The sequence below is a fragment of the Lactuca serriola genome, chromosome 5 (genome assembly GCF_051521515.1).
Source record: "Lactuca serriola cultivar US96UC23 chromosome 5, Lser_US96UC23_V15, whole genome shotgun sequence".
NCBI classification, from domain to species: Eukaryota; Viridiplantae; Streptophyta; class Magnoliopsida; order Asterales; family Asteraceae; genus Lactuca; species Lactuca serriola.
The window spans coordinates 155,108,548-155,180,636 of NC_136412.1; the positions used below are offsets into that span (position 1 = coordinate 155,108,548).

Sequence of the window (72,089 nt, forward strand, 5' to 3'; positions counted from 1 at the left end):
CGAAGGACTCGCCGAGTCCACTTGGTTCCACATACATGCAGAGGACTTTCGAGTCATGCAGGGACTCCAAACTGTAGATCTACCCTTCCCAAGCCTACTCCTCACGTAAAGTTGCAAACTTTACGTGTAGAGAAGGAGATCTAGGCAAAATGCACCATAAACTAAGGTTTAAGACCAAGAGGCTCCATAATCCACTCAATGGCTGATACTTTACGGGATTCTAAACCAAAACAAGCATGGATCTGAGGTAGCAACCTCAGATCTGTACCTCAAGCTCGAGATTGATCTTAAACATGGCTTAAAAGCCCCAAAACTCATAACCAAAGTAGATCTGGATGAAGGAAGCGACTTATTACCTTCAAGTGCTCTGAAAGGTCCTTCAACTTTGGATTTGCTGCAGTACCTTGAAGCCTCAATGATTCCTTCCCTCCTTCTTCCTTCAAATCACCCTCAAAATAGCAAAGAGCTTGAATAAGCAACAATGGCGGTTTAAGGTTCGTATTCTGTGTTGGAGAGGCAGTAAAGGAGCCCTAGGAAGAAGAATGAGATGAGACGTTTAAATAGGCTCCAAGCCCCGGATTTAGGTTTTTCCTCGCACAGACCCTACTCGCCAAGTCGCCTTGGCCGACTCGCCGAGTTGGTCACTTACTCCTCGACTCGGATCCTGCTCGGACTCGTCGAGTTCCTCCTTGGACTCGCCGAGTCCCCCTTAATTTTAGGGTTTCCTTTACTTTCTTGGCTTTCAAAACTTTGGGTGTTATACCAAAATCCAATCCTTGTTTGTGAAATTTTTGACGTATGGGGGATTGATTTCATGGGCCCATTTCCCGTCCCATTTGGCAACGTTTATATTTTGCTCGTGGTTGACTATGTTTCTAAATGCGTTGAGGCCAAAGCCACAAGATCGGACGATGCCAAAACGGTTATCGAGTTTTTAAAGTCTAATGTTTTTGTGAGGTTTGGTGTACCTAGGGCATTGATTAGCGATCGAGGGACGCATTTTTGTTACAAGATGATGGAGGCCTTGCTAAAAAAGTACAATGTGACCCATCGTGTCTCTACCGCCTACCATCCTCAAATGAATGGTCAAGAGGAGGTTTCGAATCATGAAGTGAAGTCTATTCTAGAGAAAACAATGAATCCAACAAGGAAAGATTGGAGTTTGAGGCTTGACGATGCCTTATGGGCCTATCGGACCGCTTATAAGACCCCGATAGGAATGTCGCCCTTCAGATTGGTTTTTGGAAAATCTTGTCATCTTCCCGTCGAGTTAGAGCACTGTGCATTTTGGGAGGTCAAGAAATGAAATTTCAATATTGATGAGGCGGGAAGACATAGAAAGCTTCAACTTCAAAAGTTAGAAGAATTGAGAAATGAATCTTATGAAAACTCAAGAATTTACAAGGAAAAAACGAAGCTCTTCCACGACAAGTCCATCACCTAGAAGAATTTTGAACCGGGGCTAGGGTCTTACTTTACCATTCACGATTGAAGTGATTCCCCGGCAAATTAAGATCAAGGTGGATTGGCCCATTTGTTGTAATAAAGACCTTTGACCATGGGACGGTCGAAATCCAAAGTGAAGAAACGGGACAAATTTTCAAAGTCAATGGGCACCGATTAAAGCCATTCTATGAAGGTTTTAACGCAAATGCTATTGAAATCATCCACTTGGATGTCCCGGTGTGTTGAATCATGCTAGAAGGGCGTCTCGCCAAAGACATTAAAGAGGGCATTTTTGGAAAGCTTTATGCTTTCATGTTTCTACATTCGAATAAAGAAGTTTTGAAATGTTTTGTTGTGTCTTTTGGAGTTATTTTTGAAGAAATCAAGAGTTTATTGGAGTTTGGGGCCTTCCGAATCAAGAACTAGTGAAGAAACGGAAGAAAACAGACAAAAATCGAGAACCGGGAGCAGGATGCTGTGTGACCCGTGCACGGGTGCGCGGCTGATGTGCGCAGCCGGCCCTCAACTTGCGAAACAGATTAGACTCGTAACTACATAATCTGCGCGACCCGCGTGCCCCCCCCCCCTGCGCGACCCACGTGCTGCCTGACGACCAATTCTCATTTTGTTGACCAGCCTTTGACTTTCGTTGACCAGGTGGTTTAATGAGTTGACCAACATTGACCGGGTGTTGACCACACTTGAATATGGATTGAAAACCTCCAGCAACTCTTCTTCTTCATTTCATTCTCTCAAACACCCACCATTCTCTCTCAAACTCTCAAGAACACATAAACCCACTTTTCACTAAAATTCGATTTCCCGGAGTTCTACCGGTCGGAATCCGACGAGACCACCGCCATTCTTCACCATTTTCCATGCTCTACAAACCCCACCCAAAATTTACTCTGATCTGTTGCCGGATTTAAGGGCGCCACCACTACCATTTCGCCACTTTCCGGCCAACTCCAGCCACCTCTTGCAATTCCGACACCACCAAAGTGTTTCTTTGTCCAAGCTCTTTACATCCATCCGAACAAAACCTCAAAATCTCACCAAAAATTTTGCCGGAATTTTTGAGCCTCCATGAGCCGCCGCCGGATTTTTCGCAATAATCAAGTTGAAAATATTGTTTAGTGAACAAGTCTTGCATTTTGGCACCCACGAACAACCACTAAGCTTGGGGTGTACGGTAGCGGATTCCGGGTTCAAGTTCAATTTCGGGACAACAAACGATTGAATCGGGTATTTTCTTTCCTTGGTTTTTATTACATTGCATTGTTTAGATACAATAATTGCATCCAATAATGCTTTGAAAATTGCCTAGGATCGTTAGTTGTTGCCCGGTTTATTTGGAAAACTTGGTTTAAGAATAGTTGAAATTGGTTAATTTACTTGGGAATTTGCTCAAAAATTGCTTAAACTTTGGTTGGGATTTGCTCATTTTATCTAGAAATGTTGTTGAATTTTTGTTAGAATTGCCAAATGGAACCGATTGGTGTTGTTTGAAACCATTTTGAATTGTCAAAAGTTGGGTGCCGTTATTTATTGGAATTTTTATGTTCGGTTTAAAGATAATTTCATTGCTTTGAGAGTGGTAAGGCGAGGGATTACTTTGATGAAATTGTTTTTGATATTGTAGGTCTTGAAAATGGGAAAAACTGCAGCTCGGGTACGCACCCATGGATCATCGATTGATCCTAACCCGCAAAAGGATGTCGCCAGTTCATCACGCATAGCAGCCGGTAAACAAAAAAAAGAGGAGAAGAGGGAAGCGATCCTTCCCTTACAAATGTTGAAATCAAAACCTATCGCTCCAACCTTCGGGGTCGCAAAATCCGTCCGAAAAAATTCTACCATAGAAAGTCCATGAAAAAGCTTGGGGTGCACGATGGCGTATCATTTTTGTTCCAAAAAATGGGTTAGCGTTGTTTTCTTAGACTCTGTGACAAAACTTACGAGGAATCCACAATGGAATTTCTTAGCACATATGCACGAGATGATGCTGCGAAAGTCCTCACATTCCATTTGAAAGGGGAGTGCCATAGGCTCACATACAAAGAGCTTGATTCCATCATGGGTATAGACGATCGATTCCGCATCAGCCCCCAAAATCAAGAGTACCAAGATTTTCTGCGTAACCCGGATGCACACTTTTGGATGCAGATTTCCGGTCTCACTACCTTCAACCTGAGCCGACAGCAAGCCAAGCACATCGTTCACCCCTGCTGGCGAATTGCTCATCGAGTTCTCATGAAAAGCATCTTCGGGCGCCTCGATCCCGGTCAAATCAACAGATGTGAGCTATTTTTCCTCCGAATCATGAGGCATGCACTCTCCCTTAATTTTTTAGGCTTCTTTTTAGACAAATGTGACTCGATCCATACGTCAGCGTACCACGGGGGAAATTTTCATCGGGGGACTTATCACGGTCATAGGTCGAGCTATCGGCCTACACTTCCCAGCTCCCGAGTAAATACTTGTCGACGCCCCACCAAACTTCATGCTAGACTGTGACGCTCTCATTAGGATAGAGATGTTGCTCGATCGGGGAACCCGCACGTACAGTTGGTTAGACTCTTACAAAACCCCGGTCTACATCCTTCCAAGTTGGATCTGTTCTTCAATCGACCCACATGACCCCGACACTTGGCTTCCTCCAGATCAGTTGACACTTGGCTTCCTCCGGATCGGTTCTTCATTCGGTGATGATGAGGGTGACGACGCAGAGGAACCAGAGGAAGAAGATGACGAAGAAGACGATGAGATGCCCAAAGCTGAGGACCAATTTGACCAGCCTTCGGTGCAGCAGCCGATGTATCAGAATGACCACTTCCAGACCCCTCCATAACATTTTGACCAGCCGCATCAGCAGGGGGGACACGAAGTCCCATCATATTTCCCCCCTACATTTTTTGACCAGTTCTCCATGATGTTCTCTACAGTCCAATGCATTGACACTCAAACGCAAGCGAACACCCAAGCCATCCAAGATGTGGCAACACGCGTTAGTCGACTGGAGCAGTCATTCCCATCCACTTCGCGTCAGGTCCAAGATATGTGGGACTACCACTATCGCCACGGACATTTCCCACCGCCCGATCCCCCGATTTAGGTCATTTCTGTCCTTACCTTAAGCTTTGAGGATAATGCTTGTTCTTAAGCTTGGGGTGGGGCTTTTCTATTTTCCTTTTATTTTTTTATTTTTTGCATGCATTTTTAGTTAGGTTGCATATCATTTTAGTTTTAGGCTAATTCGCATTCATTTTTTTTTTATATTTTATAAAATTACAAAAAGATTTTATTTTCTTCTTTTCTACTTGTATATTTTTGCATAACATTTAGCTTAGGGCATTAGCATTCATGCATTTTTGTTGTCTGTTTATTCTCACCCCCTTGGATGCCATGGAACAGGTTCACAATTATTTTATCATTATTGGTCCAGGATCTTGTTGTTATCTTACCCACCGAACCAGGACCATTAGCTGCAGTTTGGGATTTCATACTCGGGATCAGATGTTGGAAGCTTAAAGGAGTAAGTGATCATGGCCAGGTAGCTTTCATGAAGAATTATACATGCGATACTAACAACTGTAGGATATACTATAGCAATGGATGTTTTTAGCCTTGCGGTCAACACCACCGAGAGTATCACACTAGATCATGTTTGAACTATTAGGATGATGCACTGGTGCTTGTCCCCGAGTAGAATCCATATCCGATCTCTTTACATCACCATATCTTTTTCGTGATTTTTTTTTAGGATTTTAGAGAGTCTTTTAGCCCACATTAGGGAATTTTCTTTATTTATGGAAAATCAAAAGTTTGAAAAGGAGCTCGCATATTTACGCTCCACACATGGTCATTTTCACACTTAGACCATTTGGATTATTATTTTTACCCCCTCGGTTCCACTTACATAATTTTGAGAACCAAATTTTGAGTCAAAAGTTATTTTGATAAAAGCAAAAATTCAATATGTGTTAAAAAAACAAAAAAACAAACAAACTTAGATAAGTGACCAATTCAATTATTGAACAAATTTCCCTACATTTTGGTCAACCGACGTTTGATATTCATTTATTTAGGATTGTCTATTTGTATATAGATCGAGTTGTTTCTTTTCGCAAATTGGTGATGTTAGAGACGCCGTTGAGTCAGATACTACGGGAGGTTCGGGTCAACGCTAAGTGAACTGATTCCTATAATGGTGCTCGATCGATAAACCAAATCACACTTGAGAGTGGCCGACAAACGTGAGATCACGCAACTTTCATGATTAGAGTGTACACTTAAAAAGAAGAGCTCTATACGAGCCCATCCATTTGCTTTCTCCCTACTACAGATGTTCTTCATTGTATGCATGTTCCATTGGGGCTGCGACTGGCCATCCCTCCTTACTCACCTAGAGGAGTTGTTCTAGCTGTGGTTTATAGTTCCATTGTCATCGGATGAAAAATCCGTGAGATAACAGCGAGATCGATTCTGACCATGTTGACTAACGGTGATCAGGTTCTATGGTTCTATCCATTCTTTTTATTTTTCTTAGGATAGTTCATCCCGAGTTCATTTTAGTCTTGTCTTACTTGAGGACAAGTAAGGTTTAAGCTTGGGGTGATTTGATAGTTTGTTTTATTTACTTCTTTTTATAGTTTATTTTAGCATATTCCATTCATAATTTAGATAATTTCCATGCATATTTTCCTTTTTGTTATTTTATGACTATTTCGGGTACTTTCGAATCTTGTGAGCATAATTGCAGGTTTTCGGGTCTAGCGGAGCAGGAGTGTTCGGGACGTATGGAAAGCGATGGGAGTTGGTAGACAAAAAGGATGTTAGGCTTGGTGATTGTGGATATGATGCATGGAGCGAGCTTGATGATTATTTGAAGGCTTGGAGAAAATGAAGTTTGAATTTGTAAGAACCGGAAGAATATTCGAGCGTGTGTAGATTGTTAATCGGGTGAGCGCACGAGCTTTGGAGGATTTGGATAGGCCAAATTGGGCTTAAAATGAAGAAAAACTTGAAGAAATGGGCTAGGAGGTGATTGGACTCGATCTGGGCTAGTGGGATATGCTTTGGAGGCCCAAAAACTCAAAGAGGCCCATGTCAGGCACCACCCGCACAGAAGTACGCGGGTCGTGCAAGGCCCTGCAGGGGCATTTTCGGGAATTCATGTTTTGAGCTATATGGGGAAGGTTGGTGCCTATCTTTTGCACACTCTTAGACATCCAATTTTTGAATATTCTCTCTGGAGTTTGGAAGACTTTTGAAGGCCAAGAACACCTCAAGACCATCATCTTTTTACCTCTTGATTCTTGCTTAATGTTTACAATCTTCTCTAACTTTGTTTCTTTGAGTTTAGTCATGCTTAGCTAAACTAATCTTGTTTGAATTTTGTTGAATCCTTTGAAATTTTGTTGAATGTTGAAGAATCCATGAACATGTTCTTAAATCTTTATGGGAATGTTTTGTGTTTTAACATCTTATCACTACTTGTATGTTTTAGTTCATGAGTTTAAATGTGTTTGTGGTGATTAGTTGGCTAATTTCTTGATTAAGTAAAGGATCCTCAAATTAGCAAGCAACAAATGATTTTTGTGTTGTTTTTGCTTCACACATTCAAAAAACATTTCCTCCAACATAGTGGTGAAAGCATTTGAACCCTCTTGGATTTGGTGACTCTTTGGTTCTTAATGCTAGTTGACTTTCACTAATTACATGCTTAATGGAAATTATGACTTTGACTAAGGAAATTGTTATGAGCTTCTCTAACCATTTTAACAACTAAGAAAAGTCTAGGTAATCTCAAGCTTCTTGGATTACTATAGCCAAATTAAGGATTTAAATCAAGTATTGCACTATTGGATTCTAATGATATGTTCATCAAAAGTCAAAGTGAGGAAACCTTAAGTCAACCATCATTCTCTTATTGATTTTACATCAAACTCTTATTTTTGTTGAAATTGTTTATTTAAATCTTAGTTTAATTCTAGTTTATTTCAAGTATTTCAAAAGACCAATCCCCCCCATTTTTAATTTATTGTCATTTTACAAGTATTTTTACAACGAGATTTTTCATAGAGTTATAAAATTGAACCAATCTCTGTGGATTCGATCCCTTTACCACTCTACACTATTTTAGTGTGTAATATTTAGGGTTATTAATTTTGTTGGCCTCGACAACCACCACATTTCATGGGTGCTTCATCTACATATGTTTATAGGTTCGTCATCTCCAACACTCAAACCTCGTATCCTGCATTCCTTTGAAGGGTAGGCAAAAAGTTCTATTTTTGGTGATGATTTTTCATCAAATTTGAACCAACAAAAGGAGGATCTTGTCGATATTAAGGAACGCAAACTCATATTTTTATGCATTTCAACCAAGGGGAGGATGGATTAATAGTGATGGATCTGGATCCTGATTAACATGTGGTCGCCAAATGGAAAAGAATGAAAAACCATATCAGGTATGTGTGATTTTTTTGATGTTCTTTCTCTTTTTTACCAATTTCACTGATGTGCGTGTTTTTTAAGATTTAGAGTGCATTAAATTTAGTAATATCATGCATTATAGTGTTTCCATGAGAACCAGAAAGGTTTGTTTTGAAATATTTAATAATAACATAGTCTTTATGTCTATAATGATGTTGATTATCAAAACCTTATTATGGATGTAGGGGAATGTAGTATGATATGTATTTATTGAGATAAGGTTGGTCTTTTTTAGGGCATTCACTTAACTTTGAGTAAAGGTGATGATATGTTTCTTCTATTTTGGAAATTGATGTAGAGTAAGCTAATAACGAAATGATTATGTGGTGTATTTATGATTTAATATCGTTTTGTATATGTTTTAAAACTAAGATTTTGTTTATCAATTTCCATGTTTGAGAATTAGTTCACCATTTCTATTTTATGATTTCTTCATGTTGTTGTAGCCTATGGGTTATTTCTAGGTTCATGATTTCTATGATTGAGAATTTGCTAACCATTGTGAGAATTCTAATCTGTTTAAATACTACTTGCATCATCTCTATAAATCTATTAATAGTTTCATTTGTACTTTTATTTCATCACATTATTATTTGTTATTGGTTTTGTCTTTCTTTGAGTCCTTTGGTTTGTGTATATTACATGACCATCATCATCCATTTCTATCTACACTAATCACAATTATTCTGGTAACTTTGATAATTTTTATTTTCTATTTTTACTTCAGGGGCTCATTCAATAACAAATGGAGAAGCAACTTTTGTATTTGCGAATTATATAAAGAAATAGAATAGAGAATGAAGTTGTAAATATTCTTAGTCTACCCCTCAACAACTCCAATAGAAACAACATCAAAGACTACATGGCATACCTAATTGCATTCAATGTAAATTCAGATATTTGATTTTGGACTTAATATCACTAGGCTTGATGCCAAGAACAAAGACCTACGCCACTTAGATCTCCCTCTTTATGTTTTCTACGAACACATACACCCCATTAGGTTTAGACTGTGAGTTGTTTGATTTGATTTAGGGAGTTTTTAGAATAAACTTGAATATTTTTAATCATATTTTCGAGTTTATACAGGTTCTATATGTTTTAATCTGATTCAATATGAATGTAAGTCCCTTCATTTTTTTTTCTCTTATTATTTTTCTACTGAAATGACTATATGTGCACGTATTGTGGTATTGATGATAATTAGATGGTATGTTTTGTAAATCACATATACCCACTTCTATTGTAATATTTTGTGAGACACTGGTTATTATTATTATTATTATTATTGTTATTATTATTATTATTATTATTATTTTGCAGATTTGTTCCGATTGGTGTTAGGTTTCTTGGAATAGCTTATGAAACTCAGAAAATATATTGATTATTTGTTGTATTATTTTGTTTATTATAATATAATTTGTTAAAAGACCATTTAGATTTGGTATTTAATGTTTGATTCTAATAGTATGTGGAATTGTTGGTTCCACTCGGGATATACTCACTTACGTACACCCACCTATGAATATACTCATGTTTTTTAAAATAACATATTAAGCTTCTATTGTAACCAATTAACTTTTATTGTGGATTGAACGAGAGAGTAAGAAAATAATTTTTTTCTTTGAAACAATTTAGCTTTTAGAATATGTTTTTTCTTAATAACATACTTTTGTTCTTTTGCATTTTGTTTGACTATTTCATCAATTTTTAATGTATTTAACATAATTTAATTATTTTGTAAAAAAATATTTTTTATTTTGACAATTTTAAAGTTCAATTTACAACAAACTATTTGATTCTATTAAACTTTTGTGGCGATATGTTATAATTTACAAAGAAAGAAAACATATAATATAATACTTTTTTGAAATAAGCTTAATGAATATAATAATAACAATATGATCTTATTTTTAATATAAAATGATAGAGGACAGGTTATTTAAGAACAAAAATTCTAGAATCTCTAGCCAACGCCATTACTTTTCTTCACCCCCAACATTCGTTATTGCTCCGCATACACACACATACATGTTATATAGATCTATAGTAGATTTTGGATTTCAATATGTGACCAATCGCTACACACACTCTCTTCCTCACCCCAACATCTGCTACAAGTGTACTGGATTTTGCCAAAGATTCGTCTATGTCCATCTGAAGATAACATGTTCCCATTCAAGCTAAAACGAAAACAATTTCCAATCCGATTACATTTTGCGATGACAATCAATAAAGCCCAGGGATAAACAATTCCAAATGTAGGTATTTATCTTTCAAAATAGGTTTTCTCTGTCTAACCCAGGGGCGAAGTTTATTTAATATTATGTGAAATACTTTAGGTGTACGTAGTATACATTTACAATTAAACCTTTATCGACAGCCGGCAAATCGTGGATTACTTCGAAGGGATTACTTCAGTTATATTCATCACAATTAAATTCAAGACTCCCAAAAGGTAATTCTAATCATCATCCTCATTAGTTAATACATATTTAAGTTTTTGTAATTTGCGGTAATATTTATTTTGTACAGTATAATACTTCAAAGGAAGTATTTCAAGTCTTCAATTATAGTCGATTAGTCATCCTGTAGGTTCATCGAACATCCAAAAAGTAACTTTTTAATTCTTACTAGTTAATATATATTTAAGCTTTTTGTAATTTGTGGTTAATATTTATTTTGAACATTATAATTTGTAATTAATGATGGTATTATGATTGGTTAATTGGTTTCTTAATTTTTATAATTATAGGGTAAACTATGAGCAAAAAAAGAACCATCGATTCTTTTTTCAAACGAATAGAAGATGTTAATGATCTGCAACCGCATCTTGTTAGTGATAATATTGGGGAAAATGTTAATACATGCCCACAACCAGAAAGGAATAGTAATATGGAAGATCCGGTTAATGTTGAACCTGAAAAAAAATGATATTTCAAATTCAAGAGAGGTAAACTTAGATTCTTTGATTCGTGATCCCGGAGAACGGTCATTGATCTTAAGCTATCCAGGTCACCAACGGGATGAGATTAGACGATTATATATTACACTTAGACCATACCAAATTCAAAAATCAAAGTATCCTTCTAGTCCTAGTGGTCCAAATGGTTCTATGCGCAGTTTTCAACAAGCTTGGTTTAAAAAAATTTGGTGGTTGGAATATTCTAAGAAAAAAGATGTTGCATTTTGTTTCCCTTGCTTTCTTTTTAATAAGAAACCTATTGGAAGAGTCGGGTCAGATACATTTACCGTGACAGGATTTAATAGGTGGAAAAATGTGAATTGTAGCAAAGATTGTGCTTTCATTGTCCATGAAGGTAAGACTCCGGCCTCAGCACATAATTTTTCTGTTAGATGCTATGAAGATTTAAAAAACCAGTTGTGTCACATAGAAAATGTGATTGAGAAACAAACGACTCAACAAGTTATGGATAATAGATTACGCCTTAAAGTTTCTATTGAGGCTATTAAATGGCTCACATTTCAAGCATGTGCTTTAAGAGGTCATGATGAACGACCTGACTCAATAAATCAAGGGAATTTCCTTGAACTTATAAAGTTGCTTACTTCTTATAACAAGACTATTGATGATGTTGTGTTAGAAAATGCTCCTCAAAATGCAAAGTACACATCACCGGATATCCAAAAAGAAATATTATGTGTTTTAGCTACAAATGTACAAAAAGCCATTCATGATGAAATCGGGATGGCAAAATTTTGTTTGATAGTTGACGAGTCTCAAGATGAATCTAAGAAAGAACAAATGGTTATTGTTGTGAGATTTGTTGACCGAGAAGGACATGTCAAAGAAAGATTTTTGGATTTAATTCATGTCAAAGATACAACTTCATTGACCTTGAAAAATGCAATAATGGGTTCATTGTCTTATCATAAACTTAGTGTCCAAGATATTCGGGGTCAAGGATATGATGGAGCTAGTAACATGCGTGGAGAATGGAATGGGTTGCAAGCTTTATTATTAAAGGAATGCCCATATGCTTATTACATACATTGTTTTGCTCATCAATTGCAATTGGCTCTAGTTGCAGCGACTAAAGATGTGACTGAGGTACATAACTTCTTCAAAACTTTAAACTTTATAGTTAATGTCATAAGTTCTTCTTCCAAGCGTATTGATCAATTACAAGATGCTCAAATTGTTGAAATTTCTCATTTAATTGAGGTTGATGAGATTGAGAGTGGAAAAGGAACAAATCAAATGCAAACATTACAAAGGCCTAGAGATACTAGGTGGAGTTCTCATTTCAAATCAATATGTAGTTTGATGAGACTTTTTGGTCCATCTTGTGTAGTGTTGACTGACATTGCTACAAAAGGTTCTACATCTTCTCAAAAAGGTGATGCAATATTTTCACTTAAACATGCATTGTCATTTGATTTTGTCATTGTTTTACATATGATGAAAGAGATAATGGGGATAACTGACAAACTTTGCCAATCTTTACAAAAAAAATCTATAGATATTGTTAATGCATTGGTCTTGGTTTCCACAACAAAAATATTGCTTCAAAAACTAAGAGATGAAGGTTGGCAATCGCTTTTACATCAAGTGGTTTGCTTTTGTAAGAGGAATGACATTTTGGTTCCTGGTATGAATGAAACTTATAGATATGTAATTCGAACACGGTGTGATAAAGATGATATCACTGTAGAGCATCACTACCGAGTTGAATTGTTTATTGCTGCTATTGACAGTCAGTTACAAGAGTTAAACTCTAGATTTAATGAGTCTGTAATGGAGCTTCTTCGTCTTAGTGTTGCATTAAATCCAAAAAAATCCTTGAATGTTGAAGATATATGTAAATTGGAAACAACTTATTATCCTTTGGACTTTACAGAGCATGAAATTAATTTGCTGAAACTTGAGTTACAGCATTATGAGCTAGATGTGCGCAATCACCCACAATTGAAAATTTCATCTACAATTTCTGAGTTGTGTAGGGGCCTACATGAAATAGGAAAGTCAAGTACTTATCCTTTGCTTGACAGATTGATTCGCATTATATTGACGCTTCCTGTTTCTACCGCGACATCTGAAAGAGCATTCTCAGCAATGAAAATCATGAAAACACGACTTCGGAATACCATGAATGATGACTTTCTTAAAAGTTGTCTGCTTATTAACATTGAGAGAGAGATTGCTGACACGTTTTCCACAGATAAAATTATAGATGATTTTTCTTCTATGAAGCAAAGACGGGCACAACTTAAAGTGAGCAAGGTACAACTTTTTATACTTAAAAAAAATTATTTGAATTCTTCTCAATTGAGCATAATATCATATGTATTTATGTCTAACTCGTTCTTTTTATAAATTTAGGTTAATGTATGAGAATCGGTGTTTATAATCATTGGAACACTTTTGATGATTGGTTCTTACAAAGATCGATATAGTTTCTATTTGGACGATTTTTTTCTTTATTAGTATCTCCTTCAATTTTACAGACTTGATTATGTTATTTGATTTTTTTTTAATATATATAAACCCCCCTTATCCGAAAATCCTGGCTCCGCCCCTGGTCAAACCTACCATCATTTGCCACCTTAATCATCGTTTTTCATTATAACCGTAACCACCATACGTTGTTGTTTTCTTTGAAAACCCTACACCACCACCGCTCACTGCATAACTCTCACTAATAATTGTTTAAATGTAGTAAACTATTTGCACAAAAAAACTAATCGCCGCCTCTATAAACAAATTTCTGAAAAAACTATTCGCACCTGACGTTTGACGCGTGTAAACGGCTAGTGTGTGTGTGTGTGTGTGTGTGTGTGTATATATATATATATATATATATATATATATATTGACAGCAAACTTGCACTCTGGAGCTGGTAATAATAAGAACCTTGAAACATTATCCTGCAAATATCCTTCTCTAGTTCCAAGAGCACCACCAACACCACATGTAGTTGGTCTTGCTTTCTTCTAAAAGAAACCCATATGCTCTGAAACCTGATCTTTACTAATCTCCTTACTCTCATTAAACACATAAACCTTAGGGATTTTCCAAAAAAATCCCAACTAGTGAACACAAACATACCTTCCGAAAGTAATCAAACCCACAAGTGAATTACACGAAATCTTGCCCAATCGCCCATGAAAGCCCCGATTTCAAAAACCCAATTTCCTCCTTGGTGATACAAGTATCCACCACAAATAAAAACACCTGAGAGGTAATCAGGGCAGAGAGTTTTTCATTATGGAGTTCATATTCGATTGTGGTGTACTTAGGGAAGAGTTTGGCTGGGAGAGCTATGTATGTTCCTTGTCTTATATGTTCTTGTTTTTATGATGGGTAGGTCAAAACAAACATATTGGTTTTTGTTTCCGGTCCTTGCCATTTCACTTGTGGAACGAGTTAAATGAAATTAATGGACCGAGTCCTTATTTGTGGATTGAGTCCAAGCTATTGAACGTTATAACAAATATGTTGATTGACATTTTTGGACTCGGATCATATTTGGACCAATTAGAAGCCAAATCAAACACACTCTAATAGACATGCATATTTGATACTAAAATATTTGTTAAGATACATCAATTGGATTCTCTGTACATATTTAAGATTCAAACATGATTCAAAATTAAGTAAATATCATTAATTGGGTTTTTATATTTGCATGAGTTACATCATTAAACATATAGATTTAAGATTCACAGTCCACTAGAAACTAAAAATAAAATTCTGAAATACAAAAGAATTGAGAAAATGGGATTGAAAATCAGAAAACAACCTAATTAGTGTTTGATGTTTATACTTGATTGAGTTAAACTAGTAAGAAAAACCAATGACCGGAAGTTGGAACAAACACATTTGTCGCTTGTTGTCACACAGAACCGAACCGCATGTAGAGGCAAAGATAGGAGAATGATCAAAAGAGATCAGAACTCATAAGAGCAACGACACATTAATGGAGTCACGAAGAGGATCAATAAGTGATGTGGGATAAAAACAAACCGACTACTGATCGTGATGAGAAGAAACGGTGATTTCTTTCCAATTTTTGAGCATTTTCTATGATTTGAGTTTTTATTTTTTTTCCCGAATTTTCGTTTCTGTTCTTGATTTTCAGTTTCCTTAACGTCGTTGAAGTATACATATAATAGTATATATATATATATATATATATATATATATATATATATATATATATATATATATATCGTAAAAATTTGGTCCCTCTAATATGTTGCCCTATTCCGTCGAGCATCACACACTTGTTGAAGGCTTTAAGAAAGATGACAACTATTGATTAGGAACCGTAATTAATGAGATATTTTGCGGTAAAAAGTTGGCTCACATAAAGATGTGTGGAAAGACAAATTTGCCCTATGTACAAGGCACTTTAGCTTTCTAACAAAATCCGATAACCGAAGCACAAAACACAAATATGTTTGAATTGAAACTTGGTAAACATGGATATTTTTGTAATTTACTCCCAAATTAATTTTACTTTTTGTTGCTAGCATGTGAGAATCAGGTGGTCAAAGTATATTTCCCTCGTTTCGTGTACGGTGTGCTTCATTGACTTCACACTTAATTCGAGTACTGCTAAAGGCAAAAATTTGACCTGATCCGAATCTGATCGAGCATATGAGTATTCTTCTTCGATCCAAACTCAGTTTTAGTGGAGAGCAACCTTGATCCATTGCCATTGATCCCCCAATAAATGAATCCGAGAACAAGTTATTGCAGGCAGCAGATGCGATGATTATTAGGGCATTTTCGCGTTTTGCAAATTGTACTCAAGTTTGTTAAAGAAGTCATGTAAGTCTGATATTGATATCGAGTTGTACGATTGAGATATATAATACGACATTGGATCAAGGAGTGATGGAGTCAAGAATGGATCAGTATGAGATGATGGAGCAAATCGGTCGGGGCGCTTTTGGTGCCGCCATTCTCGTTAATCATAAATTGGAAAAAACCAAGTATTTGTCCTTTTCTATATGATGGGGTTTCTTAGCGTATAGTGTTGACTGTGTGGGATTGATTGGATCTTTATGTTGTTTAACAATGCAGGTATGTTTTAAAGAAGATTCGTCTTGCTAGACAGACTGAACGTTGCAGAAGATCTGCTCATCAAGAGGTTTGTTTTCCTGATTTTATCATCTGTATTGACTTATTTAGGTATCTTGGCAGTGTGTTCTTGATTATCTAAGTGCATTCATTGTTCAGATGGCTCTAATTGCTCGGATTCAGCACCCGTTTATTGTTGAGTTTAAAGAAGCATGGGTTGAGAAGGTTAGAAACAAATGTTACTGGAGATTCAGTGGATATTGTATTAGTTTCACAGTTTGTAATCTCAATTGGTTTGAATTTTGTTTGGTGATTTTTCTGATTTGGAATTTATTACTTGATTAGGGTTGCTATGTTTGCATTGTCACTGGTTACTGTGAAGGTGGTGACATGTAAGTCTCTAGAGAATCCAACACTCCTCCCATTGTATATCAAGGCCCTGTTTGTTACCCTGGACATGACATAACAAGTTGTACAAAAGACATGAATACCCTTCTCGTCCTCATCATTGAAAATATCCCTAGAAAGCTTGTCCAGTCATGTCCAGTGCAACAAATGCAGCCTAATTCTCATAGGTTTTATATAGCTAATAAAAATGACTCATGAATCAGAGCTGAATTGATGAAGAAATCAATGGGGCAATACTTTCCTGAAGAGGTATGTTTTCTAGAAACCAATGTCTTTTTGTTGTATTGAGATGTTTTTGGTCTTTTATTCCATTTTCTATGTTTTAATCATGATTACTATATTTCTGCATATTGATAATCTTGTCCTTACAGAAACTCTGCAAGTGGTTTACTCAAATTCTATTAGCTGTTGAGTATCTGCATTCAAATTATGTTCTACACAGGGACTTGAAAGTATGTTATAGATTCTCAAATATTCTTGTACTTTTAGGCCCCGTTTGTTACACATGAGAGGACATTTCAATACAGAAAGCTTGTATAATCGCATACAGTTTTGTTATGTCATGTCCTGTGTAACAAATGTAGCCTTCATATCTTATAACTGACTCTTTTAGCATCATATCTCCAGTGTTCTAACATTTTCCTTACCAAAGATCAAGATGTTCGTCTTGGTGAGCTTATAACTGTTTTCTTCAGGAGAAGTTGATTTTAACTTCCTCTAATCTAATCCAGACAAAAATTGAGTAATTTATTGTTTTGCTTAGGGGACTTTGGACTTGCCAAGACTTTGAAAGCTGACGACTTGGCTTCTTCGGTATGTTTTTATATTCATATATTTACTTATTTGCTATTGTCAATCTATATATAATTGAAGTACCTACATTTACATATGACATACATCAAAATATCAAATTCTATAAGTCGTGTCACTATGTGTATGTATATGTATATCCCATGAAGGAAATTGTTGTATATATTTTAGGGCATGAGTATGATTCATGGCTGTTTAGCTAATCTAGACTTAATTTCTTTAATCCAGGTGGTGGGGACACCAAATTACATGTGCCCTGAACTGCTTGCAGATATTCCTTATGGCTTCAAATCGGATATATGGTCCCTAGGTATTTATTCTTCATTACAATTTCAGTGTACAACAGTTGTTAAATAAAATAAACCATCATTTGTTAATTGTTATTCAACATCACATCTGACACAAGGGTGAAATGGTCATTTACTCATATACCCCCCAACTTGAGCTCAGTATGCATAATGATTTCATGAAGTTACCCTTCTTAAACTTGAGCACAAACTTTAAGCCACATGTTTGTTGCTTTTCATTTCCCACTTATTTTTTGTGTTCAATAATATATTTTAGGTTGCTGTATGTATGAGATGGCTGCTCATCGCCCAGCATTTAAAGCTTTTGTAAGTCCTCTTGATTCTTGAACCAGTTTTTCTTACTCCTTTTCTTAATATCACTATTTAGCCCATGATTAGGGTTATTTTACCCTAAAAATAAATTCCTGATTCTTTTCAGAAAATTTATTTTTGATTGTGTTTATATATTTATTGGTTTCAGGACATGGCTGGACTGATAAGTAAGATAAACAGATCCTGTATTGGTCCTCTGCCTCCTTGTTATTCTCCATCTCTGTAAGTCAATTGGTTATATAAACAAACTTACTCTCATTTATATAATCTTCAAAAACACAAATATTTAAACAACAATTTCATGATTTATTTTGGGTAAACAAACATTTCTGAAGTTGTAATATCAATTTTTTTTTTTCTTTTCAGAAAAACCCTTATCAAAGGAATGCTGCGTAAGAACCCAGAACATCGACCCACTGTAAGCATTTTCCTAATTGCACAAATTTCAAGGAATATCATCAATATTCATTATTTTTTACACATCATTATTATAACTTATCTTCTTAATTTAATTAGGCAACTGAAATCTTGAAACATCCATATCTGCAACCATATGTTGACCAATACCGGCCTTCAGTTGTTCTTCATAACATTACCCCTTCAAAGCCCCTTGGGAGACCTCATCATGATATAACAAGAAAAAAAAGATCTGAAAGCCAAAGTAGCAACAGTTCTTTTAGCGACAAAGATAGTGTCATATCAAGTGAGAAAAATATTCAAATTTGTGACCATAAACCGGATGACGAACACTGCATCGATCCGTTTTTCAACGATGAAATGGACATTTGTGCGTTTAGAATTGAGGAGAAAGAGGTGGTGAAACAACCCAAGTTAAATTACGAAACTACCCCTGTGAAAAGTACACGGATGGGGGTTAAAGATGGAAAAATTAGGGAACATAGTTCCCCCATGCGTGGTGGCAGGTTAAAGGCTGGAGGTGTTGAAACACCACCACCACCGGAGAAGGCTAACTTTGAATTCAGGAAGAGAACTCCGGGATCAAATTCCGTGAAGCATCAGGTTTGATTTTTCTTTTTTAATTTTTTTATTTGGCCCACAAAATAATAATAAACTAATGAGGTAGCTATTTTTACAGTTACCTAGACAAGAGAGCAACCCACCCAGTGGGCCCACTATATCCATTGAAGATAAATTAAATCAAAGACTAAGAACCCCACCCCCACCCCAACCCCAACCAAGTCTTCTTAGAAAACCATCATTCCCAGGAAGAATTAAACAACTAGCCATTGAGCCTTCTACTACTGAACCCATTCAGACTCCTGTTCAGATCATTCATGACACAACCATTACTAAAAAGGTCCAACCTAATGATCCCATTCAGCCCACAATTAGTCACCAAAAACATGACACTCATGATCCCATACCCATTCACACAAACACTCAACAAAAACTTGTTTCAAAGATCATACAAGAATCTCGAGTGGGTGTTGTTTCCGATAACAAACAAACCGATAGTTTCAATTCCGTTGCGTCTTCCGCTTCCATTCAGCGATTCCAACCTTACGATCAAAATGTGTTACCGAGTTCTCGAGAAAGCCCTGATTCCGGAGTACCCTCGGAATCACATTCCGATTCAACGTCGTCGGCTTTACAGATTCCGACGATTGAAAAACTCACTCCTGGTGACATGATTCACGGCATCAGTCACAGTAGCTTTCCCGATAGCAAAATCTTTTCCTCTCCAACATCTTTGGAGCCGTCAGATCAATCTGGAAAAACGGAATTGAAACCGGAGGTTCCCGACATGCCACCGCCACCGGAAATTCAGGAGGAGCCGCCACAGCCACCACCGTCAACGCCGCCGGTGAAGGAAAGTTTGGATATAACGTCCACCAGGCAAAGGGCGGAGGCGCTTGAAGGGCTTCTTGAATTATCGGCTGATTTGCTTCAACAAAACAGGCTACAAGAATTGGCGGTTGTTCTTAGACCTTTTGGGAAGGATAAAGTGTCCCCACGGGAGACTGCTATTTGGTTGGCCAAGAGTCTTAAAGGGATGATGATTGATGACACGAATCGGAGTTTGTAAACTGGTACGTTTTTTTTTTCTTTTTCTCTGATTGATTTATATTGGTGGGTTTTTTTTTTTATTATGGTTTTACTTTGAAAAAACAAGATGGTTTTACATTTCCCACGTTGTGTTTGATTTTGTTTAAAGTGTTCTCTGTAATTCATTCATTGTGTTATCTTGTATATATGGGCATTACAAACGAAACGAAATAATTTTATGAATTGCTTCCGGTTATTCTTGTTAGTTATTATTAAAAGAAACCGTGAGTTCGGATGTATTGTAATTCTAAGTTTGAAATGTTTTCCTAAAGGCCAGTAAATATTATTTTTTTGCCACATCAAGCTAGAAAATGGTCAAAACACACCACGTTATTTTAACTTCCATGTCATTTTTTATCGTTTTTTTAATAAATAAACAAAATAATTTTATAATTTTATAAAACATAACATTTTAAGTTTTTAACTGAACAAAATATAATTTCATATCGTGAATGGCTAAGTTTGTGTTTTCGCTTGGTCAGTTTTTTGGTTCATTGATTCGGTCTACTAACTATTGAATGTATTTCAACTTAACAAACATCATAATTACTATTCGAAATAAGGATAATATTTCATCATAAGGGAAGCAGCGTAGTTTTTATTTGTGCACAAAATTAATTGTAAAGTTTTAAAAAAATATAAAATGACATAAAAAGAAAGTGTCTGTTTAGAAAGAGTCCAACTCCAAGCACACAGTTCAAGCACAACTAAATGCATATGCACAGAAAGAAGAAAACTTGCTATTATCGAGTTTTTATGGGGCCTAGCTAGAACAAAACTTTAACTGTTTTCTAATTATACTAAATATGCCAATAAAGTTGTTTATGTTTCATTATATTGTTAAATCGGATTTCAACCTTACCACCAAAATTTGCTATTATCGAGTTTTTATAGGGCCTAGCTAGAAGAAAACGTAAATATAGATGAACGTATAGATGTTACCAACCCAACCGATCCGAACCCGAATAACCCGAAAACCAAATAAGGGTAATTGCATGAACCGAAAACCGAACCGATTAACCAATACGGGTTCGATTTGGTTCGGATATTAATCGGTTCGGTTCGATTATTACCCGAATAAACCAAATAACATGTACAAGATGATTATAAAGCAAATATAATCGAATAAACCGTATTAGGATTCTATAACCCAAATAATAGAATAACAATGTACTTTTATACATCAACGTAAACATTCGAAGACTAATATAACACAATAACACATTGAAAAAATAACATTTACATACTAGATTAACATAATGAGAATTAATTTTTTACTTGAATTTCTTGAGTTGGAGCCTAATTTTCCATGACTAGACAAAGTATAAATTTGTGAATCCTTAGAGACAATAAGAAGGGTCGATTTTTGAAAGTATGAAACAAGAGGAATGATCGACAAAAGTGATTTCGATTTTGAAAATAGTTGAGTAGATTGGTCGATTTTGAAACAACGAGAACAAGCGTTGGTTTTTTTTTGTTATGAACGACGATGATAGAGGTGTGAATCGTGATTTTGATTTCTGTCAATAAGAGAAAGGGGATGGAGAATGCTTGCTTATTCGGGTCGGGTATTTAGAACCGAATAAGCTCTTATTTGGATAACCCAAACTGAATAAGCATAATATAGATACTTGAAACCCGAATTGAATTGCTCATTCGGGCCTAATTCGGTTCGGTTTGGTTCGGGTTTTCAGGTCAAATTCTCATCCCTAGATGAATGAAGTATAACATGTTAGATGCTAAAGTAGATGATGCATAAAGTTTATTGAGACTTCAACAAATTTAACCGATTTCTAACCAAACTTTCCAAAAAATAAAATAAAAACAATTTTTTTTTGAAAAATAGCCATCAAGTACGCAGAAGCGAGGGGTTTCTGTGGACTCAACATTAATTCAAATATAGGAATATTTTGGTAATTTCCATGAGTTGCAGTACCATCTTTATCGATAAGAATACCCTCTATGAAACTATGTAGTTAAAAAGATACGAAGGAAAATCTAACAATAAAATCAATGTGGTGTAGTGGTAAGAGCTCTCTCCCGTTGTAAGGAGGTTGGGAGTTCGAGCTTGGTATATACCTTTTTTCGTCCTCAAACCCATTCCCTATATAACATGTGGTAATTCATTTAGTTATTCACTTACAACCATAATCCATAGTTCTCTATTATAACTGTTTGAAGATGAGTTTCTCAAACAACGATCATGAAGAAAGCTTTACCAACTTGTTTGTTTACCCACACAACCTTAGGATGCGGAGCCCTCATAGTTACACTAACATCAATAGTTACACTAACATCAACACTGATGTTATGGATCATGTCAAACTCTGTTTTTGTGGCTATTTGATGTGTGGTAAAATACAATTTGTTCTAAATAACATTCCGTTTGGGCGTGACAAATAATGTCGACTCTACGTGGTTACGGATGAGGATGAAAGGAGCTCTCATGGATGCTGGGGAAGTATATCGTTCATAACCAATATGGACGATGTCATAACTTCTTCGTTAGGTCAGGTAATCTCGGATTTTTATCATGGGTATTATCGTAAGAGTGTGCCATTACATGTGCACACAAGACTTGGTAGAAACAAAACATTTGAACATTTGTTTTAGCATACATGCAAATCATATACTATGTATGATTTCAAAGAAACATTTTGTCGGCTACCCCGACCACATGTGATGTAACTGTAACGCCCGTAGATCAGGGCTAGTCAATTTAGAGACGATAGGCGTCAAAAAATGAATTTTTGATGAAAGATTATTTAGAATGAATAATCTTAACTAAGTTGTAGTATATGTTACAAGGATTCCGTACATATAAAGAACGCCGATATCCGAGTTATAACGAAGAAGTTATGACTTGTCAAAGTTTCGCGACAGAACCGGCACGACACAGCGCGACGTAAAAAGTGAATTTACGTTAGAGCAATATTTAGCCTTAGCAATCTAAATGAAAGTCGTAGAATACGTTAAACCGTGAGCGTGCATAAAAAGAACGCCCAAATCTGACTTCGTATGAGGAAGTTATGATTTTTCGAAGTTTCGACTTAGCGGTATGCAGCCCGAATACTCGATTTGAGACCGAGCGGTTTTTAGTCGAAACAATCTAAATGAGAATCGAAGATCTCATTAATTGTAGTAAAACGATAAAAAGATAGGCAAAAACGGACGTCGAATGAAGAAGTTATGATTTTATAACGGAGTTTTCCTGTCCCGGCCTACTAAAAATAAATAATAAAAAAATAATTCAAAATTAGCCGACGGAGTCTAAACGAAAGTTGTAGAGCATAGTCTCACCTACGCGGGGATATAAAGAACGTCGAAAACGGAGTTCGTATGAGGAAGATATGAATTTTTGAAATTTATTAAATATTTTCGATATTTAATTTAATTATAAATTAACCATTATTATCCATGGGGGGAGTCAGCGATCTGATCCACATTACGCCCAGCGTAATGTAGATTTACGCCCAACGTAAATGGGTTTCCAGCCCCCTATAAAAGGGTGTCGAGGGCAACCGACTTCTTTGCTCATTTCTTCCCTTTCTCTCGCGTTTTTGCATCGTTTTTCGTGCAAGAAATATCCCGAAGCCCCGGTATCATTCCCGAGCCCCGAAGCAAGTCCCGAGGCCCCGAAGATCCCGAGAAGTGCAATTCCCGAGCCGAAGCTCTGTCCGCGAGAAGTCCGGTTTTTGTGAAGATCTTCCAGATCTACCGAAGAATACTACTTCTACAAGTCGTAGTGCTGTCCGATCATCTTCTGATCAAGTGAGTGTGTAGTTACTTTCTTCTAACGCATAATTATGAAGTATATTATACGAAATACATGTTATGTGTATAATATAAAGTTGTTTATATGTGTGAGTGTATAGTCACTTTCATCTTACACATAGATATGAAGTATTTGCTATGAAATACATGCTATGTGTTTATACATTGTTTGTTTACTTGAGATGGATGCTGAATGAATGTTTTATACGAGTTTTTAAATAAGTTGTAATTTATATCTACAAATATGTTGGGTAGAACATGGGTAGATGAAACAGTTGAAGTGTGTTGAAAGAATGTGATAAGAGAAAGGTGGGGATATAATGGTGATGATAATTAGGTGATGATAGATAGGTGATGAATTACGAGTCCAGGCGATGTTGTGGCTACGTATTCATGCGATGATAGTCTATCCCTTATTATGAATTATGAGTCCAGGCGATGTTGTGGCTGCATATTCATGCAATGATAGTCTAACCCTTATTATGATTTACGAGTCCAGGTGATGTTGTGGCTGTGTAATCATGCGATGATACCCTAACCCTTACTAGACATATATTGAGGGAGTGATCCCCGAATTAGCATTGTCTATATGATACAGGCGATGATCCTTAGGAAAAGTTCTTAGGAACAAGCATATAAGGATATAAGATGTAAGGAGATGAGCCGTAAATATGATATAGGAGATGACCCTTAGGATAATATCTTTAGGGAAGATTAAAAGAAGATAATGGGGATGGATAATTGGGTTGATTGTTTGAGGATTGAATATAATAATTATATTATTGTGGGTTGAAAACCCTATATGCTCACCAGGCTCCCAAGCCTGACCCACTCAGTTTAATTGTATCACATGTATCGATACGAAGCTGCTTTGCACTGAGAGATTAAAGGAGATGTAAATCATTAATGTAATTGAATGTAAGTTCTATTTATGCTTATATGTCTGTATCGGAACATGACATCCCGAGGTTTTATTATTAAATGAAAATACATTCTCTTTGAGAAATGTTTTGATAAGTTATTATCATATTTTGTTTTCGGAACAAATTCGGCAACCGTTTTCTTTAAAAGATTACTTTGATTTTATAAAACAAAGCATAAACAAATCGGTCTTTTCTGGCCGTGGAAATGGGGATGTCACAGTAACACCGTAAAATTTTGAGCAAATTTTCACCAAAAAAAAACATAAAGTATCGTTCACATTCATTTTTTTTAAAAACATTGTATCAGCATCATCTCAATATAAAATCCCAAGATCAAAACATATGAACTCCAGTGTGCGTGTGTACGAGTCATGCCGACGCCTTCCCGCGATCATCGTTGGTACCTGAAACACCACACATAACAGTGTAAGCATAATTGCTTAGTGAGTCCCCCAAAATACCACATAAACACATATCAGCCACTCAAGGCTGTAACTCTGTTGACCCTCTGGTCAAGTATCTCTGTGGGATCCTCTTGGTCCCATAACTCTGTGGACCCACTGGTCCTAACTCTGTAAACTCTGAATCATGCATATCACATATCACAATAAATCACAACACATATTAACATGCAAATACACTGGCATATAACTCTAAATACTCTGTCACATAACTCTGTTACCACACTAGGTAAAGTATAGTGAGAAGACTCACCTCAAATGTCTCGGTAAATCTCTGACTCGGTAGAAATATGATCTAGCCTCCGCCTAATCACATAAAGCAAATACTCTCATAAATATAACTATACTCAACCCTCTCTTAGCACCCTCAGAAGGGTAAAAGACCATTTTACCCCTCTCCTGGCTTAAAGGCGTCATTGTTGACCAAACCCTAAAAGTCAACAAAAGTCAACGGTCAAACTTTGACCCGACTCGTCGAGTGCACTTGGGCGACTCGGCGAGTCTACACGTGTCCGCTAACTCTTTAGTCCCGCTTGGCACGTCGAGTTCCTCCCCTTGTTCGACGAATCACACCTGGCGTGAATCGCGGGGCCACCCCGACTCAACTCGTCGAGTCTCAAGAACAACTCGGCGAGTTCCGCCTAGAACTCCAGTCCTCTAATCCCCCTCTGACTCATTGAGTTATTTCCCCAACTCGTCAAGTCTACTCACTGAGTGATTTACGGGAAACCCTAACCCTACTCGCTGAGTCTGATCTTTGGACTTGGCGAGTTCATGCCATGCACAAACTCCACAGACCTCCTAAGGTCAGATCTGTTCCTTTAATCCATAGATTTGACCTTCCGAAGCATGATAATCACGTAAAGTTCAGACCTTGACACTCATATAACATCTAGATGGTCTTACTTGGTGATTTAGCCCCAAAAATAACATCCTAAGCTCATGGCTCCCAAAATAACTCAAAAAGATCCAAGGGTTAAGGTCTCTGGACCTCTTTGAGTCCAGATCCAAAGCATAAACTCGAGAAGGTACCAATTACTCCACATATCCATCCTCTAAAGGGGGTTAGAAAACCCTAACTCTAAGAATCAACATCAAATCTGAAGAAGGTTCGAATAAATACCTCAAGATGAATTTTATGAGCTCTGAAATCACCAGAATCGCACCTCCTTCAGCCTCCTCTTGCCTTGGTCACATCCTTCTTGCAATTACACCAACAAAATGATCAAAAATGGTCTCTCCTTCCTCACAAACACTCTAGATCTCTCAGGATTTCGCTCTGGGGTTTGGTAGCCGCAAATGACGGCCCTAAGGGCCTTTAAATAGGTCCCAAACCCAGGAAATTAGGGTTTCATTAAACAGCGTGGACTCGCCGTGTAGCACCTGGTTCCTGGTACGTAAAACTTATTTGAGTATTTCTCTTCTTTTAGCCTTGGACTCGGCGAGTCACAAGTCCGACTCGCCGAGTAGATGCGGGACCCGGGACACGTTTAAGTTGTCGACTCGGCGAGTCACAGCTGTTGGCTGAAACCCTAAGTTTCAGGGGTTTGCACCCTATTTAAACAACATATCCGCCCCAAGCCAGCCCCCATTCATCCCCCAGAGCTTCCAACCCTCGTTCTAAGTTGTTCATTTAGAGTTTGAAGCATTTGTTGTGTGATCTGGAAGGTGTTGAGGCAAAAGGGAAGTAGATCAAGAGGAAGGGAAGGAATCCAAGCATCTTTGTGCCCTCTCAGCAGTTCCTTTGAGCCGGAGGATTTCCGGAGCAGCAGCAGCAGTAGTCAGTCAGTTCCCGATCGGATCAGCAGCTACTTCGAGGTGAGTTACCTTCCAGTAGCGGTGGGTCTACGGCCACAATGCCGGCCCACCAGTAGGAGTCGTATGTTAGATGATTGTCTTTGTGATGTCATCTAGGTTTGCTACTACCTGATATGTTATATGCTAGCATGATATGTTATATGAGATAGAAGTAGAGATCGGTTGATAGGACCGAAGGGTAGCCAGACACCCCAGAAATGTCTGACAGTACGTGATGATATATTTGCATGCTGGCTTGTTATGTTATATGCGATAAAGGTAGTAAGAGGGGACTAGTCCCCGAGGATCGGTTGTTAGGACCGATGGGTAGTCAGCACCCCAGAATGGCTTGACACGGGTAGGACGGCACCCCAAAATGGTCGTATCGGGTAGTCAGGCGCCCCAGAATGGCCTGGCAGTATGTATGTTATGTGCTTGTATGGTATGTGGTACGGTGGGGGAACTCGCTAAGTTTTGTGCTTACGGTTTTCAGTTTTGGTTTCAGATACCTCCTCAGCTAGGGGAAAGGAGCCGGCGCGGTAGCAGCATGTCACACACACACTCTCTGGTTTCCGCATTTACGAGATTCTCTGGGATTTATACTATGATATTTTGATTGGTTGTATGATTTGGCTTGTAGACATGGTTTACGTTGTGTCATGGTTTGATCAAACAATGTTTCAATTATCAATGTTTTCTAAAGTAATGTTTTAAAACGAAATTTTTTTGGACGTGAAATTTGGGTCGTTACACGCCGAGTCCACTCATGAACTCGCCGAGTCCCCTCTCAGCTGTGAAAGTAAGGGTGCAAACGAACTGAACCAAGCCCAAGCTTGGTCAGTCTCGGCTCAAGATTGTTTAAGTTATACGAGGCTCGAGCTCGAGCTTGGCTCGATTCGAGCTTTCTAGTACTGAGCTCGGTTCGAGCTCGTAAAGAATTATACAAGTTCGGCTTAGGCTCGAGCTCGGCTCGTTTATTGGTCTAACATGCCTAAATAAGCTTAAGCTCAGTATAAGCTCGTCAAGAAGCTCATTTACTAATACCCTAAATTTCGAATTCTCCAAATATTGTTTTATTTTAATATATAATAATAATAATAATAATAATAATAATAATAATAATAATAATAATAATAATAATAATAAATTATATTATATATAGGCTTGTTTAGGCTTGCGAGCCTAATCGAGTTTAGTGACATAGGCTCGAGCCCGAGCTCGTTAAATAGATGAGCTTAATATTAAGCTCGATCTCGAATCGGGCTCGTTTAAATTAGTTTCGAGTGGAGCTTTTAACTAGCCGATCCCGAATAGCTCATGAGTAGTTTGACTCGTTTGCACCCCTAACTGAAAGTACCATTCTAGAATAACTTTTAATGGGTAATATACACTTATTTCATTTAACTAAGGAGCGGTAGTAATAAATTTTAAGGTATTTATATGGTCATAACGACTAAAAAAGTTATCACATTCTAGAGTTGCTATTAGTATGTTGGAATTGCTTTACGCATTTCGAAATACAAAAAACCGTTTGTAATCTAAAATGAAAGTAATTAAACAGTACAACTAAATTGGTTTGTTGAATCTATGATAGAAAACGCTTAAAATTCTTTGAAATTTTGGTAGTAACAAATTCGGAATATCATTGCGTCCGAAATGTTGATTCTGATTTTAATGTGTGGCCTCGTGTATATAACTTTGGGTTACAGTAGTGAGCTTGAACCATTTTGGCATGCTCCCGAATGGTCAATTCTAGAGAAAATGGTTAGTTAAAAAAAGTTGTGGTGAATTTAAAAAAAAAAAAAAACACTCCAAAGATTACTTAGAGGGTGTTTGGGAAAACTTTTTAAATGACTTTTGCCTTTTAACTTTTCTAAAAAGTTATAAAGATGTTTGGAAGATGCAAAAGTTCTTTTTAAAATAACTTTTTGTAAAGAAGAAAATGGTGGGTTTTCAAAAGTTAAGAAAGTGTGACTTTTTGTAACTTTTAGACTTTTAAAGCTAAATCACACTCAAAAGTCAAAAAATACTACCCCAACACTTATTAAAACCCACTTTTGGCTTTTGTTTCCTCAAAAAACTTTTACAAAAAGAACTTTTAGGCTTAAAAAGTTTTCCCAAACACCCCTTAATTTCTCGATTGTTTTTGAATAATTAGATTAGAAAATGGTTAATATTGACAAATTCTATTGGACTAGTGGATGCAATTAAAAGATTAAAAATAAGAGTTATTACTTATTAATGAAAATCAATTAAGCAAGAATACGCGGGCTGTCTATTCATTCTTTTTGTCCTATTCCATCCAATTGGCAAACAGGCGAGTTTGATCAAACTCCATGAGTCCATGGCTGCGGTGGACTACCCAGACTCCCTATTTTGCAACCGTAAAACAGTGTCAGCCACTCGGAAGCTTTTGCAATGGAAGATACGGCCACTAACAGCACTCATTTATCGTCGAAGAACAAAGAGAAGGATGCCAAATTAAGGTTTCACAATTGCCCCGGCTGCAAAATCGACCGTCTTAAAGAAGAACGAACTGGGTTGCCCTATGCACACCTTTCTTATATCTGGCTCGTTTCCCTCTGCACCGGTACTTCTCTTGTCTTCTATCAATTCATGATTTTAGTTACACCAAATTCAGTCGCTTCATTGATTTTTCTCTCTGTTATCCATATACTGCAAATTCTGTTGGTTTTGGGTGTAAATGATTCGTGGAACTTCCATATACCTCAATCGAGTGATATCAACAAGTTTTTGGGGGAATTTTAAGTTAAACATTTAGATTCTCATGCTGAGGATATGATGCTAAGAGCTCGTTATATTGGTTTGTTTTTCAGCTCTGCCAATTTCTTCTCTCTACCCGTTCATTTACTTCATGGTATGCAAGTGCAATATTCAAATTTCTTAGTAAAATCATATTTTTCAATAACTTCTTGTTGACTCATAACTTGACTACATGTATATGATATCTTCTGCAGATTAGAGACTTTAATATTGCAAGTCAAGAGGAAGATATTGGTTACTATGCTGGATTTGTGGGTAAGCTATCTAGAGAACCCTTTTTAGGCATGACAAGATGCTATGAGTGATGTCAATGGGATAAAAAGTTGCAAATTTTTGTCCTACTCAATCCATAGATCTCTTGTATGTATAAAAGACCTAAATGCCCTCCTCAATCCTCATTATCATCATCGAAAATATCCATGAAATACTCTTCTTGAATGATATAAAAGTGGAGATTGTTTTATAAATTTGATATCTTTTTGTAGGTTCTTCATTCATGATTGGAAGAGCCTTGACTTCTCTGTTTTGGGGAGTGCTTGCTGATAGATATGGAAGAAAGCCTATAATACTAATTGGCACATTTTCAGTGTAAGCAGTGATATCATATGTTTTAACTAAAACAATTCAAAACTTAATGGGCTAAATGCAAGATATAGAAGTTTTTTGTTATTTCTTGCATTTAACCTAACTTTGATTGTTTCTTTTGACATATGGATTCAGGTTCATTTTCAACACGATGTTTGGACTCAGTTCATCCTTCTGGATGGCAATTTCTTCAAGGTTTCTCCTTGGATGTTTTAACAGTCTACTAGGAACAATACGGGTATAATACCTTATATACATATGCATCTATTTATGGGGTTTGCATATAAAAAAAGTAAAGAAAAACATACTTATTTAATTTTGCTGTTTATTGAAATCTGTTATAGACATATGCTTCTGAAGTCTGCCATGAGGAATACCAAGCTTTAGCATTATCAATTGTAAGATCTTTACTATGTTTCTTTTTGTTTCTTGTATTTATATTATAATATTTACTTGAGAAGTTATAATTTCAGGTGAGTACTTCTCGAGGAATTGGCTTAATTATTGGTCCTGCTATTGGAGGTTTCTTTGCACAGGTGCAATTTATAGATTTATAAAATAAAATTGTGAATATTTTAAGATTCTTACTGTGTTTCTTTTTGTATTCACATCAGCCTGCTGAGAAATACCCACAGTTTTTTTCTGAAAACTCTTTGTTTGGAAGGTAAATTCACTAAAATACATTCTTTGAAAGTTTTTTTTTTTCTACTATATCATTACATGCTGTTGCAGGTTTCCATACTTTTTACCATGTCTTATTATATCCATCTACTCATTGGCTGTATTTATTTCTAGCTGGTGGCTTCCTGTAAGTATGCAATTATCTTTTTTTTTTTTTTTACTTCTTTTATCTTTAATACATTTGGAAAGTATTGCATTGCATGTTTTAATAATCTTGATTTGCAAATTTTTTAATTTGTTTTGTGAAGGAAACACTGCACAAACATCGCAATGAATTAGAAGTAGAAGCTTCTGAAAGTTTACTTGGTCAAAATGAGGTCAAAGCAGAAAAGATGTCTTCATTTGCTTTGTTGAAAAATTGGCCATTAATGTCTACAATCATTGTGTATTGTGTGTTTTCACTTCAGGAAATAGCTTATACAGAGGTAAATAAAAATACAAGTTTTATTTTACTTCTTCATTGCCAAAAATCACAATATCCTCAAATTCTAAATTAATGTTGTTTTTCTTTTTACAGATATTTTCTTTGTGGGCAGTTAGTGACAAAAGCTATGGAGGGCTTAGTTTTTCATCTCAAGATGTTGGTGAGATTCTTGCTATTTCAGGTAATCCAATTTGGATTTTTAATAAATATTTTTCATGGGGTTGTTGAAAGAATAACATATATTTTGTATTGTATTTATTTACACATGAATTATATTCAGGTTTTGGGCTTTTATTGTTCCAGCTTATACTATATCCATTAATCGAGAAACTTCTGGGCCCACTCACTGTCACACGCCTTTCAGCTGTAAGAAATTTGATGCTGAGAATGACGAGGGCATTCTAGTCTTTTTGTGTACATAGTTATTTAACCATTGTTTTCTTTGCTTCAGGTTATATCAATACCTATTTTATCAACTTATCCATACATAGCAACGCTTTCAGGGTTTTCTCTTCTTCTAGCTGTCAATTGCGTATCATTAATGAGGAATTTTTTATCAGTAAGTAGATATTACTATATATATTTATATTTTTTATCTTATTCTCTCTATATATTTTTTAATATAAGTTAATCTTGATATATGTGGTTGTACAGGTGTCGCTAGTGACTGGGTTATTCATTTTGTTAAATAAATCTGTCGTAAGTCCTATCACTTCTCCATAAAAAAAAAATTAAAAAAACTCTTTGATTATAATTTTTTGTAAAAGCACAACGTTTATTGATTTAGCCAATTGACTGTTTTCTGTTGTGATTAAGCCATTATGCTTTCTTGACAGCTTAAAAAGAAATTCCCGGTTTTAAAAAAGGACAAAATACATTATGCTTTTAAGTAGTATAAAATGGTGAAAGTAGAAGGGATTTTTGTTTTTGTTTTTTTTTTTTTGTATGAAATGAATTGTGTTAATGATAAATAAATAAATAAAGGGCCAACATGAGCGAGGAGCTGCTAATGGCATTTCAATGACAGCCATGTCTGTCTCTAAAGCATTTGGTCCAGCTGGCGCAGGAGCACTGTAAGTCAAGTATTATTATAAAAATAAAAAATAATACTTTGAAAAATCTACCCAATTGTATTTGTAGCAATTATAATTTGAAGAAATGAAAGTCAAATATGTTGCTAATTCTCTATCATTTTTCAGCTTTTCTTTTGCACAAAAACGTCAAGTTGCTGCTATACTACCAGGTATGATGAAATATGAAATATCCTCTTCATCTTGATGCTAATTAATAATCTGCTATGTGAAAATGGGTCAATTTGATTACCAATAATAATTAATATTATGATTTTTTTTTTTACATGGATGTATTTATTAGGTGATCAACTGGTATTCTTTTCATTGAACATCCTTCAGTTTGTCGGGCTGGTTTTAACCTTCAAGCCTTTCATGGCGCAACCCAATGCATAGAACACAAGAAAGATATTTGTACATTCATTAATGCCCTTATTATTATTATTATACAGTATAAAAAAGAAAAAGATGTGAGAATCCATAAGGAAGGTTTTCAGGTTCAAATACTTATTCTTGTAAAATACTATAAGCTTAGTGGAATTTAAATAATGCTTTATCATATGTTGGTTGGTGTTTAGGGATGGCAAAAAAACCCGAACCCGACAAGAAAACCCGAACCCTGAAGATTTTGGGGCGGGTCGGGTCACTCTTATCGGGTTTCGGGTCATTATCGGGTTTTTAGTTCGGGTTCGGGTCAGGGAGTGGGGTATGCATGCCCCGACCCGAAAAATTATATATATATATATATATATATATATATATATATATATATATATATATATATATATATATAAAATGAGATTTCATCCCTCTAACCCATTTCAGCCACCCGAAGACTCTAACCTTCAATCCCATCACGTATTCCCAATTTCTCACTATTGTGATGAATTTAGTTACGATATTAGACTTTAGTAATTTCTATTCGGTTCACTTATGTTAAGAACTTATTTGTATTTTAAGCATTTGTAAGGTTTTAATTTCTCAATTGTTTCATTGTAGTTTTCCTAATTTTTTCTGCCACCATTTTCGGGTCGGGTTTCGGGTCGGGTTCGGGGATATTTTTAGCCCCTACGGGGCGCCCTGATAAGAAACCTGTCGGGTTTCGGGTCGGGTTCGGAGACAAATATAAATATCGGGTTCGGGTATGGGATATGCCGCCCCGCCCCGTTGTCATTCCTACTGGTGTTTATAGATGGACATTTATGTGATAATATTTCACCTTTTTTTTTCTCGCTTTATGCAACAAAGTTGTTTCTTTATGCAAAATTTGTAAAGGTGTTTTATTGTAAACCTAAACGATATAATATTATAGAGATAACACATTAACATGTTAATGTTTTATCTTACATGCCAATTTATGTAACATTGTTTCAAACTTTTATAAAATGTAATTTTATAAACATGCATTCAACATGAAATGTGTATCAAAAATCACTTTATTGCATTAACCGATAGAAAAAAGACAAAACTGCAGAAATGATCCATGTGGTTTGTTAATTTCTTTAGGTAAGGTCCAAAAATAATTTTGTTAGCAAAAAAGGTTCGTATTTTACAGTTAAGATGTGCTTTTGGTCCCTTTCTCATTAAGTTTAACAGCTTGACTGTTAACTTTTTGACTTTTTGAAAATGACAGTTTTACGCTTACACCCCGCTCCCGAGTTGAAGCAAAAAAAAAAAAGAGAAGAGAAAAGAAAATAAGGAGAGAAAATAAGAGAAAAGAAAGGAAAACAAATTTGTCTTTTGTGCTCACGAGTTGGAGAGAAATGGAAGAAAAGTTATACATTTTATTCTTTCTTTTCAAATCCTCCTAAATCGGAAGAAAAGTTAGGAGGGAAAGTGATCATTTCATTTCCTTCCACTTCCTTCCTTTAATGAAACTCATGAGCATTAATCTCTCTTACTTTCCTCTCATTTCCTTTCTTTTCTCTCCTTAAGTTGAACTCGGGAGCAGAATGTTAGGGATCATTTCTACAATTGTATCTTTTTACCAAACAACAAAGACTATTTTTGTAATTTTTCTTTTTTATTTTATTGAAATATTATACATTAATTCTTTTAATTATTTTTTAATTAGTTTCTTAATCTATTATTTTTTATTGGATATTTATCCATTAATAAATATTATTTTTAATATATTATATTTATATATTAATAAATATTATTTTATCGGATTATTAACTTTTTAATTAATTTTTTTTATTGGATTATTATATACTAATAAATATTATTTTTAATATATACTATTTATATATTTATAAATTTTATTTTATTAGATTATGACTTTTTTATTTAATTCTTTTTTAATTTTTTTGTTTCTTTTAACTGCTTTCTTTATTATTTTAAATAAAAATCCTGAAAAATCTCACACCCCACCTCTCTTAATTTATTTTAATTATTTGAAAGATAACATATTTTGGATAACACCACCACCATCACTCGGTCACCACCACCACTACTGTCGGACCGTCTCCAACCCCTGTTACTATATATCTTAAATTTTCAGTAATTATTCGCGAAGTGAGATCATCGTGTGTATTTTAGTTTTTACGTATTCACATGTAGCACCTGGTTCCTGGTATGTAAGATATATCTGAGTATTTTGTATTTTGGCCTTGGACTCGGCGAGTTGGAGGCCCGACTCGCCGAGTAGAGACGAGACTTGGGACGCGGTTAAGTTGGCGACTCGGCGAGTCCATATTATGGACTCGGCGAGTCCACGCTGTCTGGTGAAACCCTAATTTCCAAGGGTTTGCACCCTATTTAAACGGCCATTTGCGCCCCAACTCTGCCCCCCTTCACCCTCAAAAGCTCTCCATTCAGTATAACCCTTGTTCTTGTGAGTTTGAGGCTTTTTAGTGTGTTTCCTTGAAGATTTTGGGAAGGAAGAGGAGTAGATCAAGAGGAAGGGAAGGAAGCCAAGCATCTCCGTGTTCTCTCAGTAATTTCTTGGAGGTATAACTCGTTTTCCCTCTGTTTCTATGCTTATTACTCCATTAAAGTCATTTTTGAACCATGTCCCAAGCTTGGTTGTGCATTGTTGGTTGATTCAAGTTGTTAGCCTTTAGATCTAGACCCTTTTCAGTCCCTGAAGCTTGGATCTACTGCCTTTATGGAGTCATATTGCACACAAGCCCTAGATCTACCCCTTTTGGTGCACTTTGAGCCTTAGAACCTTTATTGGTGATGATCTACACGTAAAGTTGGAAACTTTACATGTAAACCAGGCCCTAGGAGCCCACATCTGTGGATAGCATAAGCTGGATTCAAGCAAAATCGACCATATAGAAACTGCATGGTAACGACTCGGTGAGTCGTTCATCTGACTCGGCGAGTCTGCTCGCGAGTCTCCGAGTTTGTCCCCTGTTCGTTGTGTCGAGTAGAGTAGTGAGTCACAGGGTGTGACTCAATGAGTTGGAAGCCGAACTCATCCATGAAGGAACTCGGCGAGTCATTGCCCTGACTCGGCGAGTTCAAGGCAATCTCCTTAGATCAAGATCAGACTCGGCGAGTTGTTCATACAACTCGGCGAGTCACATCATAAGTGTTCATCGGATGAAGATGAACTTAGCGAGTTGTTCATATAACTTGGCGAGTAGGATGAAGGACTTGAACATCAGTTTGGAAGGAGAACTCGTCGAGTCATCGCCTAACTCGACGAGTAGAGACGGGATCCAGGTCAGTTGATTGGTTAAGGACTCGGCGAGTCGAGGAGCCAACTCGGCGAGTCAGGTCAACTGAAAGTTGACTCTGGCTTTGACTTTTAACTTGATCAAGGGTAAAATGGTCAATTTACCCGAGGGTCGGTTAGCAGTGTTTGATTGAGTGTTTTGTGGGAATTATAGTCGGAGGATTTCCGGAGCAGCAGCAGCAGTTAGTCAATTCCCACGCAGACCAGCAGCTATTTCGAGGTGAGTTTCCTTCCAGTAGGAACGGGTCTAAGGCACCAAGGCCGACCCGTGTAGACGAGGTGTTAGCACTAGAGTGTGGGCTGAGCCCGTATCTCTTGGTTTAGTTAAGTACGATATATGTGTCGGTATGATAAAGTTGTCTATACTTGTTGTCTGTGTGATACTTGTATATTATGAGTTAGCGGTTGAGTGTGGGCAAGGCCCGTATCTCTCCGAGAGTGGAGTGTGGACTAGGCCCGTATCTCCCAGATAGTAGAGTGTGGGCGAGGCCCGTATCTCCCGGTTAGCGAAGTGTGGGCAGGGCCCGTATCTTCACGAGTGTGGGCGAGGCCCGTATCTCCCGGCTAGCAAAGTGTGGGCAGGGCCCGTATCTTCACGAGTGTGGGCGAGGCCCGTAACTCCCAGTTGAATGTTGTATGTTATATGCTTGCATGGTATGAGGTATTATGGTGGAACTCACTAAGCTTTGTGCTTACAGTTTACAGTTTTGGTTTCAGGTACCTCTTCATCGAATGGGAAGGAGCTGGCGCGGTAGCGGCACATCATACACACACACTGGTTTCCGCATTTACGAGATTCCTCTGGGAATTATACTCTGATATTTCGATTGGTTGTATGATTTGGCTTTTAGACATGGGTTACGTTGTGATGTGGTTTGGTCAAACAATGTTTTTAATTATTAATGTTTTCTAAAGTAATGTTTTAAAAATGAAATTTTTGAACGTGAAATTGGGTCGTTACAAGTTGGTATCAGAGCCCTGGTTTGAGGGATTCGGACACACCTTCGGGGGGTGTCTGAACTCAAATCGAGGGGTCAAAAGATTTTGAAAAAAAACGTTTTCTTAAAGGTCAAGTAAAGTATTTTAAGAAGAAACGAAGTGTGTGATGTGCGCAACCGGCCGAGCTCAAGTAAGTATTCCCCAAAGTACCCATACAAGCTTATCTTGTGTTTATCAGTTTCAGTAGAACAGCATGCTAGAATAGGACTAAGGATCTAATAGTGATGCGTTATGTGCCATCTTTATGTGCTTCAGTGTATGAAAATTGCATGCTAGAATCGAGTAGACAATAGTAGGATGGCCTGTTAGGTTATGCCTGATAGTATGAGTTTAGCTCTGTATGCTAGATCAGTTTCTCTCTATGAGAGCAAATTTGCCTGAGATTGTTCCCTTAGTTCGAATGCTGCTTGCTTTGTGCTTTGAGGGACCCTGAGTGGTGGGAGTTAGCCATTAGGTGAATACGTCACGTCACGTGTGATCAGGGTTGAATAATCTTAGAGTGCTGGATTTGGCCCTATTGCGCATTTCTCGTTTGAGTCTAACCGTTGTAGGGATGAGCCTGTTACTCGAAGGATTATTCGAGCCTCACCACATGTGATGGTATTCAGGTAATGGTTAATTGGCACTACTAAGAGACCTTCAGCAGCTGAGGACCTGGTAGGGTGGAGCCTGAGATTTCCCTAGGGCAAGCCTAGGATGAGTATAGCAATGATTAGCCGTAGTGGAAGGGATCTGATGGAGTCGAGGCAGTCCTTGAAGGAGGTACGGATAGATGTGGAAGGTAGTATGGGCCCGTACTACTGAAAGCAGAGGATCCGTACCCGAACCAAGGAAGGCCAAGATAAGACCAGGGAACTTGTAAGTAGTTGTGATCCCTCAAGAAGTATCAGTATCACTAATGATTGTTATTATGTATTGCAGAATGGTGGTACTACGATCTAGGCCGATAGATGGCGGTTCAGGAGAGGGGTCAGGTTCGGGATCAGGTTCCGAGCCAGTAGATGAGGGACTACGCGAGTTCATCGCGTCAGAGATCACCAGGGGTATCCTTGAGTCGACCCCCATTATCTTCGGGTTGATCAAGGAAGGGATCATCGAGTTGATGGAGGATCGCCTCAGGGCGTTCAGGAGTGACATGGCATCTGGCCAGTCGGGATCTCGCACGCTGTCCTTTAAGGACTCCAGGGGCAGTGGTGCGCCGGATTTCCACGGGGTGAAAGACCCCATTGCTGCCAGGCGATGGATTGCGGACATCGAGTCTGCACAGTTGACTAGCTTCTGCCCCGAGGGATCGAAGGTGAGGATGCCGCAGGGTGTTTACGAGACCGAGCTCGAGACTGGTGGGAGTCAGTGGGTGACTCGTTGGGAGCCTCAGCGATCGAGGCTATGACTTGGTCGGATTTTGTGACCAGATTCAGGGCAGAGTTTGCACCGACTGTCGAGCTTCAGCAGCTGGCCAGAGAGTTTTTGGACATGAGGCAGACGACGGAGACTGTGGCGGAGATCACCGCCAAGTTCCGGGAGAGGGCTTTTGTTGGTGCCCCAGTATGCGGGTGACGAGGATATGAGGAGGACCCGTTATCATGATATGCTGCGGGCTGACATCCGGGAGCATGTTAGCTTTTCAGCTTGCCCTACCCTGGAGTCCATGATTACCAGGGCGAGGGAAAGGGAGATCGATTTAGAGCACATTCGGAAGAGGAAAGCAGAGGCGGGGCAGGTGGTTGGGGCTTCAGGAAAGAAGCCCAGGGGATCAGATGGGAGGCCGAAAGGCCAAGGGGGACCTGGCCGCTGCGGGAAATGCGGCAGGACGCATGAGGGAGCATGTAGGATGGGATCAGCAGGCTGCTACAAGTGCGGCAAGGCAGGGCACTTTAGCAGGGATTGTACTACTCCTGTTTCGGCTATTCAGACTTCGGAGTTGTTGTGTTTTCACTGCAACCAGAGGGGCCACAAGAAGGCCAATTGCCCCCAGTTGACAGCATCTGCGCCAGTAAAGGCGCCAGCTCCAGCGACCTTGCGGATCACTGATGGCCGGCAAGGAAAGGCAGAGGCTCCGGTGGTGAGGAGCCGGGCATTTCAGCTGACTACCGAGGAGGCACGCGCCGCACCCGACGTGGTGACGGGTATGATTCTTTCCCTCTACTTTATTTTATGATGTTATGATATTGATATGTGCTCTGTGTGTATATGTATGCATTAGGATCGTTCCATGTGAACGACATCCCAGTTCATGTGTTGTTCGACTCGGGTGCCTCCCGATCATTTGTTTCCCTTGCGCTTAGCTAGAAGTTTCCTGAGTCTTCAAGCATATTGGATTGCCCTTTAGAGGTAGAGATTGCTGATGATCGATCGGTGCGAGCATCGATGGTGTTTCGGGATTGTGTATTGCGTTTGTTTGAGGAGCACTACTTGGTAGACTTGGTTCCCATTCCGTTGCGCGGGAACAAGGTAATTATAGGCATGGATTGGCTGAGCCCTAATGGGGCGGTGATAGACTGCGCACAGCAGTTAGTGCGAGTCAGGACCCCAGGTGGGGGAGAGTTAGTGATTCATGGCGAGAGGCCACATTGCGGACCCACTGTATGTTCAGCAGCGAGGGCTAGACGCTATCTTCAGCAGGGATGCGTAGGATATGTCGCATATGTGATGGATACCCGGGAGGCGGGTAAGGCGACAGTGAGCGAGGTTCTGGTGGTTCGAGATTTCGCAGATGTTTTCCCAGAGGAGCTTCCTGGGATACCTCCGGAACGACAGGTGGAGTTCAGGATTGACCTCGTTCCTGGTGCGGCTCCGATAGCCAAGGCACCGTATCGGTTGGCTCCTCCCGAGATGCAGGAGTTGTCTACGCAGCTGCAGGAGCTGCTAGACAAGGGATTTATTCGTCCGAGCAGTTCACCCTGGGGAGCCCCGATCCTGTTTATGAAGAAGAAGGATGGATCACACCGGATGTGCATAGACTACCGGGAGCTGAATAAGGTAACGGTGAAGAACCGTTACCCACTCCCGAGGATTGATGATCTCTTTGACCAGCTTCAGGGAGCGTCTTGGTTTTCCAAGATCGATTTGCGTTCGGGATACCATCAGATGAGGCTCAGAGAGGAGGATGCGCAGAAGACCGCGTTTCGGACGCGCTATGGCCATTATGAGTTCGTGGTGATGCCGTTTGGGCTCACCAATGCTCCTGCCGCATTCATGGACCTCATGAACCGCGTATGCAGACCGATGCTGGATCGGTCTGTGATAGTTTTCATTGACGACATCTTGGTTTATTCCAAGACACAGGAGGAGCATGAGGAGCATCTGAGAGAGGTATTGGAGACCCTGAGGAGGGAGAGCTTGTATGTCAAGTTCTCCAAGTGTGAGTTTTGGTTGCGGGAGGTGCAATTTCTCGAACACCTTGTCAACCAGAACGGGATTCTAGTCGACCCGGCCAAGGTCGAGGCCGTGATGAGATGGGAGGTTCCTAAGTCTCCATCCGAGATTCGGAGCTTCCTGGGATTAGCAGGCTACTATTGGAGATTCATTCAGGATTTCTCCAAGATAGTCGTACCCCTGACGCGGCTGACGAAGAAAGCCGTAGTCTTTCGGTGGGGACCCGAGCAGCAGGCTGCGTTTGAGACGCTGAAACAGAGATTGTGTGAGGCGCCAATCTTAGCCCTGCCAGAGGGCGTAGAGGATTTTGTGGTTTACTATGAAGCGTCCATTGCAGGGTTGGGCGCGGTACTGATGCAGAGGGGGGCATGTCATTGCCTACGCTTCGAGGCAGCTCAAGCCTCACGAGGCGAACTACCCGACGCATGATTTAGAGTTGGGGGCGGTGGTTTTTGCCCTCAAGATTTGGCAGCATTACCTCTACGGGGTTTGATGTACCATCTACACGGACCACAAGAGTTTGAGGTACCTCATGGATCAGCCGAATCTGAACATGAGGCAACATCGGTGGTTGGACGTGGTGAAGGATTATGATTGTGAGATCCTTTACCACCCAGGGAAGGCCAATGTGGTGGCCGATGCGCTTAGCCGCAAGGCGGCGCCGATCAGGGATATGTGTATGAGGATGACTGTGGTGACTCCCCTGTTGGAGCATATACGGGAGGCTCAACAGGAGGCTATGAAGGAGGAGCATCGGAAGAGTGAGCGAATAGTGGGTCAAGTCACCTCTTTCGATTATGATAGCCGATGACTATTGACTCTACACCGTAGGGTGTGGGTGCCATATCACGGAGGCGTGCGCCAGATCTTGATGGAGGAGGCGCACAAATCTTGATTCTCTATTCATCCAGGGGCGACGAAGATGTATAGGGACCTTCGTCTAGATTATTGGTGGCCCTGCATGAAACGGGATGTGGCTTGGTACGTCGAGCGGTGCTTGACCTGCAGGAAGGTCAAGGCCGAACATCAGAGACCGCATGGCAAGATGCAGTCGTTGGACATCCCGTTGTGGAAATGGGAAGATATCACGATGGATTTTATCACGAAGCTTCACAGGACCGCGCGTGGAGTAGATTCGATTTGGGTCATCGTCGATCGATTGACCAAGAGTGCTCATTTTATTCCGATTCAGGAGAGCATATCGGCCGAGAAATTGGCCGACATCTATATTAGGGAGATTGTGGCGCGGCACGGGGTGCCAGTATCGGTTATCTCGGACAGGGATGTGCGTTTTACTTCCAGGTTTTGGAAGAGGTTTCATGACGAGTTGGGCACTCGTTTGCATTTCAGCACCGCCTTTCACCCGCAGACAGATGGTCAGAGCGAGCAGACCATCCAGACTCTGGAGGATATGTTATGGGCGTGCATGCTAGACTTCGGTGGTAGTTGGGATACTTATCTTCCTTTGGCTGAGTTCTCATACAACAACAGCTACCATGCGAGTATTGATCGTCCCCCATTCGAGATGTTGTACGGTCGGAGGTGCAGGACCCCGATATGCTGGGGTGAAGTTGGCCAGAGAGTCATGGGGAGCACTGAGGTGGTGCTCAAGACGACCGAGAGGATCCAGCAGGTTCGGAGCAGGCTTCAGACTGCTCAGAGTCGACAGAAAAGTTACGTCGACAAGCGTCGATCCGACTTGGAGTTCCAAGTCGGGGATATGGTTCTCCTGAAGGTGTCGCCTTGGAAAGGCGTCATTCAATTCAGGAAGCGGGGCAAGTTGGACCCGAGATTTATCGGACCATTCAGGGTTGTAGCCCGGGTGGGCAAGGTGGCGTATAGGTTGGATCTGCCAGTCGAGCTCAGCCAGATCCACAGCACTTTCCATGTTTCTCAGCTGCGGAAGTGCCTAGTGGACGATTCAGCAGTAGTGCCGATAAAGGATATACAGGTTGATGACAGCCTGAATTACATTGAGCGCCCAGTCGCAATCCTCGACAGGAAGTCGAAGGATTTGAGGAACAAGCGAGTGGAACTCGTGAAGGTGCAATGGCAGCACCGGAAGGGATTGGAGTGGACTTGGGAGCCGGTGGAAGAGATGATGGAGCATTACCCCGAGCTGTTTCAGGATCGAGCAGCAGACTTCGAGGACGAAGTCTAAAATAAGTGGGGGAGATTTGTAGCACCTGGTTCCTGGTATGTAAGATATATCTGAGTATTTTGTATTTTGGCCTTGGACTCGGCGAGTTGGAGGCCCGACTCGCCGAGTAGAGACGAGACTTGGGACGCGGTTAAGTTGGCGACTCGGCGAGTCCATATTATGGACTCGGCGAGTCCGCGCTGTCTGATGAAACCCTAATTTCCAAGGGTTTGCACCCTATTTAAACGGCCATTTGCGCCCCAACTCCGCCCCCCTTCACCCTTAGAAGCTCTCCATTCAGTATAACCCTTGTTCTTGTGAGTTTGAGGCTTTTTAGTGTGTTTCCTTGAAGATTTTGGGAAGGAAGAGGAGTAGATCAAGAGGAAGGGAAGGAAGCCAAGCATCTCCGTGTTCTCTCAGTAATTTCTTGGAGGTATAACTCGTTTTCCCTCTGTTTCTATGCTTATTACTCCATTAAAGTCATTTTTGAACCATGTCCCAAGCTTGGTTGTGCATTGTTGGTTGATTCAAGTTGTTAGCCTTTAGATCTAGACCCTTTTCAGTCCCTGAAGCTTGGATCTACTGCCTTTATGGAGTCATATTGCACACAAGCCCTAGATCTACCCCTTTTGGTGCACTTTGAGCCTTAGAACCTTTATTGGTGATGATCTACACGTAAAGTTGGAAACTTTACATGTAAACCAGGCCCTAGGAGCCCACATCTGTGGATAGCATAAGCTGGATTCAAGCAAAATCGACCATATAGAAACTGCATGGTAACGACTCGGTGAGTCGTTCATCTGACTCGGCGAGTCTGCTCGCGAGTCTCCGAGTTTGTCCCCTGTTCGTTGTGTCGAGTAGAGTAGTGAGTCACAGGGTGTGACTCAATGAGTTGGAAGCCGAACTCATCCATGAAGGAACTCGGCGAGTCATTGCCTTGACTCGGCGAGTTCAAGGCAATCTCCTTAGATCAAGATCAGACTCGGCGAGTTGTTCATACAACTCGGCGAGTCACAGCATAAGTGTTCATCGGATGAAGATGAACTCGGCGAGTTGTTCATACAACTCGGCGAGTAAGATGAAGGACTTGAACATCAGTTTGGAAGGAGAACTCGTCGAGTCATCGTCTAACTCGACGAGTAGAGACGGGATCCAGGTCAGTTGATTGGTTAAGGACTCGGCGAGTCGAGGAGCCAACTTGGCGAGTCAGGTCAACTGAAAGTTGACTCTGGCTTTAACTTTTAACTTGATCAAGGGTAAAATGGTCAATTTACCCGAGGGTCAGTTAGCAGTGTTTGATTGAGTGTTTTGTGGGAATTATAGCTGGAGGATTTCCGGAGCAGCAGCAGCAGTTAGTCAATTCCCACGCAGACCAGCAGCTATTTCGAGATGAGTTTCCTTCCAATAGGAACGGGTCTAAGGCACCAAGGCCGACCCGTGTAGACGAGGTGTTAGCACTAGAGTGTGGGCCGAGCCCGTATCTCTTGGTTTAGTTAAGTACGATATATGTGTCAGTGTGATAAAGTAGTCTATACTTGTTGTTTGTGTGATACTTGTATATTATGAGTTAGCGGTTGAGTGTGGGCAAGGCCCGTATCTCTCCGAGAGTGGAGTGTGGACTAGGCCCGTATCTCCCAGATAGTAGAGTGTGGGCGAGGCCCGTATCTCCCGGTTAGCGAAGTGTGGGCAGGGCCCGTATCTTCACGAGTGTGGGCGAGGCCCGTATCTCCCGGCTAGCAAAGTGTGGGCAGGGCCCGTATCTTCACGAGTGTGGGCGAGGCCCGTAACTCCCAGTTGAATGTTGTATGTTATATGCTTGCATGGTATGAGGTGTTATGGAGGAACTCACTAAGCTTTGTGCTTACAGTTTACAGTTTTGGTTTCAGGTACCTCTTCATCGAATGGGAAGGAGCTGGCGCGGTAGCGGCACATCATACACACACACTGGTTTCCGCATTTACGAGATTCCTCTGGGAATTATACTCTGATATTTCGATTGGTTGTATGATTTGGCTTTTAGACATGGGTTACGTTGTGATGTGGTTTGGTCAAACAATGTTTTTAATTATTAATGTTTTCTAAAGTAATGTTTTAAAAACGAAATTTTTGGACGTGAAATTGGGTCGTTACATCACATGTATCTAATTTTGTTATATATTTTTCAATAAACTTATGATTTTGACATATAATTTCCCTAAAAATACTTCTACATGAATTACTAAATTCGAGTAGTCCCCGATTACTCCCGAATACTCGCTACTCGACAGTCAGTTGTTCTATAACCTTGCCACCACCTGCGGCAGCTCTCTCTGGTGGTTTGAAAATCTTTGATCTAATATTATCGTCATCATTTGCGATGTCGGTAACGATTGGTCGGGTGAAGGTTGTTTGTTTTTCGGGGTTTGTTGTGCATTATGTGGGTAGTCGACCTGTGTAGTTTTCATTGAGAATGTCCAACATTAGGTGATGATCGGCGATTTCTAGCAAGATGATACAACGACGCAAGGTGGGTAGAAGGCAACGAATAGTGGAACTGAAAATGAGTGTTTGGATCGGACCTCCTGGTGGTTCAAATGATGGTGGTTGTAGCAGATTATGGTCAGCTTAGCGGCAAACATGGAAAATTTTGGTAAATTGTGAAGAGGTTGTCGCAGGTGGCTATCGGCGGCGTTGGGTGGAATTAGTTAGCGGGGTTTTCGTCGTACCATCAATGAAGGCGATTGGTGGTTGTCCCGACGACGGGAGACGGCTTTTTACATATTTTGACGACTTTGTAGTGGAACCGATAATATTTATTATACATAAAAATAATAAATTAAAAATAATAATCCAATAAAAATGATTTAATCCAATAAAAAAATTAATTAAAAGAAAATAATAATCCAATAAAGTAATATTTATTAATTTATAAATATTAGTATTAAAAATAATATTTATGAATATATAATAATCCAATAAAAAATTAATTCAATAAAGAAGAAATTAAAAAAAATAATAATCTAATAATGTAACATTTATTAATATATAAATATAATATATTAAAAAATATTTATTAATATATAATAATCTAACAAAAAATAATCCAATAAAAAAGAAATTAAAAACAATTAATGTATATTAATTCAATAAAATTAAAAAGAAAAATTACAAAATGATCCTTATAGTTTGATAAAAAAAAATACAACTCTAGAAATGGTCCCTAGTGGTAAAACCGTCATTTTCAAAAAATTATCAGCCAAACTGTTAAACTTCAAAAATCAAAACCACAACAAAACCCACGAAATAGGGACTTTTTTTTTGCTAATATACTTTTATTTAGGCCTTACCCAAAGAATCGACAAATCACAAGTACAATTTCTGCAGTTTTATGTAGAAAAAATAAAATATGATTTCATAAGCATGCGTTAAACCCATCATAAAAGGAAGATCAAGTTGTGTATTGGCAGTATTTATTGATATTTTCATTCATTGTTCTTCAAAGCATCATCATCATATTCATAATTCATGGCCATCAACCTCTGAAATTTTAAGCCTTTTTTTACAAACAAAACATAACACAAAATTATTGGTCAATAAAGATCTAAGCAGCTCCAACCCTATCACGAGGAATCAGGCGAAGTTCTGAGCCATGTTTCAAGAACACATTGCCTGCCAAAACCAAAACCATCATCACATTATTATTTAACACCATCATCATAACATAATCATAATCATAATCATAAATGCTAACATACCTGCACTTTGTTGAGGATTGATTCCAACACCATCTGCAAAATGAATACAGAAAATGGATTTAGCATACTACTACCAATTTTTATGCAACTTTGTTGTTGGTAATAGAAAATGTGCAAAGTTTTGAATGTTTTTAGGGTTTTAAGGTTGTTTAATTCTTGAGATCACTGCTAATTCACCTTCTTCGAATTCATTATTCGCCTTATTGTGTGGCAAATTGTGGAGAAGCAATCATAAGGAATTCTCTTAAAGTCTCACCAATTTGTGGTCTCTAATTATTGATCGTGTTTAAGTAGGAAATGGCAAGAATAGGAGTATATGTTTAAAAACTCATAGAATGCATAACCATTAAGCAACAGCAGGATGAACTAGAAACTAGAAAGAATCAATTGCGACAACATTAGGGCATGATATATTAAACGAAAATTGGGTTACCATTTGTGATGATGGCGCTAGTTTGGGGAGGGACTTTGAATTCTTCCGCTGCATATTTAAGAACAGCAGTGAATGGAGCTCCCTCTGGAACGCTAAACCTAGAAGCAGATCGAGGACACATATAGCAAAAGAATTAACGGATTAAACGAAAATCAGAACCCTATGGCTATGAGGGAAGAAGAAGTCAAGGTTACATACACTTTGAAAGGAAGCTTCGGATCGGAGGTCAGAATAACCTTGAACGACACTTTCCCTCCGGCAGCAGCACTCGCCATAGCAGCAGATCTTTTGTTGCTTCGCCTCCGTTCCGTTTGAGATTGTATTTAGGACAGGAGAAATCTCTTGTAAAATATTAATATACCAAAACAAAACTGAGTTGGAACGTATTTACTACGCTAGTTAGTGGAATGGCAAATTGAGGTTTTTTTTTTTTTTTTTTGAAAAAAAAATCATTAAATTTTATTTTCACATATTATACTCTTTAACAAATTATTAAACTATCGAAAAAGCATTATTAATATTAATAATAAGAGGTTTGACACTTTTTATTAAGTTGGATAGTCAAAAAAAGTAGCTTAAGAGAATAATAAATGTGTCTGTCTATATAAAGCTATATTTAGAATTAGACTAAGCTTAAGTTCATTTAACTAAATAAACATAAAAAAAATGAAAAATTACAAAACTAATCATTATTTTTCAGTTTTTAGTCCAAAATTAAGAATTACCTCAAATTAACCATCGAAACCGTATGTATAGAAAACCGTCTAGTGTTTTGACCAGAGACCTACAGTTTCGGTTTTTGTATATAAGAAAAAAAATCAAAAAAACATGCGAAACCATAGGATTCTTCAAAAAAAAAACTTATGGTATCCTCAAATAAGTGTATGGTTCCTCAACCCGTAGGTTTAGAGAAACCTATGTTTGTGTTTAATTGCGGAAAAATAGTCCGTTTTCCAGAAAAAAAAAATCTAAGAAAAATGAGAATTTTGAAAACGTGTTTAGTTCGTCTATTTTTTAATATTTTTCACGGAAAATAAAAAAATTTTGTTTTCTAAAATTACAAAGAAATTTGAAATTTTTGGAAAATTGATAATCATTGTTTTCCATATTTTTCTAATTTCAATTTTTTTCTAAAATATAAACATACACCCACTCCCACCCCATCCACCTCTATTTACCCCCAACCCACCACACCCACTCACTCCTAATCCCCCTCCCCCCCCACACACACACACACAAACATACACACACCCATCCCCACCCCCACCCCCACAAACATACATACACACACAAACACACACCTACCCCCACAAACATACACACACACAAACCCACACCTACCCTACCCCACCCCCACAAACACACACACCCAACACCACTACCATAATCACCGACCTACCATCACCACCACCACCACTACTACCCCATTACCAGCACCACCATTGTCGTCGCCTACTCGCTACCATCGCCGCCCCACCCCCACCCTACCACCGCTACCGTTTTCTAAAAATGAAAACCAATTGAAAAATAAACATCTAAACATGTTTTCTAATTTTCTAAAACTGAAAATGAAAAATGAATAAGTTTTAACTAAACTTGTTTTCTAAATTTCAATGAAAACTGAAAACTGAAAAGGGAAAACGAAAAACGAAAAATGAAAATTGTTTTTTTGTAACTAAACACAACCTATGGTTTTTTTGTTACTTTTTGGTATGAGTTGACTACTGTTTTAGGTATTTTGACTACTATGTCGTACCTACTATATAATACAAGAATGTTATCATTTAGAAGTTAGTGTTTTATTTTTCTGATATTGTTTTCTTTCAAATATCATAGTATGAGTTCAATTGAGTATTTTGTATATGTTTATCACTGACGGAATATGAGAATTTGTTAATTCCTAACTATCATATATATGGCCACTGGGATACATCCGAGAATTTTTTGTTACAGTGTTGAGTTTCTGAAACCACCATATTCACTGAATTTGTTCATTTGGTGAAAAGTAAGACTAGTATTCCTAATGAACCAAAAATCAATCTGCCTTATCAACATCCCGAGCAACTGTATTATTTCTCTATTGTTGATTATCGTGATATCAGAAGGCTGATTGAGGTAATAAATGGTATTGGAGGTAAATTTATGTCTGTGTATGTGGTGGTTGAAGAGGGTGTTAGGGGTAACGAAGTCGTCGATAGAGGAAAAGCACATACAACTAACCTATCAAGCGGAAAAATGAGCAACAACTCAATATGTACTTTTATAACTCCAAGTACACCTCAATATTATAGTGTAGTTAAAAATGTAAGCGTAGTTCCAAAACCGATTATGTATGTGGAACCCAAGAATTATAAGTATGTCGGTGATGATGATATTGGTACATTTATTAATGATGTGGGTGCACATGATTACTTTGACCACAACCCACAAGCCATGGTTAATCAAATCAATATTGATTCTGAAAAATAAGAAGTCCCTTTTTTAAATAATCGTGAAATACAAGGATACTGGGAGTTTGTGGATCGTGGCAAGTTAGATATATCCGACCTAGAGAGTAATTCTAATGGAGAAGAATCGGATGATGAACCTAAACTTATGTATTCAGATACCATGTTTCAAGGTATGCCCTTATTGCCCTCGTGTCCCGTAAATTTGTAACGCCCTGTTTCAGATCGTTTCCATTTAGAGGTGGATGATGTAAAGTGGATGATCTGGGCATTCGGTTTGTGTTTTGGAGTCAAGGGTATTTCAGTAATTGTCAACTCAGGCTTTTATGGAAAATGGATATTTCATTCTAGATATGATAAGGAATGCATGGGTTGACTAAAGTGTAGAGCTTCTCGTTACCTTTTCATGGATATAAGGATCGTCGGAATCGGGTTTATAACGAAGAAGTTATTACCTTTGGAGTAATTACGGGTGAGAGGAAAACCCTAGTACACGGGGCGTACCTAGGGAGTACACACTGTGTACTGATGCGAGGGGTGTTACACTGGGTGTATTGTTGTGTACGCTTAGCATACTGCGATGATCAGATCGGGGTTGCAGGACCTCGTATGTTGGGCGTACGAGGAGTACGCGGGAAGGAAAACCCTAATTTTTGGATGTGAACCCTATATAATCTCATTAAGTCTTTTTGGTTGGATCCTTTACCAACCTCCAAGTCCCCAAAACCCTAGAAATCATCTCTAAGCCTCCATGGTTGTGATTCTGAGCTCATAATGTGCATTTTGGTGTTTTTAGGTCATTTCCAAGAAGATGCAGTTTGATGAAAGGTTGTGAATCAAGGATGAGCTTTTGGATTTGGATTATGGGCTTCATTTCCAGTTTGTGTGAGGTAAAAAGCTTGGATCTTGTTTATTATTAGCTTAGATCTCCTTGTTTGAGTTTTGGACCCATTTTGGTCCCATAGATGAGATCTTGTGATTTTTATCATTTCTGAAGCTTAGGGCTTCAAGGCATGTTCTCCAGGACTTAGGGAGCAAAATGCCATCCCTACAAGAAAACAACCCTTTAATGACACGCGAATAATGACACGTACTGATTTACGATACGCATTTTTTGCATATTATAAATATAATGTCAGTTTTCCAAAATCTGAAGGATAGAGGACACGTATTTGTGCGTGCCCTAAAATCAGTGTCCAACAAAAAAATTACAAACACCGAGGGCACTATAATAAAATGTGTGTCGTAGAAACAAGTCGCTTTACAAAATTTCCATGAAATGGTCGTTATCCATGCTTTAATAGTTAAGGGGGAAATGAAATCTCAAAAAAAAAATTAAAAACTTCGCCTTCTTCTCCACTCCCTTGTTTCCACCGGCCGAGAAGCCCATTTGCCTTTCCCTACTGAAGTATTTTCACCCAGGTGAAGTTGATTATGAACCACCATTGGTTTGTGGACTTTCTTTCTTTCTTACAGGAGATAAAGAGGAAGGCGAAGAAGACATATGCCTGATCTACAACCATTTGCTCCAGCGGTGACTCCCAGTCCACCTCACGTCTACCATAATTAGGAAATCCTAGAAATTAGAAAAACCTTCTTTGGGATATTTAGGGTTCGGACTTCATTCCGTTTCTCACTCTCCACCATTTTTGTCCACTGGTGCTACAACACCGTTGTCACGATCTATTCCAACACCCACCACAATTGAAATTGATGAAACCATACCTCCTCCTGCTTCCAACGCCTCAAAATGGATTGTACATGTCGACGTTTCTTGTTTTTCTTATCCCATTTCTTTAAAAATCAAATCAACCCAAAACCCTAGTTCTTGTTGTTCAAATCAATTTCAATGGTGAACCTCTGACTTCATTGGTTTGAAAAAAAATATTGGAAACAGTGTATCAGAATCCAGTAGTGGAGGTAATTGGTGAGAACGGTTCATGTCACACCCCAAAACCGAGAACGGCGGAAACGTTCTGGGGTGGAGGACGTCATGTACAGTATCATAACAATGCATAATAGTAAAGACAAGCAACAACATCCATTACATTAATATAATAATTTGTAATACAAGCGTGTTCTGTACAATTTGTTAGACACCAAATGTATAATCAAGATAAAAGATGAGTCTTGTATGTGCTCCATCTTCTCAAAGATGCATTTGTACCTATCTACTGATGACCTGAGAATACAAGTTATTTTGAAAACGAGTATCAGCATAAAGCTGGTGAGTTCACAAGTATTTAGTGTCATTGCTTGTATAAAAGTGTTTTCAATCATGTAATATAGTAGCTGTTATCAATGTTTGAAAAATAGTATGAACCCTAGAAAATCCTATATTTTCCAGCAAAAGTAATCTTCTACCAAGACTCGGTTATTTGTATGTTTGATCCTTTGAAAGTGTAAAAGTTTTCCCAGTGAAACTATCAGTATGAAAATATAGTTTTTGGCTTCATTCATGTAAAGTAATTGGGAAAATAATGTTTTACCCCAGCAGTGTCACTGTCGGCCGAATGTAATAAAAATGCAGACTCCATGTAGTATTAAATGTGCAATACACCTCGGGGAGTCTGTTTCGCCTCTAATCCTTAATGTGTTAATTAAAGATCCAAATGTGAACTCGTATGTAACCATGTTGATTGACGAATCGAATAATTGATGACCCTCCAAGTCACGCGTAGTATGGTGACATTTTGTCACCCCTTGGCCTAGTCGGCTCGGACTGTAGCTAGCAGTCGGGATGTGAGAGTGTCTGTCCCGTATAGATCTATACACATAATGCCTGCTATCCCTCCAGGAGACTCTGGTTACACGATGATAGCACAGTGAAGTATCGTATTGAGAAGTAGTATGTCACATTTTGTTTTAGTATATTCTCTTGTATTAGAGTATAATGTACTTCTTGGTATAATGTATATAGTGTCCGCTTGTATAGTATATAGTATTCTCTTTGCATAGTATTTAACATGTATTGAGTCATAACTGTACTAACTATAGTAGTATCATGGTAATAGTAGTAATGAGTGGTAGTCCCTAACTATACCTATTATAGTTAGATAGAAGTGTTGGTTGCATGCCTTTGATACCCAAAGGTATTGAACTGAAGTGAAGACTTTTATATCCAACACAAATATATATGATATATAACTAAGAATTCAACGACAGTCGGACAAATAACAATATACCCTAAGTCCACAATCAAACAAGAACAGGAAGTAAGGTGAGCTATCAGTCCTAAGTCCTTCAAGTCTCACTTATATAAATATATTGGTGTTGATAATGTTTGGGAATAAAAGAAGTTTAAAAGAGTTGGAAATATTTTTATAACAATTTAACATGAAAAATGAGTTTGATAACCATTTAAAGCAGTTTTGTTGGCAAAGCAGTTAAAAGCATAGAAAATCGTTTTTGGTTGCAAGCTATAAATCACATGTGATTGATACTATAACTTGTTGGATTCAACTTGTATTCCCACCCCCCCCCCATAAAAGCATTTAAAAACATTTAAAAGGTCGATTAAGGGGTATGAACTCACCTGTAGTGAGTGGAGTGGATGAAAGTGTTGGGTAGGATGCTAGGTGTCAAGTGAGGACTTGGACACACACACGGATCCTATGCAACATGTATTGATACATAAATGTATCTAATTAGTCATTTTATCACTAATTTAGTAAGTAAAGACACTCTAATGCATGAAAACACTTTGTTTCAAGTGCTAGGAGTGCTACGGGTTGTTTCTAAGGAGTGTATGGCCTCACTGTGGAGTTTACACTTCAAATAGTCACCCATATGTGTGTTTACAGTTGGAGGACCATTTCCCCCATGATTTTACGGCCGTAAACTCATGGGAATGGTGTGTTTGTGTGTTTTAAGGTCTCATGCTTCATAAAGAAGGGTTCTAGGTTCGAATCAAAGGCTTAGGAAGTGGTTAGGGTTCGAAATGGCACCCATTTGGAGTTTGCGGCCTTTGGACCACTCAATGGGAGTTTACGGTTGTAAACCCTTGGGTTCACGGCCGTAAACTCTTGGCCACTTCATCCTTCTCGTGTTTTGTGGTTCTTAGATCATGTATGCAAGTTTCTAGCCTCTTGTCCAAGCATTAGAAGGTGTTAGGGGCATCAAAACACCCTTTGGGGGTGTTTATGGTTTTGGGAGATCCCCAAACCGTAAACTCATGTTCTTGGGGCTTTTTGGTGTTTAGTCCATGTATTATCAAGTATACTAAGCAAACAACTAGCTAGGAAGAGTATGCTTACTTATAGGAAGCTTGTAAGAGTGTTTGGGACCCAAAAACACTAGGGTGTTCTTGGTGTTTTGAAGATCTATGTAAAAATTGAAAATCCATGGATGAGATGATGTATAAACCCTAGATTAAGTGTTTTAGGGAAGAATCTAGGAAGGAAACACTTACATTTTGGCGGATTTGAAGATATGGACTTATGATACTTGAGAGAAAAAGTGGCTGGTGTTCTTGAACTTGAAGGTGGGAAGTATAAAGTGAGGAATGGTGGGTAAACTAATGCTATATGCATGAGTTCTTGGAAAAATGGTGTTTATGGCCCAAACACCTCTTGTTTGGCCGTGAACACCTAGCTAAGGTGTTGGATTGTTTTGCTCGTTACACCTCACTAATAACGACACTTCCTTTTATTTAATCGTTTAACAAAAAATAAAATAAAACACCAAACGGACTTAAATCCGGCCAAAAATGTACTGAAATGTTTTTGACTAATATTTGAAGTGTTTGAGTATGGAAATTATACAAATGAAAATTTCGGGTTGTCACATCATCCCCCAGTTAGAGGGAATTTCGTCCCGAAATTAGAGTTCAAACAACTAAGTTATTACACAATAACTAAGCAAAAAGATGAGGATATTTAAGTTTCATTTGATCTTCGTGCTCTTAAGTGAACTCCGGTCCTCGCTTGGCATTCCAGCGAACCTTCACTATTGGGATGCGGCTTTGTTTCGTTCGTTTGACCTCTCGGTCCATAATCTCCACAGGTTCTTCCACGAAGTTGAGGCTCTCGTTGATCTCGATCTCGTCGAGTGGGATTACAAGAGTCTCATCGGATAGGCACTTTTTCAAGTTCGAGATGTGGAAGGTAGGATGTATGTTACTGAGCTCGCGGGGTAGATTGAGTTTGAAAGCTACGGGGCTGATCCTAGCGAGAATCTCGAAAGGTCCTATGTATCTTGGATTCAAATTTCCACGCTTCCCAAAGCGTATAAAGCCTTTCCAGGGTGAGACTTTCAAAAGGACTCGGTCCTCCAAGGGTTTTCTTCGTTTGTCTACGTAGCTTTTCTGTCGGTCTCTAGTGGCCTTCAATTGTTCACGAATCTGAACGATCTTCTCGGTCGTTTCTCGATTGATCTCCGGACCTGTGAGAGTGCTGTCAGGAACTCGTCCTTTAGCCAACTGAGTGTCACCCACCTTAGGCCAGCACAGAGGGGACCTGCACTTACGGTCGTAGATGGCTTCGAATGGAGCGGCCTTGATGCTCGTGCGATAGTTGTTGTTGTAAGAAAACTCGACAAGGGGTAAGTGGGTATCCCACGCCTTCCCAAAGTCGATCACACAGGCTCGCAACATATCTTCTAAGGTTTGGATAGTTCTCTCACTTTGCCCGTCGGTCTGCGGATGGTAGGTCGTACTCATGTCCAGCCCCGTTCCTAAGGAGCTTTGTAATGACTACCAGAACCTCTAATTGAACCTACTATATCTATCGGAGATAATAGATATAGGAACACCTGCAGTCATACGATCTCCTTAATGTATGTTCTTGTGACTTTCTCCATCTTGTCTGTTTCCTTGATGGGTAGGAAGTGCACGGACTTGGTCAATCTGTCGACGATGACCCATATGGTATCAGGCTCACCCGTTGTCTTGGGTAGTTTGGTTATGAAATCCATAATGATCCGCTCCCACTTCCATTCAGGTATCTCCGGTTGCTGTAGTAGACCTGATGGTTTCTGGTATTCAACCTTGACCTTGGCGCAAGCAAGGCATTTACCCACGAAGGTAGCAATCTCTGCTTTCATATTAGGCCACCGGTAAGACTTTTTAAGATCCAGATACATCTTATCTAAACCTGGGTGGACGGAGTATCGAGTGTTGTGGGTTTCCTTCATGACTAAGTCTCTGAAGCCACCGTGTCACGGTGTCCATATTCGGTCCATGAGATATAAAGCTCCGTCACCCTTGACTTCCAAGTTCTTATCCATTCCTCACAGGGATTCTCCCGCCACATTTTCAGGTTTCAAGGCTTCGAGCCGATCCTCATTAATATGTGCGGATAGATGCGAATGGATAGTCATTGTTAATGAATTGACTCTTCAACCAGAATATTCTTTCCGGCTCAGGGCGTCTGCTACTACATTGGTTTTACCCGGATGATAACGAATTTCACATTTGTAGTCATTGAGTAGCTCGACCCACCGTCGTTGTCTCATATTGAGCTCCTTCTGGTTGAATATGTGTTGGAGGCTTTTGTGGTCGGTGTATATCGTGCTCTTCGTACCGTACAGGTAGTGTCTCCAGATCCTTAGGGCAAACACAACCGCTCCTAATTTGAGGCCGTGTGTGGTGTAGTTAACTTCGTGTGTCTTTAGCTGTCTTGAGGCATAGGCAATAACCTTACCTCGTTGCATCAGAACACAACTGAGCCCCTGGTTGGATGCATCGCAGTATACCACGAAATCTTCTATCCCTTTGGGGAGGGATAGTATCGGTGCGGTGCATAAGGCTCGTTTCAGGGTTTAGAATGCTTTCTCTTGTTTCTCTCCCCAGTCAAAGGCCACGCATTTTGGGTTAATGTTGTAAGGGGTTTCGCGATCCGAGAGAAGTTCTGTATGAACCTGTGGTAGTAGCCAGCAAGGCCTAGAAATTGACAAATTTTTGTAGGCGTCTTCGGTGCTGACCAATTCTCAATAGCTTTAATCTTGGATGGGTCCACGTGGATTCCTTCTTCGCTAACCACGCGTCCTAAGAATTCGACTCTTTGGATCCAAAATTCGCACTTAGAGAACTTCGCGTATAGCTTCTCAAATCGTAGGGTTTCCAGGACTTGTCGTAGATGATCGCTATGCTCCTCATTACTTTGAGAGTAGATAAGTATGTCATCAATGAAGACGATGGCGAACTTATCCAAGTAAGGATGGCACACCCTATTCATTAAGTCCATGAATACCGCGAGCGCATTGGTCAGTCCGAACGGCATCACTACGAACTCGTAGTGTCCGTAACGAGTTCGGATGGCTGTTTTCGGGGTATCCTCCTCAAGCACTCGTAACTGGTGATACCCGGACCTCAGATCAATCTTGGAAAAGTAACTCGCCCCTTGCAGTTGGTTAAACAAATCGTCTATACGAGGAAGAGGGTAACGATTTTTGACCGTCAGCTTGTTGAGTTCTCTATAATCGATACACATACGGAACGATCCGTCTTTCTTCTTTACGAACAAGACTGGTGCTCCCCAGGGTGAGAAGCTTGGTCTTATAAAGCCCTTGCTGAGTAGCTTGTTAAGTTGACCGGACAGTTCTTGCATCTCAGCAGGCGCTAGACGATAGGGCGATTTGGCTACGGGGGTAGCTCCTGGAATTAAGTCGATCCTGAACTCGACCTGACATTGGGGAGGTAAACCAGGTAGATCTTCTGGAAAAACGTCGGGGAAGTCGCGTACTACTGGGAAGTATTTTAGGTCTTTTGTTTTCTGGCTCGTATCGACGACGTTTGCAAGGAATGCACGATATTCCTTACGCAAGTACTTTTGGGCTTGAATATTGGAGATGATACGAAGACTCATACTGGGTTTGTCTCCGTAGATTAACAAGGTTTCATTATTTGGTATATTTAGATGGATTGCTTTGTCGAAACACAGGATATCGGTACGATGGAGACTCAACCAGTCCATGCCCACGCTGACATCGAAACTCTTGATTGATACTGGTATAAGTTCGATTGGGAATGAATGATTATCTAGCGTGAGGGTACAACCTATGTAGATCTCGTTAGAACTCTCTGTCTTCCCGTTAGCCATTTCTATGACAAAGGTTTCTTTTAGTGGTTGCGGTGATTGTTTAAGTAAGCGTTTAAAGTTTTGGTTTACGAAGCTTCTTTCTGCCCCACTATCGAATAGGATACAAGCATAAGAGTTATCAAGAAGGAACATACCCGTGACTACTGTGGGGTCTGCTACTGCTTCATTGTGGCCAATATCAAGTAGTCTCCCTGTTCCTCTCGTATTCCCAACTTTCGAACAGTTTCTTTTGAAGTGCCCTTTCTCGCCACAACCATAGCAGGCTTGGCTCACTCCGGTGCTGGGAACTTGATTGATGGTTTTGGGCTGAGATCTGCAAAACCGAGCGGTATGGCCCTTCCAGTCGCAGTTAGTGCAGTGCATTTCACGGCAGGGGCCGTTATGATGGAAGGAGCATTTGGTGCACTTGGGTAAGTTTCCAGCATATGTTTTGGCTGGCACAGAGGCAGCAGGAGTAGTGGCAGTATGGACAGCCACAGTTTGCTGGTTCTTGGAAGAGGATTGAGTTGACTTGCCCTTCTTTCAGTCCCACCGCTTCCTCTTGTTGTTGGATGTCTTGGTCGGTGTAGTGGCAACCATTGTGGTTGTTGATGGAGTGGAAGGAACTTCATGATCAATCAACCTTTGGGCTAATTCCTTGGCACTGTCAAAGGTCGTAGGATGTGATGCTAAAACGTTCCCTCGATATGAGGGCACTAAACCCCAGATGTATCGTTCGATTTTCTTGCTCTCAGTAGGGACCATGTGAGGACATAGAGTTACCAGGTCGCAGAACCTGGCTGTATAAGCTACTATGTCAGTCCCCTTCATCTTGAGGTTCCAAAGTTCCTCCTCAAGTTTATGAATTTCACCTCTAGGGCAGTACTCCCTTGTCAGAAGGTCCTTTAGTGTGTCCCAGCCCATGGGGTTGGCTGTTACCAAGGAGGGTGATTTGACATGGCCATTCCACCATGTCAGGGCACTTTTAGTGAAGGTGCAAGCAGCGAACTTAATCTTGCTTTCCTCGGTGCACGAGCACATCTCAAAGATGGCTTCAGTTCTTTCGATCCATTGGGACAGTGCAATGATCCCTCCGGTCCCATTGAAGAATGTTGGTTTGCAGCTCATGAAATCCTTATAGGTACACCCTTGTGTACGTGGGTGGATTTCACCATGTCTGGAGTTGGTGCCCATTCCAGCTCCACTTGCATCACCGAAATTTATTTGGGTCATAGTTGCGGTCACAGCTGCGGCTACAGCTGCTTGAAACATCACCGCATCGAACTGCGGAGGAGGAGGTGGTGGTGGTGGAGCTTGGGTTGCAGTTCTGCCCTTGTTCAGACGAGGACGAGGTGGCATCTTTTACTGAAAAGTTATGAAAAGTGATGATAACAGTGAGAATCGACCATGAATATCATGAGAGTGTTTCATGGACTAAATCGCCATAGTCCAACTATCCGATAGGGTCATAACATAGAGTAGAGAAACGTAAGAGTATAGACTTCTCCAACAGATTAGATAACTGCCAATATTACTGGTATTACTATTGTAAATAAGTTCAGGAAAAACGACCTAACAGTAGGTGTTACATCAAACCATAAGGAAAATGTTGACAACTTTGAAGTCTAGTTAGAGTACTTTCAAGTTTAGGAATGTTTACACACAAGTGCTCTACCGAGCATAGAAAAGAAAAGGCTATTCCTCAAACAAAAGAGAAAGATGAGTTGACATCTTCTACTGGCGACGGGTATCTCTTGGGCGAACTCTAAGATCAGCCAGTTGGCATACAACTTCCTGAAGATGTCGTTCCTGAGCCCTCTGACGCATTCAGAGTTCCCTGAATTCGGCTCGGGATGCAGCTAGTTGTTGCTGCAGAGCCTCATTGGTCCTCCTAGTCCTTTCCATGGCTTCTTCGAGTTGGCGGATACGGACAGTGTTAAGGTTAGAGTTGGCGTCAATTTCCACAACTCTGCCAATGGTTGCATGACCTTGCTCGACGTTCCTAACAATCCTACGGACCATGATGGGCAAGACTCGATCAACTGAACCTCCCTCGCTTATGTCGTAGAAGCTTCGGTCTCTGTTGAAAGGTAAAGGCTGACCCTGTTCATCGCTCCATCGGTTCAAGGTTGTTGCCCACATAGGAGTGGGACCTTGAAATGTTGGACGGGGGTTGGGGTTTGGAGCTACTGGGGGTAGGTTGTTGACTTCTGGTTCGGAGTCGGATCTATCTGAAAAGCCTTCTGCACGGTGATCATCCAAAGGGATCGGGTGATCATCTTCTGACTCTTCATCGAGCCATCCTCCAATGCCTTGGTTCGGATAGTACGGATCGCCGGGAAGGTGGAAGCCAGCCATGCTATCTACGTGAGAATGTGGAAAGAAAAGTTAACAGACGTACTAATCTAAGATACTTATAAGATGATCGTTATTAGTCGACCCAATACTTGCATAATGCATACCAATTACATGTAACCGAGACAGGATATACCTTCGAATAAGTGACCCTAACTCTAAATCCACAACGAAACAAGGAACAGGAAGTAAAGAAAAGATCACAGATTCTAAGTCTATAGCGTCTTAGTTACATGTAACCGTAGAGTATCCACTTAGCAACTATTGCCCTAATAGTAACGACCCTTTTAGTTCTCACATATGTAAATTACAGAAATGCAGAATACTCCTATAGTATTCTTGTTCTAATGTTCTTGTGGTAGTGTTGGTAAGTTTTTAGACTTGTTGCAACACCACAACCACTCTTAGGCACATGTTAGTCACTCCTAGGAAAATGTAGTTGATCAGGCTACATCCACAAAAATTTGACTATATGTCTCTAAGTCTAATTGTGTTGTTCAACAATCTTAATACTTTTGTTCTGTTCTAGTATGATACTGACCCTTTGCATGAATGGATGTATATATATATATATATATATACTAAATTAAATATTTTATTATTTAAAAGTATATATTCTTGGTCAGAGTGTTTTAATCCCGATGTGTTTATAGTTTGTATATCTTTTATGGGTTGATATACTTGATTCACTATAAACAATGCTCTGATACCAATCTGTCACACCCCAAAACCGAGAACGGCGGAAACGTTCTGGGGTGGAGGACGTCATGTACAGTATCATAACAATGCATAATAGTAAAGACAAGCAACAACATCCATTACATTAATATAATAATTTGTAATACAAGCGTGTTCTGTACAATTTGTTAGACACCAAATGTATAATCAAGATAAAAGATGAGTCTTGTATGTGCTCCATCTTCTCAAAGATGCATTTGTACCTATCTACTGATGACCTGAGAATACAAGTTATTTTGAAAACGAGTATCAGCATAAAGCTGGTGAGTTCACAAGTATTTAGTGTCATTGCTTGTATAAAAGTGTTTTCAATCATGTAATATAGTAGCTGTTATCAATGTTTGAAAAATAGTATGAACCCTAGAAAATCATATATTTTCTAGCAAAAGTAATCTTCTACCAAGACTCGGTTATTTGTATGTTTGATCCTTTGAAAGTGTAAAAGTAATCTTCTATACACATAATGCCTGCTCTCCCTCCAGGAGACTCTGGTTACACGAAGATAGCACATTGAAGTATCGTATCGAGAAGTAGTATGTCACATTTTTTTAGTATATTCTCTTGTATTATAGTATCATGTACTTCTTGGTATAATGTATAGAGTGTTCGCTTGTATAGTATATAGTATTCTCTTTGCATAGTATTTAACATGTATTGACTCATAACTGTACTAACTATAGCAGTATCATGGTAATAGTAGTAATGAGCGGTAATCCCTAACTATACCTATTATAGTTAGATAAAAGTGTTGGTTGCATGCCTTTGATACCCAAAGGTATTGAACTGAAGTGAAGACTTTTATATCCAACACAAATATATATGATATATAACTAAGAATTCAACGACAGTCGGACAAATAACAATATACCCTAAGTCCACAATCAAACAAGAACGGGAAGTAAGGTGAGCTATCAGTCCTAAGTCCTTCAAGTCTCACTTATATAAATATATTGGTGTTGATAATGTTTGGGAATAAAAGAAGTTTAAAAGAGTTGGAAATATTTTTATAACAATTTAACATGAAAAATGAGTTTGATAACCATTTAAAGCAGTTTTGTTGGCAAAGCAGTTAAAAGCATAGAAAATCGTTTTTGGTTGCAAGCTATAAATCACATGCGATTGATACTATAACTTGTTGGATTCAACTTGTATTCCCACACCCCTATAAAAGCATTTAAAAACATTTAAAAGGTCGATTAAGGGGTATGAACTCACCTGTAGTGAGTGGAGTGGATGAAAGTGTTGGGTAGGATGCTAGGTGTCAAGTGAGGACTTGGACACACACACGGATCCTATGCAACATGTATTGATACATAAATGTATCTAATTAGTCATTTTATCACTAATTTAGTAAGTAAAGACACTCTAATGCATGAAAACACTTTGTTTCAAGTGCTAGGAGTGCTACGGGTTGTTTCTAAGGAGTGTATGGCCTCACTATGGAGTTTACACTTCAAATAGTCACCCCTATGTGTGTTTACAGTTGGAGGACCATTTCCCCCATGAGTTTACGGCCGTAAACTCATGGGAATGGTGTGTTTGTGTGTTTTAAGGTCTCATGCTTCATAAAGAAGGGTTCTAGGTTCGAATCAAAGGCTTAGGAAGTGGTTAGGGTTCGAAATGGCACCCATTTGGAGTTTGCGGCCTTTGGACCACTCCATGGGAGTTTACGGTTGTAAACCCTTGGGTTCACGGTCGTAAACTCTTGGCCACTTCATCCTTCTCGTGTTTTGTGGTTCTTAGATCATGTATGCAAGTTTCTAGCCTCTTGTCCAAGCATTAGAAGGTGTTAGGGGCATCAAAACACCCTTTGGGGGTGTTTACGGTTTTGGGAGATCCCCAAACCGTAAAATCATGTTCTTAGGGCTTTTTGGTGTTTAGTCCATGTATTATCAAGTATACTAAGCAAACAACTAGCTAGGAATATTATGTTTACTTATAGGAAGCTTGTAAGAGTGTTTAGGACCCAAAAACACTAGGGTGTTCTTGGTGTTTTGAAGATCACTTGAAGATCTATGTAAAAATCGAAAATCCATGGATGAGATGATGTATAAACCCTAGATTAAGTGTTGTAGGGAAGAATCTAGGAAGGAAACACTTACATTTTGGCGGATTTGAAGATATGGACTTATGATACTTGAGAGAAAAAGTGGTGGGTGTTCTTGAACTTGAAGGTGGGAAGTGTAAAGTGAGGAATGGTGGGTAAACTCATGCTATATGCATGAGTTCTTGGAAAAATGGTGTTTACGGCCCAAACACCTCTTGTTTGGCCGTGAACACCTAGCTAAGGTGTTGGATTGTTTTGCTCGTTACACTTCACTAATAACGACACTTCCTTTTATTTAATCGTTTGACGAAAAATAAAATAAAACACCAAATGGACTTAAATCCGGCCAAAAATGTACTGAAACGTTTTTGACTAATATTTGAAGTGTTTGACTGTGGAAATTATACAAATGAAAATTTAGGGTTGTCACAGTTCATGGAAGAGAACTCAACAATCTTAGATATTACACAAAAATGGCTACACGAAGACCGGAACCATCCCAGTCACCCAACCCTACCATGTCGCCATCATCTATGTTTCTAGGTAATCATATTCTCACTAATAGTAATTGTAACTGAAAATAAGGAAATACATGTTTAACGATTCTGCTCTTTAAGCAAATGATTACTTTTTTTCTACAACATAATATTAGAAAGAAAACACTTCATTTGCATGCCGAAACTTGAGAAGAATCAGCAGGAGTCCAAAACAAAAACATGATGGAATGGATTCTGCACAATAAATATTTGCATTATAAAAAAAATCTTTATTTCAGAAAACAAGATTCCCAACTGAAAACTCTTTGCTTTTAACTTAAACTGAAAAACCATCATATTCATGACTTTATTACTTGTCCAAAAATCCATATAAAAAACACATTTCTTCAAATATAATAATAGTTGCCAAATAAAAGTTTAAATATGCATGTGTAAAAACCGAAAACACTATGTAGTTATGCTCTTAAATCAAATACAAGTATACACATAATCTCCATATATCATGGATATGTCTTCTCTTTTTTCCATCAGGTGTTATAAATGATTTTAAATAATATTGGAGAAAATAGGGAAAATTTGTAAAAAGTTAGGCCCCATTAAGTCCATCAAGTCAAAAGGAAATGGCAGCTAACTGCGATGCATGGGACTTCAATCAAAAGTTACTGCAACAAATGATTGAAATGAGAATTCATCTTTCTTCCCACATGGAGTTAGTTGGTATGGCTATGAAAAGCACAAATAGAAGATGATAAAGCAAGTGTTAGTGATTAACAACAAGTTAAACTAAATGCATAAGAAATAAGTGATACATACTTGAATCATCAAACAGGAACATATACCTCCTTATTAATCGAAAAAAAGTAGGTGACTATATGAAATTAAGTCCTACACTTGCATTTTCAAGGACCATAAATAACTAGAATGTAACATTGCATTTTTCTTATACTTGAAAAAAACATTGTCAATATTGCCATAAAAAACCAGATTTTTTAAGTTTCAAATTTCTTTTTCGAAATCCCTTTATGAATTGTGGTGCAACTATAACATGATTGCTGAAAACCCGTCAAGACAAAAATATTATAAGATGTCAATCAATTGTGGAAAGCTAGAAGAATATGGTGTTATCATAACTCAAAATGCTTAAAAAAACTCAAGAGAATGTAGAAATTTTTAAAAAGACAAGAAATTTTATGTGGCATTCTCTTTTTGGAAGTGACATGTGACAAGCACAAACCATCAAAAAGTGCATACACTTGCATCGATGTTAAATCAGTAACATTTTGCACAAACATGATAAATTTTAAGTAAACCAGATGATGAAAAGAGAGTAGTTTCTAGGCTCACCTAGTGACCATGGCCCATGTAAGGTGCACCTTACATGGATTCCTACTGGAAAGAGGATTGGACGAAATCTATGGGAAGCCCATATAGATTTCGTCCAAGGGCTTTCTAAAGGGACTCCATGAGTTGCTTAAGGCCTAAGCAAAGAATTAGGGTTTCCCCTGAAAACTGTAGCAGCCCACACAAGTATAAAAGGAACCCTAGGGCACCCAAAAACGTGGCTAAGCATTCCTTGGAGTTTCTTGGACGTTTTGGTGCCTTCTTCTCCTCTCCTAAGTCATCCTCTTGCTCTTGGTGTTTGTGAGCCATTAGATGTGTTACAATTTTGACACTAAGCTTTCATAAGCCAATTACAAGAAGGAATAGATTGTTATTGCTACATAACAATCAAGGTAAGATCTAAACCCTATTCTTATGTTAATATCGATTGTCACATGCTAGATCTAGGGTTTATGAGCTTTGGATTATTATTGCATGTTCATTAGACAGACTAGATCCAAAGTTTTAGGTTTTGCATGTACACCATAGGATTGATGTAGTGCTCTAAACCCATCAAAATGTTGGCATGACAAATTTATCAGGTATCTCCACACTCTCTTCTTTTACTGAATCAAATGTTTTAAGATGAGGTAGTGTTTGCTATTATAGAATTTGAGAAGGAATGTAATTCATTTTTGTAGAAATGTTTATTTTGCTCCATGAAATGGAGTGATTCATTAAGTAAAAAAGAAAAAAAAATCCCTTAATCATTTACACTTAAGCATCCATGTAAATTTGATCTATTGTAGCGTTTTTCTCTAATAATGTTTTATAGATCAAAGCTAAGTATGGTTGATGTTGTTGGTTGTATGACACCATTCATGCTTGGAGTGTGCTTTCTTTGTCCATTAATGTAACTTCCAAACATATGATCCCAAAAATTTCATTTTAATAATAGATAAAATAGTATTTTCCAATACCATCCAAACATTCACATAAGAACCAATGTATCAATTTCCATAAAATTAGAGTAAAACATCATAAGTGGAATCACAATGGGGTGTGTGATGTAGTCATCCCGAGCTCTTATCTTTAATACCAGAAGTACCTGAAAACATAAACTGAAAATGGTAAGCACAAAGCTTAGTGAGTTTCCCTCAAAATACCACATAGCAAACATACAATAAACATATAGTAGGCCCCGCACGACATCGAGCTGAGCTCGGTAAAACGGGTCCCGCCCAACATACAGTAACATATATCAAATAAACACATACACATGCGACAATCACATAGATACATAACATACAAATATTCATTAGGCCCCGCCCGACATCGGGCCTTAGCCCGGAAAACATATAAACACAGGCACATGCAAGTGTCACAAAGACAACTAGCATACTAACAACATGACTCATACATGGGTCAGCATTGGTGCCTTCGACCCGCTAAATCCGGTGAGGAAAACTCACCTCAAAAAGTTGAATCTCTCAAAAAGAAATCTCTAACTACTGCTTAGACGACTCTCGATCTGTCAATGAAAAAATAAAAATCAATCAAGATCCAATAATCCATCACAGGGTAAAATGACCGTTTTACCCGTGGCTTAACTTGGCTAATGTAACATACACGTTCATTTATCATGTTTTGTTAATTTTAAAATGAATATTATTAAGTAATATATATGATTATGAGAGTTGAGTTCTAACATATAGTTTTTACTAGAAATGAAGTAAAACTATGTTTAGAATCACTCGGAAAATATTGGAAGTCTTATGAGATTCCAATCAAAAGTTAAATATTGAAATTTAACGAAAATATAAAGTTGAAAATAAGTAAAATTATATTATTGAAAGTTGTAAACAATCTCATTAGAAATATTTAGGCGAAAACCTCATCGAAATCCGAGTTATAACGAAGAAGTTATGACTTATTGAAGTTTCGCGACAGAACCGACATAATGTCGTATGGCGTAAAAAGTGAGTTTTCGACAAACTACTTTTTAGTCTTTATGATCTAAATGAAAGCTGTAGTTTTCGTTAAACTGAGAACTTTCATAGAAAGAACATCAAAATCTGACTTCGTATGAGGAAGTTATGATTTTTCTAAGTTTCGGAATAGCAGTAGACAGCCAAAAACTCGAAAAAGATTGAGTGATTTTTAGCCGACGCAGCCTAAACAAGAATCGAAGGACTCATCAATAGTAGTACAACGGTGAAAAGGCAGACGAAAACGGACATCAGATGAAGAAGTTATGAATTTTTAACGGACTTTTCCTGTCCCGACCCGTTAAAAGTATAATATTAAAAATGAAGTCAAAATTAGCCGACGGAGTCTACACAAAGGTTGTAGAGCATAATCTCACCTATGTGACAACCCAAGTTTGTTCCGTTACATTTCCCTGTTACCGTTAACGGAATATTCCACTGTATAAAAGTTCCGTTAATTAGAGGTCGCCAATTTAATAAATGTTTAATTTATTTATATGTTTATGTCGTTAAGTCGTGATAAGAGAAATAAAAACCCGTGATACACATTTCCATTTAGATGGAAAAGTTAGTTTTATTATTACGACCACTAAATCGGGTGCGACCAAAAGCCCAGTTAAATGACAGTATCGGGTAGAATTTCACCGAGCTCCAACTCCCACCCATATATAAAGGGGAGTAAACCCCATTTCAACCTTTTTCACCTTCTCTCTCTATACTCTCCTTCTAGACTCGTTTTCGACTCAAAACCGCAACCAAACGCTTCCAAATCGTAAGTCCGCTTATCCTAGCTTATTCTAAACATTATTATTCGTGTTTATAGCTTAAAAATCGGACTTGGAAGCTGTTGAAAAGGAGTTTACAGCCTAAGATCCTCCTTAGGCCGTAAACACCTTATTTGAGGCCAAAAAAACCCAAAATTTCCCTAAAGGCTTGGAAATAAATTAGGGATTTAGCCTAGGAATGTTTAAACATTAAAACACATGATTTTAGGGGGTAAAAGAGAGTTTACGGCCCAGGCATATGCCAAGGCCGTAAACACCTCTTAAACATGTCTAAAAGCCCCAAAAACACTCCCAAACCATCCTTAGGCTTAAGACATAATTAAGGGACTTGCTATTTTGGGTTTAGATCATTTGAACACAAGGAAATGAAGGGGGAAAAGGAGTTTATGGCCCATACATGTGTCAAGGCCGTAAACACCTTCAAACATGCCAAAATGTTGGTTTTTATTCCCCTAAATGGTCTTACACTTCATTATAAATTACTAGGAGGGTATTTAGGGCTTGAAACTTCAATAAACTCAAGGAATGAGAGTTCACGGCCGTGAACTCCATTAGGGATGGTTCATGGGCCGTAAACTCCCTAATGATGCCCTTAAAGACCTTAAACTCACTCATGCCTTTTGGAATTGGACCTAGAAAAATCCCACTATCAAGATTGAAGCCTTAAAACACACTAGAACCCATCACCATGAGTTTACGGCCGTAAACTCATGGTGAGTAGTCCCTGGGCCGTAAACATGGTATTGAGAGTTTACTCTCGGAGAGTAAACTCCATTCCTAAGCCATTTGAGCCCTTAGATGCTACCCGGGACACCCCAAACACTTAACCAAAGTGTTTTCCGCTCTTTAGGGTGCGTATACTTGTTTAATTAGTATTATATGTACTAATTGTATGTAAACATATGTTATCATATGTTAAATAGGTCACTAAGTGTGTCCAAGTCTTTACTTGACACCGAGCACCCAACCGGCGCCTTCGTCGAATCCACTTACACCAGGTGAGTTCATACCCCTGAATGAACCTTTTAAATGTTTTTATACGTTTTATAGGGGGAATACAAGTTAAACATGCCAGTTATCATGTCAATCATATGTGATTGATAACCCGCATGCACAAGATTTTACCACACTGTACACTGTTTTACCGAGTAGGATACTATAATGGTTTTCAAAAAGGTATTCAATTGTTTCAAAACTCTTACTTATACTGTTTTATCTAAATTCATTTTAATCTGGTTTATAAAGGTCCAAAGATTTCTAAAGGTTTTCTAACTTATTTTACCAAAGAATACCAATTGTGATTTTCCCTGAGTATAAAGGTTTTTCTAAGGTTTTCATCAAAGTTCCCTTTTCACGACATATACTTTTACTTGTTAGTTACTGCTGCTTCGCTTTCATTTATTTAAAACTCCTACTTGAATACGCATTTCCTTCGTGATACGCTTATACCGGTTATTGTCTCTATATCGCTTATACTTGTAGCCACTTATACTTGATAGACGTTTTTACTTCACCAGTTGTCGTTTCCACTTCGTGATACACTTATACTTGGTACACTTATACTTCACAATTCGATTATCCCACACTGTACACTTATACTTCACGACTCGGATATTCCAATGTACGCTTATACTTCACAAGTCGGTTATTCCACACTGTACACTTATACTTCACGATATGATTCCACTTGATACACACTCAAGCGTAGTTAGATGTATGTCTGTGCTTGTGTAGATGCATATAAGTAATGATTGAAGGACTTAGGAAGGTTCGTACGCCCTATTTCCTTTTCTTCGTTGAGATGTGGTCTGGTGGGATCGGATGTCCATCCGAAGGTCGTTTGATTCATTAGTTATATGTTATGTATATGAGCATAAACATATAGGTTTGCTCTAGTCAGTTCAGTCATGAGTCTCCACCTCTAGTTCAACACTTACATTAGAAACCCACTACCCACTGTTTGGAAGTCATTACCCACTATTTGGGATGCATCTTCGGGACACGGCCTTCTCCGTCTTCTAGTTGGTAACTAGAGTCTCCTGTAGGGAGAGCGGACATTGTGTGTATAGATCTATACGGGATTGACACCCCCGCACCCTGACTGCTAGCTACAGTCCACGGCCCACCAAGCCAATGGGTGACAAATGTCACATTGTATAGACGCTTGTAGGGCGTCTGGTACTCTAGTGTCGGTTAGTATGGTTACGAGTATCCCGGGTTACCTTAAAATTCATGGCCTTAAGGTAACAGTATTCACCGGCAATTTACACTGTATGTTGGTAACTCATTTTCAGAGTCACACTGTTTTGACCTTGCAAGATGTATCTTTCATTTGATACTGTCTGTGGTCTGTATTCTCTGTTTTGACCTTGCAAGATGTATCTTTCATTTGATACTATCTGCGGTCTGTATTCTCTGTTTTGACCTTGCTGATGGGTTTTGGTCATAAGACATCCTATGTGCTCATACAAACCCTAATGCTTGGATCTAGGTTTCTCTATTGTACATGCTTTGAATCCAAGACTATAAACCCTAATTCTAGTATATGGAAATCGATATTAACATATAATTAGGTTTAAGATGTTACCTTGATTGTTATGTAGTAATAACAATCCCAATTCCTCCTTGAATTGACTTTAGAAGGCTTAGAGTCACAAGTGTCACTCCTCTAATGGCTTACAAACACCATTAGCAAGTGGAGAAGGTATAAAGAGAGAGGAGAGAGGTAGAAATTCGTCCTTAGATGCTCTAGGGATCAAGTGCACGAAATCATAAGGCCTTAGGGGTCTTTATATAGGGTTGAGATTAGGGTTTCAGTCCTTATCCTTATCTAGTTACTTGCCCATCAAGCAACCATAAGATAAGCCTTGAAAATCCCTATCTCTTGGACCTTGGACGATTTTAAGGATATCCTTATCCTTGAATCCGTCCATCCTTTAACAAGGATAACCATTGCCCTATTTTGCAACTATCACATAATTACAATTCAGCCCCTCTAGTTTAATTAATTACACTTGATCACAAAATTAATTCTTAATTAATTATTGACCAATATTAATTAAAAAAATATGATTTCGCCTTTAATATATTATTCTTATAACATATTAATAAATCATAATAATCTCTCTCTTTATTTATTTCTCCAATCAAGTTGCTTTGGTGAAGGCAACCCAAAAGGACCATGCATCATCGGGTCAAGTACATACCAAAATAGTTATGGACTTAGACACTAATCCAACAGTCTCTCACTTGGATAAGTCTAACAACTATTCTGCGTATGACTTCAAATCCTGATCTGTAATCGTAGCTTTCCAAAGCCGCTGTCAACTCTGATCATATCAGATACGTGTGTCCTTAGATAAGGGATCATATATTCCTCCATTCTAGATATCATATGAGATATGATTTCAAATCATTCTCTTTGTACTATATATCGATTCCCGATTTATGACGACTGACTAATTGAACAAATCAAATTAGCCCTAGCCCGGCCGAGCATTTATGTTTGTCATCACAAAATCATCGAGGGGCCCAAAGATATCGCTTTTATCCTACTTTGAATAAAAGGAACGGATAAACTTTGATACAATGCTTGCTTGCACTTACTCACCGAATCACACACAACAATATGTTTTGTAACACCAAGTTACTAGTGCGTTTACATATTATCAATGTGCAACCGATTTGCAAGATACAACTCACACATCTCGGTTTCAAGAATATAAGATGTTATCGTCTCACCAATCACTCGTGATACAATTCATGGAGTGATCCAAGTGAGCGTGGGTTTAATCCAATGCTCAAATTCATATTCATAAGCACTCATGAACGTTGCAGCAAACATTTGCTTATGTCTAATGCTCTTTAGACAATCCACACACCAATTCACGACAGTCTTCATTCATATCTACTTCCAACATATGAATGACTGTGGCCCGTTTGAATAATTCGATTATTCTTAATAAACTCAATTATTCTGGAGTCAAAACATGCAAATGTGAAACACAAGAATAATACTAATCCCATATGGCCTCAACCTTTTGAGCATAAATAAAGCACCTTTTATTTATCACCATATTGATTACTCATTATTTGTCGTTTCGGGTAATCAACTTCTTACTTGAATTATTACACTTGTCCCATGCTCTTAGCATGCACACAATGTTTACCTATGGTTCTTACTTTTGAGAAATAGATCAAATTGAACACATTTCCAACCATTCTCATTTCACAACTCCAAATCCTTTTTCATAAGTGTAAGAGTATCAAATACTTGCCACTTATAGAATATGCTAGATTCTAACACTTTATGCAACGATCCTTTCGTAATGTCACTGTACCAAAGTTACAAAGACTATTGCCAAATGATATTACAAAGTCCTCTATCGGAGATTGTTATAAGACAATTCCTTAGGTATGATGTCTCTCACTCAAAGTACATTCCTTTTAACATCCTTTTGCATAAAAGTTCCTAATCTTAGACATAGATTTTTTCAATATTCAATTCCCAATATGGACACGCTTCCATATTTTCCATATGAAAACTTATTCTTAATAGAATATTTTCTATTCATAATAATGTCGATATGGTCCATTCAATACCATGCTTCCAACTACTCACAAGCAACCAATCCTCGTCGAACTTTGGATTGTTCTTTGATAGTTGTTTAATTATTTTAGTCAAAACCAATTCTAGTTCCTATTCCCTCTAAATGCGCTTGACATTTGGAAAATTTTAGAATGGTCAAACATTAAAGCATTTGCAATCGATCCTATACTCGAAGCGTATGGGACCCGACGCATAATGTTTTATTTGCTATGTTCTCAAAATTCGAATTGTGAAGAGGAATGCCGTAATCATAATCGAAATTTTAAGAACACGCTATGTACCTTTGACTAAATTTATTAACATTTCTCAACCTAAGCCTTTAGATTTGAAATGAAGCATAATATTCTCTCCCTTAATTATAGCAAAACAACTTTACAACCCTTACGACTTTGCAAGGTATAACTCTTGTTTTCTATAATTAATATTGCCAACTTGCAATACGTGCCTTAATAATCATACAATCATAACTTTTATGCTCCCATTATCATGATGATTATTATAAAACATAACACTTATG

At 38.5% G+C, this 72,089-nt stretch overlaps 4 protein-coding genes across 5 annotated transcripts; 3 read left to right on the plus strand and 1 right to left on the minus strand.

Moving 5' to 3' along the window:
- The first annotated feature begins 10,801 nt into the window (after positions 1–10,801).
- LOC145049901 (uncharacterized) lies at positions 10,802–13,300 on the plus strand. The gene is made up of 2 exons (XM_078998241.1): positions 10,802–13,189; positions 13,289–13,300. Exons 1-2 carry the CDS (start codon positions 10,802–10,804, stop codon positions 13,298–13,300), a joined length of 2,400 nt encoding a protein of 799 aa, XP_078854367.1.
- Positions 13,301–15,441: 2,141 nt separating this feature from the next.
- LOC145053151 (serine/threonine-protein kinase Nek5-like) lies at positions 15,442–20,096 on the plus strand. The gene is made up of 14 exons (XM_079001162.1): positions 15,442–15,907; positions 15,999–16,065; positions 16,155–16,220; positions 16,341–16,387; positions 16,607–16,652; positions 16,775–16,855; positions 17,031–17,073; positions 17,167–17,216; positions 17,442–17,523; positions 17,778–17,827; positions 17,982–18,055; positions 18,200–18,251; positions 18,350–18,853; positions 18,930–20,096. Exons 1-14 carry the CDS (start codon positions 15,810–15,812, stop codon positions 19,878–19,880), a joined length of 2,211 nt encoding a protein of 736 aa, XP_078857288.1. The 5' UTR covers positions 15,442–15,809; the 3' UTR covers positions 19,881–20,096.
- A 9,058-nt stretch (positions 20,097–29,154) lies between these two features.
- ZIFL2 (zinc induced facilitator-like 2) lies at positions 29,155–32,960 on the plus strand. 2 transcript variants are annotated; one of them, XM_079001163.1, is made up of 17 exons: positions 29,157–29,445; positions 29,693–29,733; positions 29,834–29,894; positions 30,125–30,227; positions 30,360–30,462; positions 30,569–30,622; positions 30,698–30,760; positions 30,839–30,888; positions 30,957–31,032; positions 31,154–31,330; positions 31,423–31,510; positions 31,610–31,695; positions 31,781–31,888; positions 31,984–32,028; positions 32,314–32,402; positions 32,529–32,572; positions 32,704–32,960. In XM_079001163.1, exons 1-17 carry the CDS (start codon positions 29,274–29,276, stop codon positions 32,793–32,795), a joined length of 1,452 nt encoding a protein of 483 aa, XP_078857289.1. In that variant the 5' UTR covers positions 29,157–29,273; the 3' UTR covers positions 32,796–32,960. The 2 variants fall into 2 exon arrangements, 1 of the variants encoding a protein (XP_078857289.1); XR_013684364.1 differs by lacking the exon at positions 32,704–32,960 and having other exon boundaries at positions 29,155–29,445; positions 31,633–31,695.
- Positions 32,961–46,017: 13,057 nt separating this feature from the next.
- Positions 46,018–47,124, minus strand: CCP2 (ubiquitin-fold modifier). Its single transcript, XM_079001165.1, has 4 exons — positions 46,967–47,124; positions 46,769–46,866; positions 46,336–46,368; positions 46,018–46,249 (listed from the first exon to the last, which is right to left on the minus strand). Exons 1-4 carry the CDS (start codon positions 47,041–47,043, stop codon positions 46,182–46,184), a joined length of 276 nt encoding a protein of 91 aa, XP_078857291.1. The 5' UTR covers positions 47,044–47,124; the 3' UTR covers positions 46,018–46,181.
- Between the last annotated feature and the right edge of the window lie 24,965 nt (positions 47,125–72,089).

Coding starts and splice junctions, on each gene's coding strand:
- LOC145049901 (XM_078998241.1), top strand. CDS start 10,802: ATGTTAATACATGCCCACAACCAGAAAGGAATAGTAATATGGAAGATC.
- LOC145053151 (XM_079001162.1), top strand. CDS start 15,810: ATGGAGTCAAGAATGGATCAGTATGAGATGATGGAGCAAATCGGTCGG. Junction 17,217..17,441: donor CTGACGACTTGGCTTCTTCG/GTATGTTTTTAT, acceptor TCTTTAATCCAG/GTGGTGGGGACACCAAATTA. Junction 17,524..17,777: donor ATCGGATATATGGTCCCTAG/GTATTTATTCTT, acceptor AATATATTTTAG/GTTGCTGTATGTATGAGATG.
- ZIFL2 (XM_079001163.1), top strand. CDS start 29,274: ATGGAAGATACGGCCACTAACAGCACTCATTTATCGTCGAAGAACAAA. Junction 31,889..31,983: donor TAATGAGGAATTTTTTATCA/GTAAGTAGATAT, acceptor GTGGTTGTACAG/GTGTCGCTAGTGACTGGGTT. Junction 32,403..32,528: donor CCAGCTGGCGCAGGAGCACT/GTAAGTCAAGTA, acceptor ATCATTTTTCAG/CTTTTCTTTTGCACAAAAAC.
- CCP2 (XM_079001165.1), bottom strand. CDS start 47,043: ATGGCGAGTGCTGCTGCCGGAGGGAAAGTGTCGTTCAAGGTTATTCTG. Junction 46,369..46,768: donor TAGCGCCATCATCACAAATG/GTAACCCAATTT, acceptor TTCATTTTGCAG/ATGGTGTTGGAATCAATCCT. Junction 46,250..46,335: donor CAATCCTCAACAAAGTGCAG/GTATGTTAGCAT, acceptor TGGTTTTGGCAG/GCAATGTGTTCTTGAAACAT.